The following is a 58,127-nucleotide window of genomic DNA, read 5'->3' as shown; positions in this document are numbered from 1 at the left end:
TGGTAATGCTTGTGCTGTAAAACATTTCTAAAAACTGGTAACTCTGGAACAGAATCATGCTTTTAATAAAATTTAATTCTGATGCACTGTTTAGTTGGATTGATAGATAATAGCTTGGGATACTTACAACCTATGGAGCAGATTAAATCAAAACTTCTCTATCCTATTTGTAGTTCTATGATTTTTTTAATATAAATTTATTTTAATTGGAGGCTAATTCCTTTACAGTATAGTAAGTGTAATAAAATTGGTTTTGCCATACATCAACATGAATCCGCCACTGGTGTACACGTGTTCCCCATCCTGAACCCTCCTCCCACCTCCCTCCCCATACCATCCCTCCGGGTCATCCCAGTGCACCAGCCCTGAGCATCCTGTATCATGCATCGAACCTGGACTGGCAATTCGTTTCACATATCATATTATACATGTTTCACTGATGGACTCTGTGGGAGAGGGCGAGGGTAGATCTATGATTTGTAAGCGTTCTCTCTCTGGAACCCTCCTGGCAGCCAGTGGTTAAGACTGCAGTCCCATTGCACAGGGCATGGGTTTGATCTTGACCTGAACTAGGCTCCTGCATTCTGCCTGGCACAGCCGAAAACAAAAAAACAACAGAGGAATACCCTCTTTGCACTTTTTTCCAATGGGAAAATTAGTACTTGATGAGTGAATCTTGTCCACTCCACTGTGTATTATATAATGCATGGGTTTGTTGAATCTTGGCTTAAAAAAGACAGCTTCAAAAACCTAACACAACCTCTGTAAGACACTCTTAGGATGAGGCACTTAGAATATGGACTTTGTATTAGATGTTTTTTATGGTTAAATTTTATAGGTGGGATAATGGTATAGTGATTATGTAAAAGTATGTCCTTAGAAGATACAGGATGACACATTTAGGGCTCAAGTTTCATCACAAGTAAAGACACGTCTAGATAAAGCCATAGAAAGATACTAACGTCTGTTGATTCCAGATGAAGTATGCTACTCACTGAATCTTCTAAATTTTCTGTTTGAAATTGTTGAAATATTTGGACAATTTTAAATATATTGGGAAATATATTGACCAAGAAAATGTTTATATTGCTTACTGAAATTCTTATGGCTTGGAAATCCCATTTGAGTAAAACATGAAATGGTTGTGCATGTTACCTAGGAGAGATGATACTTTTTTCAGTTGTGCATTTTCACTTTGAACAGTTTTGTGTATTGCCAATGTCAACCGAAAAAGAATGCACAACCTAAAAACTGAGAGTCGTTTTTTACAACGTTCTTAGGACTTCAGGCCTGGGAGGCGGCCTCTCAAGTAACCTTGGGAAAACTGCTCCAAGGAGGCGAGGGGGTTAGCTAGGATATACAGGGGTTTTGCAACAAAGGGCAGATGGTCTGAATGATACAAAATTATTGTAAATTAAAGGAAAACCAAACATCTACAAAATTATTGTAAATTAAAGGAAAACCAAACATCGCAAGGAATTTAGCGCTTTTCTACACTTGGGAAGGTAGAAGAGTCTGGGCTCAAACCAATCCTTTGATACGCACCTCGGCTATCGGCCAGTATCCTGAGCTTCCTCAGGGCGCACCATGGGGTGTGGTTGCAATCTGAAGGCTGCCAGAAGGCGGGTATCCCTTATTTCCTTTCTGAGTTCCCTTCAGTTCAGTCGCTCAGTCATGTCCAACTCTTTGCGACCCCATGAATGCAGCACACCAGGCCTCCCTGTCCATCACCAACTTCTGGAGTTCACTTAAACTTACGTCCATCCAGTCAGTGATGCCATCCAGCCATCTCCTCCTCTCTCGTCCCCTTCTCCTCCTGCCCCCAATCCCTCCCAGCATCAGAGTCTTTTCCAATGAGCCAACTCTTCGCATGAGGTGGCTAAAGTACCAGAGTTTCAGCTTTAGCATCATTCCTTCCAAAGAACACCCAGGGCTGATCTGCTTTAGAATGGACTGGTTGGATCTCCTTGCAGTCCAAGGGACTCTCAAGAGTCTTCTCCAACACCACAGTTCAAAAGCATCAATTCTTCAGTGCTCAGCTTTCTTCACAGTCCAACTATCACATCCATACATGACCACTGGAAAAACCATAGCCTTGACTAGATGGACCTTTGTTGGCAAAGTAATGTCTCTGCCTTTGAATATGCTATCTAGGTTGGTCATAACTTTTCTTCCAAGGAGTGTCTTTTAATATCATGGTTGCAGTCACCATCTGCAGTGATTTTGGAGCCCAGAAAAATAAAGTCTGACACTGTTTCCACTGTTTCCCCATCTGTTTGCCATGAAGTGATGGGACCAGATGCCATGATCTTAATTTTCTGACTGTTGAGCTTTAAGCCAACTTTTTCACTCTCCACTTTCACTTTCATCAAGAGGCTTTTGAGTTCCTCTTCACTTTCTGCCATGAGGGTGGTGTCATCTGCGTATCTGAGGTTATTGATATTTCTCCTGGCAATCTTGATTCCAGCTTGTGCTTCTTCCAGCCTAGCGTTTCTCATGATGTACTCTGCATATAAGTTAAATAAGCAGGGTGACAATAAAAGCCTTGACATACTCCTTTTCCTATTTGGAACCAGTCTGTTGTTCCATGTCCAGTTCTAACTGTTGCTTCCTGACCTGCATATAGGTTTCTCAAGAGGCAGGTCAGATGGTCTGGTATTCCCATCTCTTTCAGAATTTTCCACAGTTTATTGTGATCCACACAGTCAAAGGCTTTGGCATAGTCAATAAAGCAGAAATAGATGTTTTTCTGGAACTCTCTTGCTTTTTCAATGATCCAGTGGATGTTGGCAATTTGATCTCTGGTTCCTCTGCCTTTTCTAAAACCAGCTTGAACATCTGGAAGTCCACGGTTCATGTATTGCTGAAGCCTGGCTTGGAGAATTTTGAGCATTACTTTACTAGCATGTGAGATAAGTGCAATTGTGCGGTAGTTTGAGCATTCTTTGGCATTGGCTTTCTTTGGGATTGGAATGAAAACTGAGCTTTTCCAGTCTTGTGGCCACTGCTGAGTTTTCCAAATTTGCTGGTATATTGAGTGCAGCACTTTCACAGCATCATCTTTCAGGATTTGAAATAGCTCCACTGGAATTCCATCACCTCCACTAGCTCTGTTCGTAGTGATGCTTTCTAAGGCCCACTTGACTTCACATTCCAGGATGTCTGGCTCTAGGTGAGTGATCACACCATCGTGATTATCTTGGTCGTGAAGATCTTTTTTATACAGTTCTTCTGTATATTCTTGCCACCTCTTCTTAGTATCTTAAGTTCCTGCGTTCCCTTGGGGCTCACCAATTAATGCTTAAAGGTGGCCACAACCACGGATGACCATGACGTCCTTTGTTTACTGATATGGCAGGCAGTATTCCATTTCTCCCAAGTAATTCTGAGAAGCTGGCATCATATTTTATCATGATTACTACAATTGCGACCACCACCACACTGAACTGCTGTGCCTCCTGGGAGAAGCCCTATTGTCAACAGGTTTTCAAACTTTGTGTTCTAGGTCTCTTCTCCCATCATTTCTTCCACCTGCGTCAGGATCTCAGCTGGAGGAACAGCCACCTCACATCCCCGTCCCTACTCTGATCCACGGTTTAGGTCTCACTGCCAGCTTGTGGCCAGGACACCGCCTGTAGGCCAGATGTGGAAGTGCCCTTCAAGTCGGACAGGCGCTCTGGCGCACCTCAGTCGGGTGCGGCGGGACTGAAGCGCTCTTGGGGCGTGGCCGGTGCGAACTGCAGGTCGAGCTTGCCTGAGGGCCTGCTTAGGCCTTCCCTTTTCCACTCTAATAGGTCAGGAAATATTCAGAGAGGCCAGCTAGTGCCTCAAAAACGCACCGGCAGCGGGAGACGGCGCTAGGATGCACATCTACGTTAGTGTCCTCGCCACAAAACAATCTGCTTAGCCTAGCGTTGTATCCGTCCCTGCACTGAGCTAGAGGACATAGCTTGCAGGAAAACGTGGACTCGCACCACGGGACACTTGTATTTCTGGGTTTCTGGGTGTTCCTTAAGGGCTCTGGGATCACAATTCATAATGAGTTATGGGCCTGGCCTGATGTGTCCAGCCTTTGTGTTTTCAGAAGTCCTGATTTGAATTTATTGAAAGACCGACCTGAGATTTGGGGGCTCTGGAAGTTGGAATCCTCAAGTAGGTTCCAACTAAAATGATTTTGTCCCTTAGGTTCAGCTCCTGGTTCCCAGGAACAAAGCCGATCTTGTAAGGTTAAGAGGAATCTCACCTGGAAAGTGGCTCATCCGAGTGGAGACTTCCCACCAGGACCACAGAACCCATGAGGAACAAGGCCAAGAAAGAGCAGATCCTAGATTTGCACAACTGATAGCACAAAGTAACCCTTGTGTTCTGCAAGCCTCCCTTCAGACTGTGACAACTTGTTTGAACTGGAGAGGAGAGATGAACTGGGCTGAGGCAAGGGGCAAATTTGCCTAGGACATTACATTTTTGAGGGTTTGAGAGAGCATAGTATGGGGAAAGATATACCACCTACCACTAAGAAAATGTTCTCTCAGACATTCTTAAAAGCCTTTGACTTATTTCAGATTCTCCACTCTTTCCAGTTCCTGAGGAGGCCTCACAACATGCCCCTTATCACATGGAGCACTGAGAGCTGTGTGTGCTTCCTTCATCCTCACTTCACAGACACAGGAAGTGAGTGAAGGAAAGAGCTTCCTGGATTACTTGTTTCTGCCTAGCACGAAAGATGAAGAAAACTCAGCCCCAGAGGATGAATGTTCAGGTCATCCCATTCTTAGCAGCCTAGCCAGTAGTCAGATTTTCAGACACAGTTAAGTCAAACTTAGTTTCTATCAAAAGACTGAGAAACTACTGCCAAGGTAGTTAAGGACCAAAAGATGTTTCTAAGGAGGACATTTCATCTAGCTAGTGTACGGAGCGTATAGGTAAGAGAACCGGGAAATGCAAGGCAGATCAGATCTCTTGTGATCTATTCTTTCTCCTCCAGCCCCACTCTTGTTCTCTACATGTAGTCTCCTTGATCCCACAGAAAATAACAGATCTAAAGTGAGTTATTCTTTTCCTCCTTCGTTTAGTGTCTTATATGAGACTTTATAGGGTTAGTAAGTTAGAATGGCAATACAGAAATAGATGAAAGCCAACTTCAAGGATAACATACAGGAACACATCAGCACCAGGATGAAGTAATATGCAGAAATACGCAGGTTCTATGCTGTTACTACTCTGTGCTATTGTTGACCCAGTTTGTCTGCGTTTTCTCATAGTCGTAGCAAAAATGCAAATATTGTCACATGATTTGTGTTGGCCCTTAAAGAAATCATCATGCTAATTCCTCATGAGACAGTAATCCTAAAAAAGTTTCTTTCCTAATCTTCCTGTAGGTATTACAGTAAATAATCTTTCAGTTGACTATGGGAAATGGGTGCAACCAGCTGCCTGCAATTGCTCCTCCTGGAAGCAGCACTTTGTGTTGAAGGAGAATTCAGTCAGTTCAGGTTTCTAGGGGATGCAAGACTGGTCTTACAGATCTCTTTGGCTTTGGTATGTAGGCAATGTTGGCTCCTAAAATAAGTTGGAATGGGTTTATTCCTAGAAGAGTTCATATAGATTGTTACTATGTCTTCCATAAATGTTTGGCAGAATTCACTTGTACCGTCTGGCCTGTACTTTGTGTGGGAAGGCTGTCAGCTACAAATATTAGTTTAATAGGGCTATTCAGTTTTCTCTTTCTTCTTGAGTGAGCTTTGGTAGTTTATACCTTTCAACAACTTTTTCTATTTCAACCAAGTGTTAGATTTATTGGCATAATTAATAAAATTTTATGCTACTTTAGCCACACCCCACACATTGTTATAATTCAAAATATTTTCAGATTTTCATTGTTATTTTCTCTTTATCCCATGGCTTATTTAGGAGTCATTAACTTAAACGTTTGGTGACTCTATATCTTCCTGTTAGCCATTTCTAATTAAGTTCTATTCTGGTCAGAGTGTATCTTGTATGATTTCCATTCTTTTAAGTTGTTTGCAACGTTTTTTTGCCCATAACACGTACACTTGGGAAGAACATGTATTATGCTGTTGTTGGAGTATTCTAAATGTTAGTCAAGTTGGTCGATAATCTTGTATATCCTAACTGACTTTCTGTGCATTTGTGCTATCAATTACCAAGTGTTGAGATTGATAATTTGCCTACAGCTATTTCAATTTTGTTTTTATTTCATGCATTTTGAAGCTCTGTTATAAATGTATTGGAACTAGAAGATAACTGTTTTTCTGTTGGACTCACAAAAGTAGAATGCAGGTCTGTCCCTAAGGGCCATTTGATTTCTACAGAGAAGAAATTTCTCATCTTCTGCTGGTTGACAGTGCACATGGGTTAGGGGAGGAGGACATGTGTGTTTGGAATGAGGGGACTGTCCCGAATACAACATTAAGTTCACTGCTTTCCCTTTCATGTCTCATGCTCATAGTATTACGTATTTCTGAGCCTGCAGCCAAACTGGTTCCTTTTTGTCCTTAATGTAAGCCATATAAATGGCCCCTGCTTCTGCTCTGATACAATAGTTGTCTTTCATATTTCAGTTTTTTATTGAGACCTCCTGTTTACTGGTGGTTTTTCTCTTGTTCACTTCATTGCTGTGGTTTTGTAATTTATAGCATTTTAATGCTGTTAAGACAGATGTTCAACAGCAAATTTTCTAGTCCTTTCCCCTTACCCTTTTGCTTAGCTGACCAAACCCTGAATGATTTCTGTAGCGGCTGGAATCAGCTGCCGCACACTCCCTATGTATTAGCTTTGCCCAGCTCTATGTCTTGAAGCTGCTTGTCAGTATCACCTACTCTCAGGTACCACTCCAATGCCAGTTTTACTCTCACAACTACTTTAGGCATGTTGCTTTGGACTTTCCCTGGCTCTCATTACCTACTTTGCCTTCATACTCAGTCATGACTCTCTTTGGCCAATGAAAGTACAGCAAGAAAGGTCATGAAGCTGCGAATGTGAACTTCCAAATTTCTTTCTCTCTGGCTGTGCTGGGTCTCTGTTGCTGCACAGTCTTTCTCTAGTTGCGGTGAGGGGGCTTCTCATCATGGTGGCTTTTCTTGTTGCGGGGCAAAGGCTTGAGAGTGGACTTCAGTAGTTGCGGTATACATGCTTAACTGCCCCTCGGCATGTGGAATCTTCCCAGACCAGGGATCAAACCCTGTCCCCTGCATTGGTGGGCAGATTCTTAACCACTGGATCACCAGGGAAGTACCCCGTTTCTTTTTATCCCCTAACTCTGGCTGTCAGTGGTTTAAAAGATTATAATTTAGAAGTGTAACTGCAAGTAGTGGTCATATATTCACCAGTATTTTGAACTTAAGATCTTAAACAATCCATATAGAAAGTAAAAGCACCTACTGAGTAGGTAAGAATTTTAAGAATTTAATCTGTAACCTAGATTCTTTGCCAAATTTGTGATGGAATTATCAATCAAATACAATTATTGAGATTTTCCAAAGGTCTTTGTTCAGGTACCAGTAAAGGACCAATCTTAGGACAACCCTTGAATTCTGAAAAAGAACCATTTTGCAACACGTTTTTTTTTTTTTTTTTCATTTTCACATGTCTGAAGTTGAGATGTCTTAAAAATTAACGAAGTGTTTTCTCTTTGTCAATCTATGGCATCTTTAGGACTTCATGAAATGTGAGACATGCCCTGTTCTTCCTGCATTTTCTTTTTAAAATAATTTTCTTTACTTTTGGCTGTGCTGGGTCTTCATTGCTGTGTGGGCTTTTCTCTAGTTGCAGTGAGTAGAGGCTACTCTTTGGTTGCAGTTCGAAGGTTCCTCATTTGCTGTGGCTTCTCTTGTTGCAGAACACAGGCAATAGGGCATGCAGGCTTCAGCAGTTGTGGGCTCAGTAGCTGGGGCTCCTGGGCTCTAGAGCACAGGCTTAGTTGGTTCAAGCCATGTGGGATATTTTCAGATCAGGGATTGAATTTATGTCTCCTGCATTGGCAGGTGGATTCTCTATCACTGAGCCATCAGGAAGGCTCCTTTTCCTGCATTTTCATGCACAAGTTCCTTTTTCTGACTTTCCCTCCAAACTTCCTTACCACAATCAGCAAAATGCTTCCCAAGGGCTCTGACCACATTTCAATTTTTTAAGAAAGCTAATGCTTAAAAGAGAACAATAAAAGCTAAACAGAGTTAAAAACATTGCTAAATTAATGTATGTATAAAAGGAGACTTGGAAAACAGGCTAGTTTATAATCATTTGAGACTTGGACTTTAGATCTGCTCTCTGGACTCATAGATCTACTCTCGGGACTCACTACACATGGATTCTTATGATCATATTTGGCTCTAAGTCCCAAACAGAGTATATATATCAGCCAATTAGAAGACACATGTGACAAATAAGAGTCAAATCCAGAAGAGATGTTCACATATAATCTTATGAGGCCAGGAGGAACTGGGAGGGTTCATAATTCTAGCACTCACCAAAGCAGAATCACATCAGTTGTGATACCATCTTATGGTATCCAAACTAGTGAGGGTATTATGCAATGCCAAAGCACAGATGCTCAGTCACTACCCTAATCATTCTATGTGGGCTCCTTTGAGTTGGAGTCAAATATTCTGGGATTGCCTCTTGAAGGAAAGCAAGTCCTCCATTTCTTATTAGACATTAGCTACATTTCCTCTAAATTTAACATGTCACTTTCCTGTTATCCATGTCCAGTTAACTGTTTCAGGTTAACTTTGATCAGGATGTACCAGTTATAACCCCAGCTCCTCAAGGTAATAAATACTGCATCTATATCCCCCACCGTTTTTTCATGTACAGATTCTAGTCACTGGTGAGTAGCTAAACTATAGGTGACTAGGGAGCCTCTTAAGCCTCACTTGGGGAATCACTGTTTAGAAAATCAGGGTTGCAATTAGGCCATTGTATAGTTAACTTCTGCTTTACTTATGTATTCACTAAAAAACAATTTTCTCTCAACTATTTTACAAGCTTATTGTTTTACCTTCTAGGAGATGATCCTTAACCCTCTGAGGTATCCTAGCTCCACACCCCAATTGAATTATGTATGATAGAGTGCATATTTTAAGCCTTGTCGTCTCAACACATACTCTCCAAGCCTTCCTCAAGTTCCAAAGCGTAAATTTAATCAGAGAAGAAATACAGAAAGAAAGGGGAAAAGCCAAGCAAAACAAACAATAATCGTTTAGCCATTAAGTGAAGCAAGGACCTGTAATTCCTCTAGAATATAGATAATATTCTGAGCCATGTCCTTTGAGCTGTTTTGCAGATACTGAAACTGCCACCAGATGCAAGAAGTTGTTTGCTGCCCATAAGCAAGCAGACCCCAGATGGGTTAGAAACAGAAGGTTGATGATATTGACTCTTAATTGCCTCACCATCAACCAATGAGAAGAATGTCCATGAGCTGATCATGCACCCCACAGTCCCCTGTTCCTCACCTTATGTTTCTCTGAAAGCCATCAGTTTGGGTCTGATGAGCACCAGCTTCTTGGACTCCTTTGGTGCCCTGCAATAAATGGTGCACTTCCTTTACAACCCAGTGTCAGTAGATTGGCTTTACTCTGCTTGGCCAAGAAGACCCAAGTGTGGCTCAGTAACAATGTTGTCAAAGCAAATGACTTTTGGGGGTTATAGCAAATATTAAAACATATTGTGCAATCATAGTTTAAAGAGGGCTACTCAGGACTGGAAGGAAATATGAAAAACACAAGGCACACGATTTGAAGAGAAAGCCAAAGTCCCAGATTCTCAGCGAGTGTGAACAAAGTCAACGTGTTCTGCTTAGACAAATATAAGCTTCTTGCACTTAGAAATGCTGGGTAGGATATGTAGCTCTAGTAACACTGGGTGAATGACAAAGTACAGACGTTTTCGCTCTGCCCATCTAAGCAACAAGAACAATCAATTCACTGTGTAGCATAACAAAGTGCTTGGTACTTAAATACCTTGAGTGAATGACTTTCAGTGAGGGAACATATCTGAATAACTCTTACTATATCCTGAGACTGTGAAAGTAAGAGTGATGTTAGAAATACTGAAGTCTTTGAAGTAAGAGCATGTGATTGAAGACCTCATTTAATGGGGATCTTTCCTGTGGACCCGCTGGTGGATGTGGAGGTTGGAGCTCTGGCTGAAGCCCTTCCCACATTTGTTGCACTCGTAGGGCTTCTCTCCAGTGTGGACTCTCTGGTGGATGAGGAGTTTGGAGCTCTGGCTGAAGCCCTTCCCACACTTGCCACAGTGATAGGGCTTCTCCCCAGTGTGGACTCTCAGGTGGATGCGGAGGTCTGAGCTCTGGCTGAAGCCCTTCCCGCAGTCGTAGCACTGGTAAGGCTTCTCCCCTGTGTGTGAACAGCGGTGGATGTGAAGGTTTGAGCTCTGACTGAAGCCCTTTCCGCACTCCCCACACTTGTAGGGCCTCTCCCCTGTGTGGATGCGCTGGTGGATGTGCAGGTTGGAGCGCTGACTGAAGCTCATGCCGCACTCCCCACACTCGTAGGGCTTCTCGCCAGTGTGCACTCGCTGGTGGATGTGCAGTTTGGAGCTCTGAGTAAAGCCCTTCCCGCACTTGTCGCATTTATAAGGCTTCTCACCTGTGTGGACTGAGTGATGAATGAGCAGACTTGAACTCCTGGTGAAGCCCTTTCCACACTTATCGCACTTATAAGGCTTCTCATCTGCGTGGACTTCACGGTGGATGAGGAGACTTGAGCTCCTTGTGAAGCCCTTCCCACACTGATCACATCTGTAGGGCTTTTCTTCAGTGTGGTCCCTCTGATGAAGGACTAGATCTGAGCGCTCCCTGAAGTCCCTGCCACACTGACTACATTTGAATACTTTCTGTGAAGGGCGGATTTTCTCACCAGGGTGACCACCTGGGCTGGCGGTACATGTTTTCCCACAGTCTTGATGGCTACAGGGCTTCTCCTCTGTATGAGCTCTCTGATAATGATGACTGGCCACCCGAGATTTCCAACCACAAACGTCTTTGTGGTTATAGTCAAAGGGCTCCAAGGATTCTTTCAACTGGCCAGTATGGCAGACTGTCTCCCCTTTGAGCAATGGCAAGACTACTTCTTTTACATCAGCCACAAGTTTATCTTGAAGGTTCTCTGAACAATGCTCGATGGGAGGACTTTTTGCCCCTGTCAGTTTCCTCTCAGTGCTTTCTTCAGTTACAAACAGACTTTTGCTTTCCTGAGGATCCTGGGGCTCTTTCTTACAGAATGAGGAGTCCTGGGTGGCCATCTGGATTGGGACTTTCAAAGATGAATAGTCTTCACTCTCCATGTTTTTCTAAATCATCACTCTGAAGAGTCACCACACTGCTTGTGGTTCCTGGAAATATTAGAAGATACTTTTCTCCACTTCTGACAAGTAGAAAGATCCAGTTCAGGGTTACTTACACCTCCCTGTGAATATTCACAATTTAATTCTGACTCCTCGTTACTGTACTAAGCCACCTCTTCCAAAATTTGCCAGCAGGAAGGCTCTAGAGGTAATAGATAACATAAGTACTTTATCTTCATTTTCCACAAAATTTTCATTCAAGTCTCCTAGGAAACAAAGGGAATTCAGTGATAACAAACAAAATTTCAAGATTTCAGAGCTGCCTAAGGTAACTAGCAAAAAGTTCAGTCTTGTCCTTTACTCATGTCCTTTGGGTTAATGTCAGGAAGGGAGAGGCCTTGGGTACACAAAACAGAAATCTTGTCTCTGCTTTTAAGTACTGCCAATAAAAGCATTTGTACCCTAGCGTTGTAGAAGGCTATGAATCCCACATCCTTGTTATCCCACAATTAACATTTATTCCATTTTATCAATTAAATGTCAATGAAAATAAAATGAAGTACTTGACTTTAATAAGTGTTTGGGATACAAAGAAGAAAATACAAATCCTTTTGCTTGATAAGCTAGAATCTACTGGGAAGAAAGACAAATAGGTCAACAGTAATGCCATGTAAGTGCTTCTATATAGATGCATGCACAGCTAGTCATGGGGACACAGAAGGAAGGGCAGTTGGCTCAAACCTTGGGGAAGATTTCTAGGAGCAAATGTAAGGGGAAAAAAAGTGGAATGTGGAGAGAAAATATGACATGTTCTGGAAAAGTATAAGTAGTTTCTTGTGAAGGAAATAAAACAGGTAACAGTGGAAAGACTACGCCTGGAGAGAAAGACAAGGGCCAGAATAAAGGGCTCGGTGTGTAGCTAGAGATCCCCCGAGAGATGTAAAGCTATTAAGGATTACAGTTGTGAGTGAAATGACTGACTCTGTGATTATAAATACCATCATAAATGAGCAAGACTTTAAGGTGGAGAGAGAGCTGCTGTAGCAAATCAGGAGTGTGATGAGGAGGATGGTTACGGACAGAAAGGGAGAGATTTGTTCTAAATCACATGACAACTGACTAAACTCAAAAGGGAAAGCAGGCCCCAAGCATGACCCTCAAGTCCCTTGAATGAGTGACGAGGTATGGGCTACTATCTCATAAGACAGGGGATCTTAATCTCCAAGGCTAGAGTAGGGAAGGGGACAGAAAACAAACTCGGAATCTCACTTTTTAAATTTGTGGTGCTGGTGGAATATTCTGTTCAGTAAGTGAAACATGTGGGTCTGGAGCTCCTGGGAGAGAACTGTGCTAGGAATATAGATTATAGACTTACTGTAGATGGTCCCTGACTTACGACGGCTTCACTTACAAACTGTCGACTTTATGGTGGTGTGACAGTGACATGCCTTTGAATTCTGACCCTTTCCTGGGCTAGCAATATGCTGGACAAACCTCCCTCGTGATGCTGGGCAATGGCCGCAGCTGCAGCTCCAAACAGCATGCTCACAGCCACGGTCTTTCACTTTCAGTGCAGCGTTCAATGAACTGCACGAGGCCTTCAGCACTATTATACAACAGGCTTTGTGTTAGGTGCTTTTGCTCAACTTTAGGCCAGTGTCAGTGTTCTGAGCATAATTAAGGCAGGTTAAGCTAATTTATGATGTTCAGCAGATTAGGTGTATTAAAGGCATTTTTGACTTAAAAGTATTTTTCCATTTACAATGAATTTATGGGGATATAACCCAACTAGAAGTTAAGGAAGATCTGTAGTATGTATGTTAATCAAAACAATTAGGGTGAAGATTCTTATATTACACTGAAACGACCAAAATAAGAAAATCCACAATGGTCTTGGAAAAACAGACAGACTGCCATTACTAGAATAAAATCGCTAGGGAACTCCTTGTGATAGAGTGCAGATGGATGAGGTCTAATGGAGAAACAAACAAACAAAAAACAAATGCACAGCTCAAATTACGTACAGAAAAAGGCTCCTGAAGAAGTAGGAGAACGTCTGAAGAAGTCCGAGAAATTAAAATTCCAAGCTCAGAATCAACTATTCTGAAGTAAGAGAGGTTTGTTCTGGAAATAGGTTTATTATATCATGTTGGGCATTTCTAATGTCCCAGATAACATACTGGCCTTAAGAGGCAATCTCAAAAAAAGGGTCTACATCGTAACTCACCATCTGGATTCTTACTAGATTCATGCCAAGCCCAGTCAGCAGAGGTGTCCCCTGAGAGCTGAACACACGTGCACCAGGAAAGGGCTGAGCATCAGTGGGGTGGTGCACTCCAGGATCATGCTGCGAACATAGGACTTTTGAAAAAAGAGACAAGAAACATAAGGAAACAAACAAGAAAGGTAGAAACTCATGTCAATAAAGAGAGGCGCAAACTCATGACACAGTAAACAGAGGTAACAGAATTTAAAAGGTTCATAATGAAAACCCAGAGAAATCTGAGGGAATATCACATCTAAAAAACTACGACCTAATAATAAAATATAAACACACTGCTATAAAGAATAATTAGAATTTTTCTAAATTAATAAAAAGGTTGAAAACAATGATAATCATAATATTTGAGACTTGTTGTTCAGACACTGAGTTGTATCTGTCTCTTTACAACCCAAGGACCGCAGCACGCCAGGCTTCCCTGTCCTTCACTATCTCCCAGAGTTTGCTTAAACTCATGTCCATTGAGTTGGGGATGCCATCCAGCATTTAAGATTTACTGTCCTCATTTGGAGCACTCAGACAGCAGATGCATGGTCCTACGTGAGAAAAACTATTAGGACACTCACTCTGCACTGGAAGAACCATGGTTAAAATGATCGAGTAATTTGTGTCATAGCTACTGTCAGGCAGCCTGATTCTAAGGTCTGCAATCTAGATGGGTCAAATAGCTCAACGAATATCCACCTAAAATGAAGACTGAGGGGCACTCAAGGAACGCAAAGTAAAGGTAGACAGATGGATGACGAAAGCCTACCTTGTGCGAGTTTGATGAATATAGTGCAGGTAGAATGAAGAGAAAGAAATGACCAAAGAATTAACAGGGAAAAAATTTTCTTAGAATTCAGGAGTCAGGGCTCACTAAATGTTAAAAATTGTGAAACCTCAGGACTTCAACAAAACAAAAAAAACTCAAAAAAACCCCCCAAAAACCCAGAAAATGCTAAATGCATCTAGACAGAAAAGCCAAGTTATGTGCAAATACAAATGAGAATTATATTGACAGTGAACTACAGAATAGCAGTATTGTATACCTGAAGATAAACGAGCAATATCTTCTAATTTAGGAAATAAACTAACTGTAAAAGTAGCCTTCTATCTCATACCTAAGTCAATCAGTAGACTGGCTAGACACTTTTTCAGGTAAGGAAGGATTTAAAAAATTACTGAAACAATTATTCAGCAGTGTACTGTGGTAAAAATTTTTAAATTAAGAAAAAGATGACATATAAGAAATAGCAGTGAGCATTAAGAAATCAGTAAAATAGATAAGCTGAATCAACTGTTGATATATAAAAGAAAACAGTAATTAACCAAATCAACCAAAATGCTCTAGAAACAGAATGGAAAGGGAAAAACCTCAAATAAATATATTTTGAAAAGCAAAAATTAGTTGTAGGAAAAAACAAAAAGCAGAACTGTAATCTATGTATACTATTTGACTCTGCAGGAACAAGAGTTATGAAGTCAAAGCAATGTAAGTATTAATCACTGATGTGACTCTGACATAAACTCTCGGGATGATGGGCATGTTGGGGGAAATAATGAAGTCAATACAAAATATAAAATATTGATAAACTGAAAAAATAGCAGTATATCATAATATAATAAATTAAAACTAAAACTACCTGTTAACACTGGTTAAAAACCCAAAGCCCACTGACACATGTTGCTTGTGAATGTAAACTGGTATCACCCCTCAAGAAGGACATTTTAACAATTATGTCTCAAAACCACAAATCTCCGCGCTCAGCAGTCCAGCTCGGCGGTTTTATTCTTCAGATTTCTTGACACAGTTGTGAGCGCTACTTGCACAAGGTTTATTCACTGCAGACAGCTTGTGACAGCAAATGATCAGAATTCCAAGTAGAGACCCCACCTTTACTTTTGCCTCTGCACACCAGTCTCTTATCAAGCAGTCCCAGTGATACTGGGTAAATAAGTTCATACCATTGTATTGTCCCAATGGCTTCCCACTGAACTCAACACAAATTCACATTTTTTTACCAATGCCGTCAATGCCACGAATGAACCAACCCCCACTCTATTCTTCCCAGACGCTTCCTGTGTTCTAGCCACACTCCTTCTTTTAGGTGTCTGGGTCTCCTCGTGAACTATTCTCTTGCCTGGAATATTCTTCCCCTACCCAGTCACCTGTTTAATGCCCACTAATGCTTTAGGTCTCAGTTTAAACACCACTTCAGAGGCTTTCCTTGAACCTCTCAACAATACATTTATCACTCTTGTCCCATCCCATGCCCTCATTCTCTCAGAACACAATTCTCCATCCTTCACAGGACTTAATGAATTCACAGTAACACGCTGTATTTACTATAATGTCTCTTTTACAAGACTGTAAGACATATTTCTTTGCTGCTAAACTCCACAGCAGTCAATTTTTAAATCTTGATTCCCTGCTGTCTCAGACTGTAAAGAATCTGCCTGCAATGTGGGAGACCTGGGTTCAATCCTTGGGTTGGGAAGATACTCTGGAGAAGGGAATGGCAACCCACTCCAGTATTCTTGCCTGGAGAATTCCATGGGCAGAGGAGCCTGGAGAGCTATAGTGCACGGGGTTGCAGAGTCGGACTCGACTGAGTGACTCACACACACACGTGTACATAAAGCAGTGGAGTATTAGATACGTTGCTTTCCCTCCAGAAACCTGGCTGGAACCAAAGAAAATCAATCAGACTTGCAGATCTAATCGTTAAAATAAAAGTATACAAAAAATGTGTAATCAGGTATGAGCCTGTGAGATATAAATTGAAAGTTCCGAGAAAAGAAGGAGATCGAGGACCTCCCTGTTTGGTACACTGGATATCAATCTGCCTGCCAATGCTGGTGATATAGGTTTGATCACTGGTCCAGGAAGATCCCACATGCCATGGAGCAACTAAGCCATGCACCACAACCCAGGAGCCCGCGTGCCTCAACTACGGAAGCCCACGTGCTCTAGGGGCTGTGCTCCACGACAAGAGGAGCCACGGCAATGAGCAGCCTACTCACCGCAACGAAGAGTAGTCCTGCTCCCTGCAACTAGAGAAAAGCTGGCATGCAGCAACGAAGACCCAGCACAGCCAAAGATAGACAAAATTAACAAAAAAAAAAAGGAAAAGAAGGAGATTGAATGGGGGGTGGTCGAAGATCTCACACAGGTAAATTACTTGAAACAAAATCTTAACAGCCAGAATTCACAAGAAACCAGAGCATGGTAATCAAGGGCCCCAGAGCAAGGAAGCATGGAGACCTCAGGAAAACAGGCTTAGCTGGAAAGGAGGTCGACCATGGGGCAGCAGAGAATAATGCTCTGTAGTAAAAGTAGAGCTTGAAAGGCTCTGAAAGCGAGGGGGAGGTTTAGAGGCTCTACACCAGCAACTAAAGGTAATGGGCATGGAGAATTCTCCATTATACTATAATCCTCAACTTGCTCCAACTGAGAGAGCACATCTGAGACACACAGGTGTGGGTGACTGTGCAAAAAAAAAAAGCAGTCTCAAACTGGCTTATAAAGGACGGACCACATACGGTTTCTTGGACAATTCTCCACGTAAGACTACCATTCTCCAGTTCTCACCAAGTAAAGCTCTTTAGGGTCTTCCAGGTGGCACAGTGATGAAGAGCTCACCTGCCAGTGCAGGAGATGCCAGAGACATGGGTTGGACCCCTCGGTCAGGAAGATCCCTTAGGGCAGGAAATGGCAACCCACTCCAGTATTCTTGCCTGGAAAATTCCATGGACAGAGGAGCCTGGCGAGCTACAGTCCATGGGGTCACAAAAAGCTGGACATGACTGAGCATACACACACAAAGTTCTTTAGCTGCTTAGAATAATCAAAAACATCCTTTTCTGCCAAAAAGAAATTAAGAAAGTGATTCCTCAACTATAGCTGCTGGGGCCCCATCGATATTTAAATCTGAAGAAACAGAGACTCCAGGGCATTGGTGTTCAAGTTCATGTTCTTACCCACTGAGACCAAGTGGCTGTAGTTCTCCAGCATCACAGCTCTGTGCAGTTTCCTCTCAATAGAGTCCAGCAACCCCACTCTTTCTTGGTGAAGTCCACAGAGGCATCCTTGAATGCTACCTGTTCCTAAAACATTAAGCACATTCCTCCTCAACTGACAACCATCTGAACAAATGCCCCAGAAGGAAGGTGCGGTTGGGAGCACTGGAAGAGGGGAGAAGGATACAGAGGAAGTGTGTAGTTCAGGCTGATCTCAGTCTAGTTTGGATGGAGAACCTTTCCTTTCTCATTTCCTTGCTGGGCTGTCCTTTTGCCCCGTTCCTACTATCATCCTGATAGCCTTAACACTAAGGAGAACAATTTACTCAACATGCTAACCTCAAATTTCTTAATCTCTTTAATGCCAATGATCTTTGCCTCATTTCAAACTCAGGAACCACAATTAGGGCCATTTCACTATTTGGATCACTCTGTTTTTGAAATATTATGTCAAAATGCACACCTTAAAAACATCTTCCTATTTTTTCTTCTCTTCTTCCTCCCTCACATCTATTTTACCAAGATCATCATCCTTTACTCCTTCCTTTTTCCTCTCAGCCAAAGTATACTTCTGAGATCAATTTTTCCCCTAGTCATATAAATCATATGTCCTTTCTTCTTCTAAACTAAGTAGTCGAACATTCCTAGAAAATATAAAATAGCACATTTACCCACAACCATAGAACACCCTCCTTAGGTATTCCCAAACATTTATCTCTAGTCCTAACCTTTCTTCTCAATTCCAGGCTCAAACTTCCCATCTACACTCAGATGTCTAAAAGGCACTTAAAACATATCAAGCCCCAACAGAATTTTTTTTTTTTTTAATCTTTTGGCTGTGCCGCATAGCCTGTAGGGATCTTATTTCCCTGACATGGGATCAAACCTCTGCCCCCTGCTTTGGCAGTTCGGAGTCTTAACCACTGGACCACCGGGTAAGTCACCCCAACAGAATTCTTGCTCCCACAATCTCCATCAGTATCTGCTCTTCCCTGTTGTCCCCCAAGTGCCGCACAACCTACTAAACTGCTCAAGCCCAAATCCCAGAAGTCCTTTTGATTTTCTTCTCACTTCCTCACATTTTATTCATCACCAAGTCATCTCAACTCTGACTTTAAAGCATATCTGAAGCCACCCACTTCTCTCCAGCTTGCACTATTACCATTACAAGTCCCAGCTGTCGTTAACTTTCCACCTACACCAACCTCCTAAATTTGTCTTCCCACACATGATGAATCTTCCACACAGCAGAGGGTGATCTTTTAAAACACGTACCACGCATGGCATGAAACTCTGCAAAGGCTTTTCCATGCACATGGAATAAAATCCAGACTGTTCATTCTGGCCTGCAAGGCTTTACAGACTGGGGTCCTGTCAATTCTTCAAGCTCAGCCTGCGTCCTTCCCCCCTTACATTTCACCTGGCTTCTGTGACCACACTCAACTAATCTTTAAATCCTCAGCAAACAGCACACCTGACTCAAAATCTAAATGACAAATATTTATTTATAAATTCACAATTAAAATCATGAAATGATACAAGTAAAAGAGAAATCTCGAGATCATCCAACTCAGCACTCAATTTACAGATGAGAAAACTAAGGTTCATAACTGCAAAGTGACTCATTCAAAGTCACAGAGGAAGAGAAGGGTTAAATGGGACTCCTACCTTTCAGCAGAATCAAGGACAATGTCTGGTATACAGAAAACAGTAAGTACTGAGGGAATGAAGTCCTTTCTTTAAATTAAAAAAATTATTAACATATGCCAAGATCTCAAAATGTCACTGTTCTAGCAATCCCCAACTTCATCACAGTGCATAATCACTAGGGAAGAGATAGAAGGAAAAAAAAAGAAGAGCACAGGTTCTTATGTCAATCTTTGCTGAAGTTCTCAATTATATTCAAGACACAAACATCATGCTTTCAATACTTTGAGGCAGCTTACTGTCCTCTAAAGAAACTGATTTTTATAAGAACTCATGGTACCTTTCTATGGATGTGGATGTGAGGATGGTTTTTGCCAACCAGAAAGATGGTCTTGCTGGTGGTGCTGTTAAGAATTAGTTCATTTTTCTGCCCCCGCCCCCCTAAAATCCAGCCTGTATGCCTGAAACACTGTAAATCAACTATACTTCAATTTTTTAAAAATCATCTAATATTAAAAAAAAAAACCCAGCCTGATATTTTATTCAAATAACTCCTGGTGTGATGACCTGTTTAGTTACAGAGAAGAAACAGCACGAAGTTAGAAAACATGGGGTTGACTTCTGACTTTGCTGTTCTCTGCAATAAAACACAAGAATTCTGCTCCCTCAGAATTAGAGCTCTCCTCTGTAAGATGATGGCACCAAGGCAGAGAGCTAAGAGGGGCTTCCCTGGTGGCTGGTTAATCCCTTCCTTTTCAAACACTCTACGATACTGTCAGTCTTGAGGTAGCTTTCTAGAAGTGGTTTTGTGCAGACAAATGACAAGCTTTTTAAAAAAGCCTACATGGTAATTCAACAATTCATTGTACCAATTAAAATGTAGATACATTGATAAAGGGAACAAAACAAGCAGAACTCAAAAGATGAACAACCCATCCTATCTACCTTAGTGATGCTCACATCAAGTATGCAGAGAAATACTTCACAATAAATGCAATAAATCTTTGGGTTATACAAAGATCAGAGAGAAAAAAGAAGTGAAATTCTCCTTTCAGGTGGTCTAGGGGAATGTTGCTTAGGAACCTTTAATTTTTAAAGAACACCACAGATAATCTGATGCACAGCCTGGCTGAGAAGGATTTCTGGGAGTGACATGGTAATTAGTAAGCTGTTATGTAACACATTTTCTCATGTCTTTAACTCAAGTTTAGTAAATGATTATTGTTAATGTGCATACTTTTTTCCACACACATCACATGCTCATGAAGAAAAGCACCGCAGTTTATAATTCTATTTGCTTTCCTGAGACCACTTAGCACTAGATTGAATATGTAACAGCTTTGGATGACTGTCAATGTCAGAGAAATGTCTGGCAGGAAAAGGCATGCTTCCAGAGATTGGACCAAACATGCTGTGTTAAGTCTTTCAGTAAAAGAGCATAGCCCAGTCCTCTGAGGAGTGAATCAAAGGAGGCAGGGTAGTTCAGTGAAAACAGGGGTAGCATTTAAAGTCAGCAGATTGTGCAGGCCCCAGTGACATCATTTGATAGCTATACGCTCTTAGTGTCTTAATGTTCCTATACTCACATTGATAAACACTATATGTCTCACGCTGAAGTCCGACAAAGTAAAAAAAAAAAAAAAAAAAAAAAAACCAGAACCAAGACAGGACCTGACACCAGATACACACTCAGTTAATGCTGATGTCCTTCCCAAAAAAGAAAGGATATTTCCATTCTCAGAGAAGAGAAACCCCAACTCACCTGGAACTTGGTCATTTTCTCCTTTCAGGAAGGACAGATTCCTGGAAAAGTGGAGTTAAGGGAAGCGAAAAAGCCGTAAAAATCAGGTCCACTTTGCTGGACACAGACTAGCCAGTCCAGCAAGACTGCCGGGGGAAAAACGTTATCAGGTCCTGTTGCCTTTACACACCCTCTCCTGGGATGCTTTCGCTGTCTCTGCACGCTGCGCCTCCCTCGCCTCTCTCCACCGGGCTCTGGATCAAATAGCCCAAGCCTCCCTCGCAAACCCTGAAAATAAGAAAATCCCACTGCCCCCAGCAGCTCTAAGATGTGCCTACTTCCCCAGCCATTGCCCTGAAGTTCTAGTTAGAGCAAGCTCTCCGGATGAATGTGTCGCCTCTCGGAGATATTTCAGCTGCTCGAGACGCCTGAAAGTGACTCTATCGGGGATGCAGGGTCTCTGACGCAATCTCTTTTCAGCGAAGGCAGGACTGTGGGGACGGGAGGGTTGGTCCCTCACAGGAGCCCCTCTCGGTCTCCTAACGTCCACCGAAAACCTCCTTCGAATGAGGCCAGTCATCGGCGTGTAAAAGGCCGGTGTGGCCAACTGCGAAGCTCCCAGGCCAGCCAAGGCCGAAGCTCAGGCAGTAGAGAGGAGGGCCCCTCGGAGCCACTGCCGGCTCAGCGCTTGGGTCCGCCTGGTCTCAGTTGATCACCGCTATGTCTGGGGAACGCAGCGCCGGCCGCGGCGCGCGGACACACGTGCGGCCCTTGATCGCACCTCCGCCAGGACGCGCGCCCTCCCACGGCCACCCGCCAGGCTTCCCCGAGCCCCCGCAGCCCAGAGCCTCACCCGGCGACACTCCCACGACTCAAACGCCAGACGCCTCTCCACCGGCTGCGCAGGCTGCGCTGCTTGCCAGGCCTTTCTCGCCTCTCACGTGGAATCTGATACCTGGAAGCGCAGGACTCGTGATACTGACCCGCGCCAGCGCCTAGGGCCCGGAACTACGAGTCCCAGAAAGCCGCGGGAGGGCCACGCCCACTTCCGGCGCCATTCCCGGGGCTTTGCCAGAAGCTGCGCTGTAGGGTGTGGTGCAGTTCCCTGCGAAGTGTTCTTTGAAATTCGCAACTAGTTCCTTCAGGTTATCCTCATATGTGGTATTTTCTTTATTTCTTTCTTGTATTTATTTTCAGTTCAGTTCAGTTCAGTCTCTCAGTCGTGTTCGACTCTTCGCGACCCCATGAATCGCAGCACACCAGGCCTCCCTGTCCATCACCAACTCGCAGAGTTTATCCAAACTCATGTCCATCGAGTCAGTGATGCCATCCAGCCGTCTCATCCTCTGTCGTCCCCTTCTCCTCCTGCCCCCAATCCCTCCCAGCATCAGAGTATTTTCCAATGAGTCAACTCTTCGCATGAGGTGGCCAAAGTACTGGAGTTTCAGCTTTACCATCATTCCTTCCAAAGAAATCCCAGGGCTGATCTCCTTCAGAATGGACTGGTTGGATCTCCTTGCAGTCCAAGGGACTCTCAAGAGTCTTCTCCAACACCACAGTTCAAAAGCATCAATTCTTCGGTGCTCAGCCTTCTTCACAGTCCAACTCTCACATCCATACATGACCACAGGAAAAACCATAGCCTTGACTAGACGGACCTTTGTTGGCAAAGTAATGTCTCTGCTTTTGAATATGCTGTCTAGGTTGGTCGTAACTTTCCTTCCAAGGAGTAAGAGTCTTTTAATTTCATGGCTGCAGTCACCATCTGCAGTGATTTTGGAGCCCCAAAAAATAAAGTCTGACACTGTTTGCACTGTTTCCCCATCTATTTGCCATGAAGTGATGGGACCGGATGCCATGATCTTCGTTTTCTGACTGTTGAGCTTTAAGCCAACTTTTTCACTTAAGTGCTACTGGGTGAAAAGAACGGAAATATCACCCGCAATTTCTTTCTCTTTAAAAACATTCTGAAATGAGTATCCCCCTTCTCACCTCTGAAGTTCATTCATTTAGCAAACATTTGAGGTCCTGCTATGTTCCAGGAACTGTCCAAGACGCTTACGCAAAAATAATCACCGTGGATGTTAAATTCTAGTGAGGTCTCCCACTAGAGCAGTATAGGATTTTGATAAAAGGTATAGTGTGTTATAAAAGTTTTATGTGTTAATGGAAAAAGCGGAGTTTAGTCGGGGTATTGAAGGTGTTGGGGATGTGTGGATTGAGACATGCCAGAACAAAGACTGAGGAAAGAAGGGAATCAGTCAGTTGTGTAATACTCAGGGGTTCGAACTCTTTCCTAAATGTACACAGACATGATTGTACAAACAGATACACTTTTTAAACAAAAATGGTGTCATACTGTGTATGGTAGTACTGTGTGTCATTGATTTACATGGAAATCTTGCTTCCTGAGACCCTTTTAGTTGTTAATGCCTTCAAAGAAATGGCACCATAATTCTCCCCAGTGGTGTCTCCATTATTTTCACTCCTCACTGAGTGATACAGGGCCTCTCAGTCTCTCCAGAATACTTTCTCTTCAGTTTTACCCTGGGGTGAAAGAGCTGTTGCCTAGACCTCTCCTCTGTACCTTTCCCCTTCCTGATGTATTAGCTTCCAATTGCTAGTGTAGTAAGTTACCACACATTTAGTGACATACAACAAACACAAGTTTACTCTCTTACAGTTCTGGAGGTCAGATGTCTGAAATGAGTTTCACTGAGCTAAAGTCAAGACCCACGTCAAGACGGAGGATCTGTTTCCTTGCCTCTTTCAGGATTCCTATTCCTTGGCTTGTGGCCTCTTCCTCCGTCTTTAAAGCACATGACTCCAGTCTCTGCTTCTGTCAACACAGTATCTTCGGGGCTGATTCTTCCTGTGTCTCTCTTTTGAGGACTGATATGATTTACATTAGGCCCACCTGGTCAATTCAGGATAAATCTCTCCACTTGACAACCTTTAATCACATTTGCAAAGTTCCTTTTGCCGTATAAGGTAACAATCACAGTTTCTGGGGATCAGGACATGGAGACACTTTTGGGAGGCCCATGACATGTGGAGAGGCTCCTCTTCAGGGATACTCTCCTACCTTTTGTCTGAGGAACACAAACTATCTCCCCAGGACGCACTGCTTGCTGATTCATTGATTCTATCAGTCTTGCTCTGATGCTCACGCCTTCATGTTCTCACGTCCCTCCTAAGCCAGCTTAATCGCCCGTCATTATGATCAGTCTTTTGCCCCATCTTACCTGGTTTTATTCCCCTGATAAAACTTCGAATCTAGTTGAATCCGGCTCCCTGCCTGCTCCACACTTGTGCCTGTGTAGTAGACGTGGCCTGAGAAAAACGCAAGGCTCTGATGACTGGTCTCACTTTCAGTTCATGAGTGCTAAAGTCAAGTGGGCCCTCAATGCTGTCAAACTATCCTATTACATCTTCTTAGTCCCTCCATCCTCCTCAATGATTATCTCACAGTTTTTCCTCTTTCTTCATACCTCCAACAAGTGCTTCTTCCATCTCGCTCACAACTGATGACTTGCTTTCTATGGGAACAGAGAATTTTATACCCTCACACAAGTGCATTTACCCGCATCTCTCCATTGGAGCCTGTATGTCTACTTCCCATTCTGAATGAACAGCCCCCATTTCTGTTTAAGAAAACCCTCTGTTTGTCCCTGAATCTTATCCCTTTTCTTACACATGAAGGCATTCTCCTCTCTCATCTATATTAACAGTTTTCATTCTATAAAAATTTGGGAGGTCTTAATTTGTGGCTTACATCTTATGCATGTTAAGGTCTTGGGATCCAGAGAAGCCCTAGTTAGGGAGCACCTGAGGCTTTAGATCTTATCTGGGGAGCCCTTGGGTGACACACAGAAAGAAAGGTGGAGACACGTCCATTTCCTTCTGGGTGACCTACTCTGGGCTTGCAGTCCAGTGTTCATCCTTGCCTATGAGCAGCACTGTAGAATAAGGGTTCTTCCTCACTGTTAAGATGAAGTCACAGAGGATGAGAGAAAGAGAGGCAGTGACTTGCCCAAGATTCTGCTTCTGGCAAATGGCCAAAGCCAGGGACCAAACTCAGCATACTGAGTACTGAACTGGGGTCACTTTCACTATAGCGTGACCGTCACCTCATCTTTTCAGGGTATCGCAATTGGAACAGGTCAGGTGAGAGATGAAGAAAGGAGTTTAGGACCCCGTGGGCCCTGCCTCCAGTCCAACCTGCTGGGGGATTACTCCAGCACAGAAAAGCACCAGACGAAGGTGGGCGGTGGCAGATGCAAGTCTGCCATGCTGGACTGCCTGGAAAGCTGGAGAAACCACAATTGGAGCTGGAAAGGGGAGTCCAGGTTCCCTATGTAGATATGAGCCCTGTCCCCAGCAGGCTGGCGCCTGACTGGAGCAAGGGCACACAGAGCTCCCTCTTCCAGATCTTTGTAAGTCCAAAAAATGTCTCCAGCTCTAGTGCCCAAACTGTTGTCAGGATGTTCTCAAGAGCCATGGAAATGGGGAGGGTGATAAGGAGGGTCTCATCCAGTCATCTTCAGTTTTCAGATTGAAAACTGAGGCCCAAAGAAAAGAAGAGACTTGTTCAAGGGCACCCAGGCAAGCAGCAGGGCAGCAGGAGAGAAGTTAATCTTGCCCAGTAATAAAGGGCTCTCGGTGCTGCCCTGTGAGGAGTCCAGGGAAGATGGCCTCAGGGCTGCCGAAGCCCCTTGTTATAGTGTACATGCTGCTACAAGCAGCTCAGCGTCATTGCTGCACTTACTCATCCAGACACGCTCAGTGAGTGTATTCAGTGTATCCAGTCACGTGAAAGGCTGCCTCTCTACAGTGCTTGCCCCACCAGCGATGGGAATGCAGCGAGTTTCAGTGGTTTTCAGCATTATGAATCCTCTCTCCTCCCCGTCAGCCTCTTCTCCCTGACTGGGCTCTTCATTTCTCACCTTTATTCATACTCCACCTGTCCACTTTTTGAAAGATGCCGGGCACAGCCAACTAAGTCCACTAATAAGTAGGTAACAACTTAAAGGGTGTCCCCCTCAATCCAAGGTTAAATGTATCATAGGGTATCCCAAAATATCTAGAAATCTTAAAACCAAAAAACTGTGGCTTTTTAGATATTGCATTAGGATAAGAGAGATGTTTTTTAGAAAAGATCTATATGGAATGAATAGGGTTGGGTTGCCAGATTTAGCAAATAAAAATATAGTATGCCTAGGTAAATTTGAATTTCAGATAAACAATGAGCAATTTTTAGGAAAATATGTGTCCCCTGCAATGTTTTTTCTGAAATTCAAATGTTACTGGATGTCCTGTATTTCATCTGACAACTCTAGAGGAGCGGTATGCTTCCCAGAACTCCTGGAAAGACTAAGTAGGTAATTGACCTCCTGTAAGCCAACCCAACGGAGAAGGCAATGGCACCCCACTTCAGTACTCTTGCCTGGAAAATACCAGGCAGAGGAGCCTGGTAGGCTGCAGTCCATGGGGTGGCGAAGAGTCGGACACGACTGAGCGACTTCACTTTCACTTTTCACTTTCATGCATTGGAGGAGGAAATGGCAACCCACTCCAGTATTCTTGCCTGGAGAATCCCAGGGACGGGGAAACCTGGTGGGCTGCCGTCTATGGGGTCGCACAGAGTCGGACATGACTGAAGCAACTTAGCAGCAGCAGCAGCAGCAAGCCAACCCAAAAGATGTGCTAAGCCCTGCCTTCACCTCAGTCACATACTACAGAGAAAGAGGATCTGAGGCTAGCTGCCCAAAGCCCCTCAACAGAAGGAGACCTAACCAGCCTCTTCTGGCTCACCCTGTCCTCTCTTCATATTTAGTGAAAATTCACACTTTCATTTCAGGAGCCAACCCAGAGCAGCTAAAGGGAGGGGGTGTGGATAAGACAGTCTGGGTTCAAATACAGGTTCTGCCAAGAGAAAACTGCACCATCATGAACAAGTTTATCAGTCACTAAGCCCTGATTTCTTTCTCTTTAAAATGAGGCTCACAATACTCGCCTTTTTGGCTGTGGTGAGGACTGCATAAAATAACGTGTAAGGTACTTATCGACATGCGTGCTCAGTCACTTCAGTTATGTCCAACTCTTTGCAACTCCGTGGACTGTAACCCAGTGGACTCCTCTGTCCCTGGGGATTCTCCAGGCAAGAATACTGGAGTGGAGTGTCACGCCCTTCTCCAGGGGATCTTCCCAACCCAGGATTGAACCTATGTCTTTTATGTCTCCTACATTGGCCGCGGGTTCTTTACCGTTAGCACCACCTGGGAATCCCGCTTATCAGCGACCTTGACAGGAAAAGTTAGCTGTGCTGTTCTCATTGTTGGCCTCCAGGTGGCAGCAGTCACTAGGGACATGCCTTTGGATGCTTTGCTCACAATTCAGGCCTTGCTTGTCATGTGAAAATACGTAGTGGAGAGAAGCGTTAAACGTAATGAATGTGTGAAAGCTTTCAGGGATAACTGAGCTGCCTTGGAACATCAGAGAATACATACTGGTGAGAAACCATATCCATGTAATGAATATGGAAAATCCTTTAGGAAAATTCCAAGACTTATTAATCATCAAAAAATGCAAACAGGAGAGACAGTGTCACTGTAATAGATGTGGAAAATCTTTGAGGTACAGTTTATCCTTTGCTTTATCCTTTATCAGAAAACTCATAGTGGGGATAAATCCTATCAATATAATGATCATGGGAAAGCCTTTATGAGGAGCTCAGCCCTTATCGAACATAGGAGAATTCATACTGAAGAAAAACCCTATCACTGTAAGAAATATAAGAAATCCTTCAGGCCTTGTTGAATATCTGAAAATCCATCCTGGAGAAAAACCTTATGAATGTAATGAATGTGGGAAGGCTTTCCCTCAGAATTCAGGCCTTAAATGATATAAGGAAATTCATAATAAAATTCAGAATTTGAGCTATCAAATGTAGTTTGGTAAATCATGCAGAGAGTTTCTTTCTTTTTGACCATAAAAGAGACTTTCAATAAATTCCATACTTAACAAATATATTCTGTGACCCTCTGTCCTGGGAAACGTCTCACTAGTGACGCTATTCATCGTACTGTATACCACTATCTGGTTTATAGCAGTGAAATATTTGAAGAGCCTAAATGTCTGTATGGAAACATTTAGTACAGAATGCTATGTAGCACGAAGAAGGCAATGGCACCCCACTCCAGTACTCTTGCCTGGAAAATCCCATGGATGGAGGAGTCTGGTAGGCTGCAGTCCATTGGGTTGCCAAGAGACAGTCACGACTGAGTGACGTCACTTTCACTCTTCACTGTCACGCATTGGAGAAGGAAATGGCACCCCACTCCAGTGTTCTTGCCTGGAGAATCCCAGGGTCGGGGGAGCCTGGTGGGCTGCTGTCTATGGGGTTGCACAGAGTCAGACACGACTGAAGCGACTTAGCAGCAGCAGCAGCCATGTAGCAAGTGAAAGGAATGAGGCAGAGCTCTGTTTACAGTCATAGAACTATCTACATGATACCTTGTTAAGTTAAAAAAGCAAGTTGCAAAGAATTAATATTGTATAAAAATGGCCATACTACCCAAAGTAGTCTACAGATTTAATGCAATCTCTACCAAATTACCCATGACATTTTTCATAGAATTAGAACAAGTAATCCTAAAATTTACATACAACCACCACAGACTCAGAATTGTGAAAGCAATCTTGAGGAAAAAGAACAAAGTTGGAGGCATAACCCTCCCAGACTTCATACAGTGCTACAAAGCTACAGTAATCAGAACAGAACGGTGTTGGCACAAAAGCAGACAGGGATCAGTGGGACAGACTAGCGAGCCTGGAAATAAACCAACACAGCCATTGTCAATTACCCTTTAACAAAGGGAAGAAGGACGCACAGTGGAGAAAAGACCGCGTCCTTGGCAGCGGTGTTGAGCAGGCAGCACAGTCGCATGCGAATCACTGAGGTTAGAACACTCCCTCATACTGTACACAGCAATACACTCAAATGGCCTAGAGACTTCGATGTAAGACATAACATCTTAAAAATCCCAGAAGAGAACATAGGCAAAACATTCTCTGATACAAATCATAATAATATTTTCTTAGGTCAGTCTCCCAAGGAAAAAGAAATAAAAGGAAAAACAAGCAAATGGGATCTAATAAAACTTTGCACAGTATAGGAAACTAAACAAAAGGAAAAAAACAACCTATGGACTGGGAGAAAATATCCACAAACGATATGACCAACAGGGGCTTAATTTCCAAATATATGAACAGTTCATACAGCTCAATGAAAAGTAAAAGCCCAATCAAGAAAATGGGCAGGAAACCTAAATAGATACTTCTCCAGAGAAGACATCGAGATGGCCAACAGGCACGAAAAGATGCTGAGCATTGGCATTTATTGGAGAAGTGCCAATCAAAAGCACTGTCTATGCGTATACACACGGTGAGTGAATCAAAAGCACTGTCTATGCGTATACACACGGTGAGTGAATCAAAAACGCTGTCTATGCGTATACACACGGTGAGTGAATCAAAAACGCTGTCTATGCGTATACACACGGTGAGTGGATCAAAAACGCTGTCTATGCGTATACACACGGTGAGTGGATCAAAAGCACTGTCTATGCGTATACACACGGTGAGTGGATCAAAAACGCTGTCTATGCGTATACACACGGTGAGTGGATCAAAAACGCTGTCTATGCGTATACACACGGTGAGTGAATCAAAAACGCTGTCTATGCGTATACACACGGTGAGTGGATCAAAAGCACTGTCTGTGCGTATACACACGGTGAGTGGATCAAAAGCACTGTCTATGCGTATACACACGGTGAGTGAATCAAAAGCGCTGTCTATGCGTATACACACGGTGAGTGGATCAAAAGCACTGTCTATGCGTATACACACGGTGAGTGGATCGCTTTTGTTGTACAAGCAGGAAATCCCTAGCAGGAAACCGCAAGCCACTTTTGACACAGTTGGTCACAGCATCTCCATACACTGTAGGATTTATTTTTGCATTTCAGTTTCATTTTTACCATTCTTGAAATAATAAAGCATAAGATGCTGAAAAATATTGCTTTTTTTCTTCTGTCTTCAATATTAAAATGGCTACACAAAAATTCCCTGATGTTGACAAGTTTTTAAAAAATGCATACTGATACGACAGCTATCACAATACAGTCTAATAAGATTGCTTTGAATGAAGTTACAGACAACTAAAGCACTACTAGATCCATCTTATGGGAAAAACCAAACAAACTTTTTGGCCAACTCAAAACTTCTTTATTTTGTAACTTGGATTGCATCTGTGTTAGCTGATCTAAACCTTACCTCCTGTTTTGTCAAAGGGAATGTTTAGTTTTAAACCTTAAGCTTTCCTGTGAACCATAAAACATAGTTTCCTGTTTTTATTTAATCAGTATTAAGTTGCTCCCCAGATTTTTCATTTTTTCAAAATAGTTTATCCTTAAGAAATATCTTAATATTGCTGTATAGCAAATAACCTGAAAATGTAGTGGTGTAAAACATAAGCTTTACTTTTTTGCGTGATTTTGTGTGTTTGGAAGTTGGCAAGAAAGTTCTAACTAGCGGGTTTCTCGTCTAGTTTTCATGAGATGTCATCTGGGGCTTTAGTCCCTCTGTAGAGTCTCCCGGGCAGGCATCTACTATGGCTCGCCCACATGGCTGAGAGTTGATGCTGACTGTTGGGAAGTAAGGTGAACCTGTCCACTGGAGCACTTACATACTGTTTGTCCAGCACAGTGGCCTTGAGATAGTCGGGAGTGTTTTATTTAGCACTTGGTTGTCTCCAGAGTAGGTGTCCTGAGAATCATGCAGACCTTTTCAGACTTTTAAAGGGCTTTTTAGACCTGTTCTGGGAAGTCATGAGCATCACTCCTACCATGTTTCATTGTTTGAAGCTGCCACAGGCCTACCTGGATTTAAGGGGAGATGATATGGACATGAGATGGGTATCAAAGAACTTCTGGGCAGTGTTTTAAAATTACTTCATTGTTAAACTTTACACACTTTATCTATAAAGTGTACTTTACATATCTACACGCATGCATAGGTTCTAAGTGTTAAGTTCAGTTTTGACAGCTGTATAGACCCATGCATCTATCACCTGAAGGATAGAATATTTTTTCTTTGTGAGTTTGCCTTGTGCTTCTTTCAAGTAAGTCCCTCCCTCATGTTCATAGAGGCAACCACTGTTTGATGTGTTTTAACACAGATTAGTTTTTTTTCTATTCTGTGAAATCATATAAATGGAATTATGTATTTTTGTGTGTATGTTTGGGTTCTTTCACTCAACACAAATTTTTGAGATTTTTTTCTATGTTATTGCATTTATCAGTTTGAAAATTGCTGAGTGGTATTTTATTATATGACTGTACCATAGTTTATTACCTTGCCTGTTATTGGACCTTTGGGCTGTTTTCAGTTATAAATAAATAAGGATGATATGAACATTTTTATATGCATCTTCAAATATTATCAGGGTACTTTAGGAGCAATATTGTATTACTGTTGAAACCCAAGGGGTGTCCCTGGTGATTCAATGGTAAAGAATCCGCCTGCCAGTGCAGGAGATGTGTGTTTGACCCCTGGATCAGGAACATCCCCTAGAGAAGGAAATGGCAATGGTATTCTTGCTTGGGAAATTCCATGGACAGGGGAGCCTGGTGGGCTGCAGTCCTTAGGGTCGCAAAAGAGCTGGACATGACTGAGTGACTAAACAATTCAAACCCATAGTATTTCTATGTTCAAAGACCTTTTGATAAAATTTACCTATTTTCTGCCAAGTTTCTTGGGATTAAGGAGCCTCCAGCCTATTAGGATCTACTAGAGGAAACCTATAGTTTATAGGATAAAGAAAGAATGATAATCTTATTAAGAAAACCATTCTATTTACATCATTCATAATTTTAATTACATAAAAGCTCACAATGAAAATTTAGAGATAGCTAAAGTTAAAAAATAAAAACGGAAATTCTCCCTTAAAAGTAACTTGTCTTCTCTAATATTCCTCAAATCTCATCTACTAGAGGTTAAAAAAAGTTAAGATTATCCTTCCAAATTTTCCTCCATTGTGTCCATGCGTGTGTGCAGGTAGAGGACTGTGTTGTTGGAGGACTGGATCTTCATCACTGACTACTAATCAGCTCAGTAACCAGGACACTTACGCCCTTACTGGGCTTCCCAGGTGGCCTAGTTGGAAAGGACCTGCCTGCCAGAGCGGGAGATGCAAGAGTCATAGGTTTGATCCCTGGGTTGGGAAGATCCCCTGGAGGAGGAAATGGCAACCCGCTCCAGGATTCTTGCTTGGAAAATTCCAAGGACAGAGGAGCCTGGCAGGCTACAGTCCCAGGGGTCGCAGACTCGGACACAACCGAGCGACTAAGTGCACACACATGGCCTTACTGGGTGATTCTGAGATACTGCTACTGCTGCCAAAGGGGGTGAAGTCATCGTATCTCTTCCCAACCTTTAGATACTTTTCTGCTCTTTGGCTATAGGCAAGGAATCTCTATCCTAGTTAGGAGTGGAAGACTGAAGTGATCCACAGTGCAGACTTAGAAAGGATCCTGTTTTGTAAGGAAAGTTTAGAGCCTCTGCTATGAACATGGGTGATTTGTTAGAATATGCTCTGGAGGCTATCATCCAGATAATACAGTGTTCAATATGAGGAATTATTAAATTTGCCTCATAAATTCTGCCCACTGATCTTGGTAAAACAAAATTAATTTGAATATGTAGAGAAGAAAAGAATCTTGGGATTGGTAATGGGCTGGATTTTTTGAATAGGCCAGTGGTGTCAAGTGCAAATATAAAACCTGTATCTGCTACATAAATCTCCAATTGTGTACTAAATTAATGCAGGTACCTTAGGAAATCAAGTCAAAATAAATGGACAGAAGTTATGAACCATACGTGATAATGATAATAAACAAGACATTTATTTTTCATACTCATTTGGGGGGAAAAAAGAAAACTCAGTTTGCTCTACCCAGTGATGGTCTTTCTGAAGGAGTCTCCATTCATTCCATAAAATTGGATAGGCTGTTTAATCTCAGATGATTTTATGCTGTTAATTCATAAAGAGAACTTCCTCTGAAGAGAGTGGTTACAGGGTGAGCCTTTGTGAGCAGCTTCGCTGGTGCACAGCCAGACTCCCTCTCTGAGTGAAGCTTTTCCCACACTGGCCACACAGATAGGGTGTCTCTCCTGTGTGGATTTTGCCATGCAGAACACAATTCCCCCTGGTGTGGAAACTCTTCCTGCATTGTGCACAGGCATAGGGTTTCAGGCCTGTGTGGACTCTGATATGAACAATTAAACTTCCTTTCTGACTGAAGGCTTTTCCACACTGATCACATCTATAGGGCTTCTCACCACTATGAACTCTTCTGTGAACAGCAAGGTTACTTTGATTCCTGAAGCTTCTCTGACAAATAGCACACTCATAGGGTTTCTGTCCCGTGTGGAGTCTTTCATGAACGGCCAGACTACCTCGTTGACTAAAGCTTTTCCCACACTCCTTGCACTGATAGGGCTTCTCTCCTGTGTGTATTCGCTGATGTGTAACAAGATTGCCTTTGGCCCTAAAGCTTTTTCCACAATGGGTACACTCAAATGGCTTCTGACCGGTGTGGATTCTCTCATGTAATGTTAGACTACCCTTCTGCCTGAAGGACTTTCCACATTCCTGGCACTCATAGGCCCTCTGTCTCACTCCAGGTGAATCTTCCTGTAGTGTCTTAGAATCTGGGGATTTTTGTTCCAGCTTCTCTCTTCTGAAAGAACTCTGGAAATCCCAGCTTGAGGATCCTGTGGCCTCAGACTGATCATATTTGTGGTGGGCTTCTGTCATCACATCTGGTAAAATGAGAGGGAAGTCATGTAAGAAGCACCAATATGCTGAGTGAGAAGAACAGGGAAAAAAGAAACAGTGCTTTGAGTGCTCATTATGTGCCAAATATTATACTATAAACTTTGCATAGATAACTTAATCCCGAAAACAATTTTTTGTTACAGTTAAGGAAATGAACGTATAGGGAGGTTGTCAAAGATCACTTGGCTAGGTAAGCACAGAATTAGGATTCAGACACAGGCATGCTCTGTAGCAGTGTACTGCCTCTAAATTTAGTTTAATTTAGCTTCCCAAATAGTCTTGTGTATAGACATGATTATCTCCATTTTACAGATAAGAAAACAAGCCAGAAAAATCAAACTATATAAGATCACATTTAGTCCCATACCGAAGTTTTATCTGACACCAAGACAGGTGTGGATCCAGGTTGTATGGGGCCTAAAGTTTTAAATTTTGGAGAGATTCCCATTAAAAAGCAGTATAAAAGTAGGGATAGGACCTTGAAGAGACCGGTGTAAGGGAAAGCTCCTGAAGCTTAAGTTTTGTAGGCTTCATGAGAAATCTACCTCTGCTCTAGTCTGCTCTCCCTAACAGTGGAGTAGAGTAAGCCTACGCTGTCAGGATATATGCAGCAAAATCCTAGGTACTTTACATCTATTCATTTTAGTCACTGCAGACCTGCAGGATAGAGCTTACTGTCCCATTTTGCAGATGAAGAGCCTGGTGCTCAAGAAGGTTAAATAACTTGTCTGATACCACAGATCCAGTCATGGCAATCATAGAATTTGATCCAGGGAATTTTCCCCTTTAAAATCCATGCTGTTTCAATTTGCTAAGCTATGGTGAAAGTGAAGTCAGTTTTGGTTTGGAAGTTTTTCTCAACCCTTCCTATGCAGATATTGACAGTACTTCCCAACACTGCCCTGTATATGAGCCTCCTACTGCACTTTAAATATGAGTCCATTCATCACTAATAATAGTTTTCTTGGAGTCATCCTAGGTAGATTTCAACTTGTTCCTCTGTCTTACCATTTCTCATTCAGTCACTGTGCTGAGATTTAAAACTGCTCATTCATTTTCTCAGATACCACCTCCATATCAAGACTGTTCCCTTGCTGTTTCTAACTCAAGCTTGTAGGCTTTCCCTGTAACCCCTAAAAATAGTGAGCTTCACCAAAGGAACATCTTCTCTGCATCCCCAGCCTGTTGTCCAGTGCTGAGAACAGGGACACTGATTATTGTGACTTGGCATCCCAGCAATCAACAGACTCACTGAAAAAGGCTACATTCTGGGCATATCTTCCATGACAGTCCAGCAGGGTAGCTGTTGGAAATCCAAACATGTCCACTCCTGCTGTATGAGCTTAATCACCACCTCTTCATATGATTCTTCCATGGGCTGTACTTGAGTACCTAGGGAGGGAAAAACAAAAACAGGAATGGATAAGAGAACCGATAAGTGAGAACAGTCAAGAGGAGCTCTGGTTTGGGATACGAGTGAATGGAGGGAATCCTGCTTGCCTGATATAATACCAGTCATCTACAACATGACTGCAAAATGGACCAAGAGGCACCATAGCTACTCATAAATGAGTCCAGGAGGAAGCAAGAGGTGCAAAAGCAGAGAAGACAAAAAGCAAACATGTTTCTCTTCCTGCCAATGCCAAGAAAATGGTCCTTACTATTTGTACCTTAGCTTTCACATGGGATCTTCCACTTCCTTCCCCCACCTAACTGCCTGCTATTTTATCCTCCAAGTTCCAGAGGAATTCAGAATATAAAAAACAACATTTCAGCCTTAATAATTGGTTCTGTGATTGAAATGTCTGACTCTCCTCTCCAGTCCCCTCTAAATTATTAGGACAGAACAAGAGCTTTCATATTTCCTTTTAGCAGTTCTTTGGAGGCTCTGCAAGATATGAGAATACCGGTTCTGAGGAGGCATACTACTTGTCAATTCTTGGAAAAAGAAGAACTACTCCAGATTCCAAACCCAAGTAACTTGCCCCAAGTCCCAGAGCCAGTATGGAGTCAAGGTGGAGCAAAGGTTCAAATCCAAGACTTCTTGGATCCAAAGCCTATGTCTAGACAATTCTTTACTTTCTCATCACTAAAAAGTGAACGGAACAGAGCTTGACCAGACTTTACTATTCTTCCAGATCCTAGGAACCCTCCTGCTCCACATTATCATTTCCTATTTTGGGGGGGATATTCTTATTTCTGGACCCTAATTACTGAATTCTTGTATTAATGCAGTGGTTCAGTGTGTATAATCTTTGTTTCCCTCTAACATATCCCATGAACACGCTGGCCTCCTGATTTAATGAATGGCAGTGTGATGCTACAGTTCTTTGTTAACCCAAGGGTCTGGTCTTCTTGACAGCCGCACTTTCTGTTACACCTTGTGATGACTGTAGAGACATTAAAAACTCTTATTTGAAAGACTCAGCTCCAGTTTGCATCGCAAGCCACAAAGCAATGCCCTATTGGTGTCAGGACATCATAGCACCATTCACTTGGAAGTCCTAGGTGTTACTGATGAACCACACATCCACCGAGCGTCACTGAAAAGTACATAGGTACCTGCTGCCCGAGGCTGGACCCTGTCCTTGGTGAGTCAGCAAAGAGTTTGCTCAGAACACCTTGGATAGAATTTTCAGCTGTGCCTCTCTACATGCTGTGAGATATTCAAGTAACAGCTCAGCTGTTTCAAGAACCTCCTGATTAATGAAGGGAAATTTCCATATTTTTCTCCATAGATTCCACAGGTGTGCGGAATCAAATTCTTGAAGATTCTGTAGAAAGACACTTTATAATAGAAAATAGTGTTTTTTCCTATCAAGAAAGCCCTTATATCCTGCTCACAATGAGGCCATGAGAGACGAATCCTACCCTCTGTCTCCCCTTAACCGACACTGGGGAAGTAACCAAACAGCCCAGACCTATTCACTTACTTAATAAATGCTGTGATATCAAGTAGCTTCTGGGAGACTCACAAACGTGAAGGGCCTCTGACATGACCTAACAGACTTGAGGCCTAAAGTTGCGAGTCTTCAGTGAAGGACCAGGACAGGGGGAACTCTGCTGTATCCGGGGCATAGTTTCAGGACTGGGAGATTCTGGGGAGGGGTGATTATTTTCCCCGCACACCGGAATTCACTTTGTCCTTTCCCATTTCCCCACTCAGAGGAATTTGTCCTTTCTTTCACCCAGCCTAGAGACTGCACTTCCCGTCTCCATCTTCTGAAGCCCTCCCCGCGGGCCCAGAGGCACACCTGCCCGTGGTCCCTCCCGCGTCTCCAGGTGCGGGGCCTTCCCGCACTCCCCGGCCCGCCTTGCGGAAGAGGGGCCCCTGCTCCTCCCGACAGACTCTCTGCCATTCCCGCCTCAGCGATTTCCCCACCCGGACCCGCGCCGGACCTCAGCACCCCGCTCTCCGGTCCAGCTAGACCTTTTCTTGCGGGCCGCAGACCTCTCGCCTCGCAGCTGGCCTCTCTTGGGAGGCTGCAGGCTGGTCAGGCCTGCTCAGGGACGCGAGGGGGTGGGGGTCGGAGGCGGCGGCCTGAAGGCGGGGCCCTGCCTCGTCTGGGTGTACTGACCCAGCCAGCGGCCTCACTCACCACAGCCGCGCGCGCCCGCAGACAGACAAAGGCCGGCACCGAGCCCTTAGGAACGCCGGCGCGAGCGGACCGGACTACAACTCCCAGGAGGCTCCGCGCGAGCCCTAGCCCCGTGCCTTGGCGGCCCCGGCTTCCCCGAGCACTGTGGGAAACGTAGTTCGGCGATGCGACCCGCCGCTCGGGCTCGGCGGGTCTAGGCGAGCGCTGGGCGCTCAGGTCACTCCTGTTTGGACCGAGTAAGAGGCGCCGACTTGTTCGCGGTCGTAGAACGACGACCAAGAGCGCCAAATGGCCGCTCAGATTAGCCAGGCATGGGATGGCAGCTTGGTGAAGCCATCCTCCGAGCCAGGGTTCTTGCATGGCATTGTGGAAGGGAAGCGTTGGGAAGAAATGAGTTGATCAAGCCCAGGGTGCTTAGGGTTTTGTGTCGAGCAGTTTCCTGAGCCAAGACTAAGTGTTCTGAAATTAGAGTTCTGAAGCAAGGAGCAAATATTTCAAATGAAGTCTGTGGGAGAAGAGAATTTGAAACACCACTGGAGAATTCCAAGACGTAGTGTCGGAGAAGGCAATGGCACCCTACTCCAATACTCTTGCCTGGAAAGGCCCATGGACGGAGGAGCCTGGTAGGCTGCAGTCCATGGGGTTGCTAAGAGTCGGACAGGACTGAGCGACTTCACTTTGACTTCTCACTTTCATGCATTGGAGAAGGAAATGGCAACCCACTCCAGTGTTCTTGCCTGGAGAATCCCAGGGATGGGGGAGCCTGGTGGACTGCCGTCTATGGGGTTGCAAAGAGTCGGACACGACAGAAGGGACTTAGCAGCAGCAGCTTGGCAAAGATAATACAAGCTGGAATGAAGATTGCTGGGAGAAATATCAGTAACCTCAGATATGCAGATAACACCACCCTTATGGCAGAAAGCGAAGAGACACTAAAGAACCTCTTGGTAAAAGTGAAAGAGGAGAGTGAAAAAAGTTGGCTTAAAACTAAACATTCAGAAAACTTAAATCATGGAATCCAGTCCCATCACTTCATGGCAAATAGATGGGGAAGCAGCCGTGACATTAAAAGACGCTTGCTCCTTGGAAGAAAAGCTATGACCAATCTAGACACCATATTAAAAAGCAGAGACATTACTTTGGCAACAAAGGTCTGTCTAGTCAAAGCTATGGTTTTACCAGTAGTCGTGTATGGATGTGAAAGTTGGACTATAAAGAAAGCTAAGTGCCGAAGAATTGATGCTTTTGAACTGTGGTGTTGGAGAAGACTCTTGAGAGTCCCTTACTGCAAGGAGATTCAACCAGTCCATCCTAAAGGAAATCAGTCCTGAATATTCATTGAAAGTACTGATGCTGAAGCTGAAGCTCCAATACCATGGCCACCTGATGCGAAGAACTGACTCATTGGAAAAGACCCTGATGCTGGGAAAGATTGAAGGCAGGAGTAGAAGGGGACGACAGAGGATGAGATGGTTGGATGGAATAATTGACTCGATGGACATGAGTTTGAGTAAGCTCCGGGAGTTGGTGATGGACACGGAGGCCTGGCGTGCTGCAATCCATGGGGTCGCAAAGAGTTGGACACGACTAAGTGACTGAACTGAACTGAACAGATATTTTGGGGTCTTTCTTTGGTTTCACTTATGACCACCAGAGGGCACAATAAAATAAATTTTTTTTTTCCCTTGCCTTTTCTTTGCTGAGAAGTCCTGGATGAGTTCTGGGCTGTTTATTTGACAGGCGATTCACGGGGTCGCAAAGAGTCGGACACGACTGAGCGAGTGAACTGAGCTGAACTGATGGGGTTTGTGGTGGTGGCGGCAGTGGGGTGGAGGAAGAGCCAGGCTGCTTAAATGTTAGTTTCAGAAGGGATCGAGGAAATTTGGGTTTGCCCACCTTCCATTGGACCTAGTGCATGAGTGCTTGGTGGTGTTTGACTCTGTGACCTCATGGACTGTAGCCCAAGAGGCTTCTCTGTCCATGGAATTTTCCAGGCAAGAATAATGGAGTTGGTTGCCATCTCCTTCTCCAGGGTATCTTCCTGACCCAGGGATCAAACCCATATCTCTTGTGACTCCTGCATTGGCAGGTGGATTCTTGACCAACTGTGCCACCTGCAGATTTTTTACAGTCTGAGCGACCAGTGAAGCCACCAGGGAAGCCCACCTTCTGTCGCAGGGAACATCAAAATGAGGGCCCTAAACCCTGGCGGGAAAAGAAAAGAAAAAGACGTGATTTATAGCAGGAATTAGTACATGGATATAATTTCCAGGGAAAAAAATAATGGATTTCTGAACAGGAAAATCTGCTAGCTCAGATTGCAGTTGAAGTTCACTCCTGGAGCACCAGAGAGGGGGGGATTTTGCTTCTCTTCTTTGTGTTGAAAGTGCTTCAGAAACTCAGAAGGGCAGAATTAACCAATTCTAACTCATCCGTGCCCCAAGAGGGCAAACAATCCTTCCAGAATAACAGTGCTAAATTAGAAAAGAAATTTATCAAAGTTCCTTTCCGGCCCAAAGATTTTTTTTGAAATCATTAAATAACTTCCAAGGACCATCTTCAGCCCTATGGTAGAAAGTATACCAATATAAAAGTCACACACCTGTCATAAACCCATCCTTTTGCGACTTTGGGCAGATCACTTCAAATGACTCAAATGACAACGATCTTGCTTGTGTCACGGAGTGGTGAAGGTTAATTCTGGTAGTAACGTTTCGCTTTTTGAAAACTTAAGACAGCGTATGTAAGGGTTTCATGTTGCCCAGGGGGCCTAGAACTAGTCTCTCTCCCTTAGACCTCCCACAGCGCTGTCAGTATGCAGTTTATGATCCTTACACCCTTCTCTGCTACATCAGCAAGTTATATACATGTCTTCTCTTGACTATGAGAGCAAGATCTTGACCCGGGACATTTGTGAACCTCTTCATTCCTGAGCAGTGTCATACATGTTCAGTTCAGTTCAGTTGTTCAGTTGTGTCCGATTCTATGGACTGCATTACACCAGGCTTCCCTGTCCATCACCAACTCCCGGAGCTTACTCAAACTCACGTCCATCAAGTCAACGATGCCATCCGACCATCTCATCCTCTGTCATCCCCTTCTCCTCCTGCCTTCAATCTTTCCCAGCATCAAGGTCTTTTCAAATGAGCCAGTTCTTCACATCAGGTGGCCATAGTATTGGAGCTTCAGCTTCAGCCTCAGTACTTCCAATGAATATTCAGGACTGATTTCCTTTAGGATGAACTGGTTGGATCTCCTTGCAGTCCAAGGGACTCTCAAGAGTCTTCTCCAACACCACAGTTCAAAAGCATCAATTCTTCGGTGCTCAGCTTTCTTTATAGTCCAGCTCTCACATCCATACATGACTACTAGTAAAACCACAGCTTTGACTAGACAGACCTTTGTTGGCAAAGTAATGTCTCTGCTTTTTAATATGCTGTCTAGGTTGGTCATAACTTTTCTTCCAAGGAGTAACCATCTTTTAATGTCATGGTTGCAGTCACCATCTGCAGTGATTTTGGAGCCCCCCAAAATAAAGTCTCTCACTGTTTCCATTCCTTCCCCATCTATTTGCCATGAAGTGATGGGATTGGATGCTATGATCTTAGTTTCCTGAATGTTGTTTTAAGCCAACATTTTCACTCTTCTCTTTCACTTTCATCAAGAGGCTCTTTAGTTCTTCTTTGCTTTCTGCCATTAGGGTGGTGTAATCTCCATGTCTGAGGTTATTGATATTTCTCCTGGCAATCTTGATTCCAGCTTGTGCTTCACCCAGCCCAGCATTTCTCACAATGTACACTGCATATAAGTTAAATAAGCAGGGTGACAATATACAGCCATGACGTATTCCTTTCCCGATTTGAAACCAGTCTGTTGTTCCATGTCCAGTTCTAACTGTTGCTTCTTGACCTGCATACAGATTTCTCAGGAGACAGGTCAGGTGATCTGGTATTCCCATCTCTTTAAAAGTTTCCAAAGTTTGTTGTGATCCACACAAGGGCTTTGGCATAGTCAATAAAGCAGAAGTGGATGTTCTTCTGAAACTCTCTTGCTTTTTCAATGATCCAGCGGATGTTGGCAATTTGATCTCTGGTTCCTCTGGCTTTTCTTAATCCAGGTTGAACATCTGGAAATTCACGGTTCATGTACTGTTGAAGCCTGGCTTGGAGAATTTTGAGCATTACTTTGCTAGCGTGTGAATTAAGTGCAATTGTGCAGTAGTTTGAGCATTCTTTGGTATTGCCTTTCTTTGGGACTGGAATGAAAACTGACCTTTTCCAGTCCTGTGGCCACTATTGAGTTTTCCAAATTTGTTGGCATACTGAGTGCAGCACTTTCACAGCATCATCTTTTAGGATTTGAAATAGCTCAACTGGAATTCCATCACCTCCACCTCCAGTGGCATACATGCAGCAGATATTTAGTAAGGGAGTACATGAAAGGGAGTACATTTGCTCAGTAATACCAATGACTCTTCTCTTATTCTAACCCTAGAGTAGCAAAGCATACAGATTGGGAAAAACATGTCATCAGTCACTGTCATGGCGATATATGTAGAAAATCCTGTAGAAAATAAAAATAAAATCAGTAGAAAATACTTTGAATTTTGTATGGTCACAGGACACAGTCAGTTAACAATTATATTCATACATAATGACAACACAGAATTAGAAAATGAAACAAAAGCACTTTTTATAATAATGTCAAAACATCAACTATCTATGAAGAAATTAACAAAATACATACAAAATCTCTATACTAAAAGCTGCAAAACACTGCTGAGAAAAATTAAGGCAGACCTAAGTAAGTGGAGAGGTATATTATGTTTATTGATTCAGTTAAGATGGCATTTCTCTTGAAATGGATTTATAGGCTCAGTGGAAGTCCCAGCAAGACTTTTTAATTTATTTAAAAAATTATTTTATTTTTGGTTGCGCTGGGTCTCCATTGCTGCACCTGGGTTTTCTCCAGTTTTGGAAAGCAGGCTTCTCATCGTGGTGGTGCCTCTGTTGCAGACACAGGCTCTAGGCTTGAGGACTTCAGTAGCTGCAGCAGGAGAGCTAGTTGTGCAGGCTCAGTAGCTGTGGCGCATGGGCTTCACAACTGCTGCTGTTGCTCCGAGGCACTTGGAATCTTCCCAGACCAGGCATCAAATCCATGTCTCCTGCATTGGCAGGGAGATTCTTATCCATTGTGCCACCAGGGAAGTCCCCAGCAAGACTTTTTAAGACGTAGAGAGCTGATTCTAAAATTTACAGAGAACGGCAAAGAATCTAGAATAACTACAACAATCTTAAAAGAGGAACAAAGTTGGAGAACTTATCTAACCTGATTTCAAGAGTTATTATAAACTAAGTAATAAGGAGAGTGTTTATTGGCACAAGAATAGACAAACCAATGGGACAGAATAGAGAGTCAAGAAACAGACTCACACAAACAGTCAATGAATTTTCTACAGCGGCACCAAATCAACCCAATTGGGAAGAGGTTCTAATAAATACAGTGTTTAACACTGAATAATTGTACTTAAAAAAAAAAAAGAAACCCAATCCCTATCTCACTACATACACAAAAATTAAGTTGAACTATAGCCCTAAAAATAAAAACTAGGACCACAAAGTATCTACAAAATTACATAGGAGATTGTTTTTATGACTTTGGAGTAGGCAAAGTTTTCTCAGATAGGACAGAAAAGCACCAATCATTGAAAAATAATAAATTAGCCTTTGTAAAATATTTCTATTAAAATGGGGAAAGGACTGAAAAGGACGTGAATAGACATTTCTCCAAAGATCATCTACAGATGGCCACTAAACACACACAAAATGCACACATCATTAATCACTAGGGGAATTAAATCAAAACCATGCTGAGATACTCGTCGCAGACAATCGGAGGCCATTACACACATTTATGCCAGGATTTTGGTGAGGACGCGGCAAAACTGGAACCCTTGTGCGCTGTTGGTGGAAATGTAAGCTGGCGCTGCCGTCGTGGAAACAATACGGCACTTCCCAAAAAGGTCAACATAGCAATTCCACCTCTGGGTAAATACCTAGAGAATCAAAGCACAGACTCGAACAGACATTTGAATACCAATGTTTATGGCAGCATTATCCACAATAGCCAAACGTGGAAACAACCCACATGCCCATCCATGGATGAATGGATGAGCAAAACGTGTGTGTACCTGAAATGGAATATTATTCAGCCTGAAATAGGAAGCAACTCTAATACATGCTACAGCATCGGTAAACCTTGATAACCTTGAAGCCAGTCACAAAAGGACAAATATTACGTGGTTCCATTTATGTGAGGTGCCTGGAGCAGTCCAATTCATAGAGAGGAATGTGAATGGTGGCTGCCAGCAGCTTCAGGGAGGGAAAAATGGGAAGTTACAGTTTAATGGGTACAGAGTTTAGTTTGGGATGATGCAAAAATTCTGGAGATGGATAGTGCTGATGGTTTTACAACAATGTGAATGGTTATTCCATGCCACTGAGCTGTATATTTAAAAATGGTTAATTTTGGCATGTATATTTAGTTGCAATAATACAGAGAGTAAGAAAAATTTCATTAACACTGTGTACATATTTGTCATCACGGAATTCGTGAAGGCAAAGGCAAGCCACAACTTCTGTGATGCGTCTAAAGGACGCAGCAGAGGCTAATGCCTGTCTTTAAACGGCACGCCCAGCTTGTTCCAAAGTTCCTCAGAGGCGCCTGCGCTAAACACAGTCAGCTAACGCTTCCTAGGAGCTTGCTCTGTGTGTGGACCCTCTTCCAAGTGCTCGAAGGGTGGAGTAATTTTTATTTATTTATTTGGTTGTGCTGGGTCTTTGTTGCGGCATGCACGATCTTTTAGCGGTGGCCTGTGGGATCTGGTTCCCTGATCTGGGATTGAACCTTGGCACCCTGCCCTGGGAGCCGGAACTCTTAACTACCTAACCATCAGAGAAGTCCCTCTATGGGTGGTGATTTGTGTTTCCTCTTCACAGCTTTAAGAGGCAGGTAATTACCCTCCTGAGGAAGGGGGTTAAATCAGGGGAGCCATGGTGATGAGCATGCCACAACCCCCAAGGCAAGAAGCGGAGCCGCAAAGCCTCTGTGGTCCAGCCCCAGGCTCATACCTCTGACCACTGGACACCCTGTTTTCCGCATATCCCCTTCCAGCTCCCTCTGCCACTCCTCAGGCACTTGCTGTCCTCTTTTCATGTACAGAATCCCGTTCTGTTTTGAGGAAGTGAACGCAGCGGGTCTGCGCCCCAGCTCTTCTGTGCCACTGCTGCCACAGGAGCCCTTGTGGGGCCACCTGACACTGCTTTTGGAAGCAGGCAGCAGGTCAACCACTCTAACCTGCTTGTCTTCTTGGGAGACTTGTTCTTTCATATATCCTCTCTTGTTCCCAAATGTTCTTTCTTTTTTCAGAAAAAGATGTTTTGGGGATAAGAACAATACAACAATAGAAGAATACTGAAACAAAGAAGAAAAATTTGTTACTAATTCTGTCAAACAGAATTGGAGAAGGAAATGGCAACCCACTCCAGTGTTCTTGCCTGGAGAATCCCAGGGACGGGGGAGCCTGGTGGGCTGCCGTCTATGGGGTCGCACAGAGTCGGACACGACTGAAGCGTCTTAGCAACTGTCAAACAGAGAAAAGTATCATAAACATTTCTGTTAAAGGCACAATGTGGTCATAGTGGTAAATAAAAATTGCCCATTCAATCAAATGGATATTATTAATGATAACATAATCATTCCCACACTGTTGAACATTTAAGATGCTTCATATTTGCAATTTAATGTTGGGTGGTATTCTAAAGCCTACACCCCCTCCTCCCCCAATTAGGATAATTTTACACTCTTCTCTTGTTGCAGCAGCTTCGGTTGCTGCCCCTCCCTTCTGGAGGTCCCTTAGAGGTACTCCTGCCCACTTAGAGATTTTGGATCCCCCCAGTAAGTTGGTCTCGGAGACTCCCTGTGGCCAGAAGTCACCTTGGAGCCCTTCCCTGCCTGAAAGTCTCTTTGGCTTATATGTCAGTGGATGGAAAAGGGGCAGCCACAGAGGACCCCAGAAGCAGCGGAGCACGTGTTGCCACACAGACACAAATCACCTCCTTGAGCAGCCTCTTGGCTCAGATTTGGTACCCACAGTTGGCGAGTTGGTGTGCCCTCTGGACATCTTGTGGTCCGTAGGCCCTGTGGAGGGTCCCAGAGGAGTTCGCTGAGCCCAAGTGATTTCCAAGAATTAAGAACGATGTTACTTAGAAGACCGCTTAGCAAGTGCTTTATAAAGACATATGCGTTAGCAGTGGAAGCGGGGACGCCTGGCGGGCTCTGAGCACTCCGCTCGCCGGGCGCGCTGACGACTGCAAAAGGGCCCGCCGTGGACCGAGACGCGTCTTTCCTGGAAGCTTCCAGCAGGGGGCAGGGCAGGCACGTTTAGGAACCTCTTTCCTGACTGCACCGGGCTTTACATTGCAGAATCACTGAAAAGGTTTGGAACGCACTATCTTTATGAACTTAAGTTTATTGACTTTCCAAACAGAATCATTCCATCCCGAAGGAATTCTTTAAGAAAAACAACAGCATGTGTTACGATCAAGTGGATCCGGTGGAACTTGCTTGCTCCCCTTTCTTTGGACTTCATCACACGGCTGTGACATCCAGAGCGCGGGTGGGGTCCGGCCTGTGAGAAACGGCAGGGGAGGTGGATTCCTCCTGATGCCGCCGCTTGAGGGTGCTGATTAAACGGACTCGCAGATTAGGGGGAAATGCATTTGTAGTAGTCCACAGCTCCCAGTTAGACTTGGGCATGAAAGAAATGTAAGTATTTTCCATAATTCCAATCTAATTTCTTTCCATTTTATGCCTAACTCAACCACTTGGTTAATTCTGCCTAGTTAGTGATGGTTCAGCCATTTTAGATTTAAAACTGGCTGGCACACCCTCACCTCACCCTTAGGTTGACTATAGCTGGGAGGAACAGGCCTGGCTACCACTGCACACGTGGTACCATGGGGGCGGCTGCCTAGAAAGTGCTGATGGGTGAGCAGGTGGGGGCTCCTTCCTTCCTGTATGGATCAGAATGGATTGACCACTGGCCTGTGCTTTCTGTGCCAGAGGTGTTACGCTGAATGCCCTGTGTGCAAAGAAGGCAGTCTTCACAACATGTCTTCCCAGAGAAACCTCATATTCCTAGATAGAAGCTTCAACATGGAAGTTTAGTCTGGAGACGAGGAGATGGAAACTAGTTTTTAAAGCTGATCAAGGGCCTTGACACTCATGGTGGACATGGGATTGGGTGAGCCACAATACTCAGCCCTCCCCGCTCAGCATTCCCCTCCTGAGGTCCTGGAGAACACTCACCCTACATCCCCCACACCGGCCTTTGCCCACAAAGGACCCATTGTCTCTGCACCAGAGTGCTGGTGCTGAACTGCCCTGTGCAGCTGTCATAACACTGGAATCTGCTGGCTCTTCCTTGGACAATTGAGTAACCAGATCTGGGTCTGATGTTTGCACTTTCTGCTTGACCCCTACCCCTGGCCTGACAAGGGGCTCTCTGCATCCCAGGTCCCGTGAATTCCAGCTGACATGCACCTTAGGCTTCCCAAGCCTTCACTGTGCCCACACCTGTTTTGCTGTGGGAACTCTTGACCTGGATTCACAACCTGCCTGGGAGCACTGCAAATGTCCAGAGACTTGGGGGCACGGAGAAATAAACCACCCCCTGTTTCTTCTTTCCCTGCTTCCCTAGAGTAAATGGCAAAGGTTTTGGTTTTAAATTTGGAATGGTGGACCCTATAGTCTTTGAAAATATCCCATGATCTCATTCTCTGACCCTTTTCCCTTTTCATTCTGACACCTGGGGATTTGTTGCTAAGTCCTGAAAGCCTGGAGCCATGTCATGGACTATCTTCTAGGGTTGCGTGCTTTTCCTCTTACACTTCACATGAGCAAAACCAGCTCTTTTGCTTTCACCTCCTGTTCTCACTCCAGCCTTTGGGTCAGGGGATCGCACATTCTGATAGTAATTTTGTGCAAAAAGTGTTCATTTCACTGTCACATAACTTCTACGACACAGCAACATTTTGTTGTGTTGTCCTCTAAGGAACAGAAAAACCAAGGCAGGAGGAGGCCGGGTGTTGGCCAAGGTCAGTGAAAAAGGTGAGCCTAACTCAAGTTCTTCTGGCTCTCTGCACCAAGTCTTTTCAAAATTAATAGAACCTCAGTGCTATGTGGACTGGCTGTGGCTTAGGACTGTCATGCAATATGCTCGAGTCGGCAGGTGCTGATGGCCTCTTCCCCTCTCTGTCTCTCCAGGGTCTCTGGAGGCAAGTTGGTGGGACTCCCATTTACCTGAGAAGGGCCTTCTGTAGAACACCTTCATCATAGGTGAATCCTTCAGACACTGAACAAGAACAGCAATGAGATCTCTTTTTTCCTTCCTTCCTTTCTAGAAAGGAAAGGAAGCTGTGGAACAGAGATCTTTTTGTCATTTGTGTGACATTTTCTGGGACTCCTGTGAGTTAGTTGCTTCTATATTTCCCAATCCCAGGGCCACTGCTTAAATTGAACAAATGATCATTGCAAAACTTGAAGTGAGTGCTGTTCTAATTCACCATCGGGGTGGATGTTTATTACTATAATGATTTTCCAGCAGATGGCAGGAAAGTGTCATGAAGAGCAGGCGCCTTGTTCTCATTTGTGCGGCATCTCTGAATTAGCAGTGGATGTGCCCTTGTTACATCTGAGCTGGTGCCATAGCAGAAAGATGGCCACCATGAGCAAGTCCTGCACCTTGGTGCCCAGCTGAGGGAGTGGGGTGCCAGGGCCTCCCTTCCACTGCAGCCAGATGGGGCCAGGGCAGTGAGGTCTGGTCCTCAGGATTGTCTTGGTGGCTACAAAGGCTCTTCAAGACACATGATTTAGTCCAGAGTTTCTCAAACTGTGGCTGATGAGCCAGTCCAGCAACTGTCTGTTTTTGTTTGGCCAGAAACACAAGGATGGTTTTTATATTTTTAAATGGTTGGAAGAAAAATCAAAAGAAAATGATATTTTGAGACATGAGAAAGCTATATAAATTCAAATTTCAGTATCCACAAATGAAGCTTTTGGCACACAGCCATGCTCATTTGTTTACATATTGACTCTAGCTGCTTCTGACCTACAATAGCAGAGCTGAGAAGTCATGACAGATGCCACAAAACCTCAAATATTTTTCTCTGGCCCTTTACAGAACAATGTTGCCAACCCCTCAATTAGTCCTTTGGGACTTGCATTGGCTCCAAGCTATCACTGTATTTTTGGGTGTGCATACCTAAGCAGACGGTGAGCCAGGGCCAGAATGGGGCAGGAGACCCAGGGGCTGCTGATGCATGGTGGGTTCTGGAGAACCTTGGGAGTTGGAGATTATGGGTCCTATTCCAGGCCATATTACCCTACCCAGAGGGAGCAATGCTTTGGAGGAAAGTGATTTCTCCTCAGCCCAAGGCTTGCCTGCAGTTGCTACAGCCCTAGTTTTCAAAGATGGGTTTTGTTTCAGTATCCCTGTCTGCCCATACTCCAGCCATGACTCCTGGACCCAGCAGAAGACACCCAGCCTTTCAAGCTCCTTTGGTGACAGATTTGAGCATCTAGTTATGTCTTGTGCATGCTAAGTGGCTTCAGTCATGTTTGACTATTTGTGACCCCATGGACAGTAGCCTGCCAGGCTCCTCTGACCATGGAATTTTCCAGGCAAGAATACCAGAGCAGATTGCCATTCCCATTTCCAGGGGATCTTCTTGACCCAGGGATGTCTCCTGCATTGGCAGGTGGATTCTTTACCTCTAGTGCCATCATGTCTTAACCCTGCGTAAACTGTCAGGTGATTTCTAACAAAGTGTGATGGAGAGCCTCCATGACCTTCTGGATAATAAGGTGGAGTTGGATGTACACAAGAGGTAGCCATACTCTGAAAACCTAAACTTGAAGCCCTTGGGTTCTCTATAGAAACATCTTCAACAGATCAATTCAGTGAAAGTAATTTCCGCAACCCAGCAGTTGACTTCCTGGGCCACGTACTGTTTGAAATAGATATGCTTATAGGATCAAACATGCACCATCTGTCAGGAAGCCTGGTTGTCTTCACTTTCAAAAGATATCCAAATTTCAGTTTTGCAAGATAAAAAGAGTTTGGGAATAGATGATGGTGATGGTTGCACAATAATATGAATGTTTTTAATACCACTGAACTGTACACTTAAAAGGTTAAAATGGTAAATTTTATATTATATGTATTTTACCACAATAAAAAAAATGTAAAACGGAAGTCCAGAATCCAACCACTTACCTCCTCCTCTGCTGCCACTTAGTACGAGACAATGCTACTTCATTCCTAAGGATTATTCTAAGAGCTTCTAAACAGATTCCCCTCCTTCACCCTTGCTGTATTATAGACTCCTCTCAATGGAGCAACTGGAATGATCCTTTTAAAATGTCAGAGCACTCAAGGACCTCTTACGTTCAAAATCTGCAATGCCTCTCAGCTCCCTGAGAACAGAGGCTAAAATCCATCCCGTTGTCCTGACCTCCTTCCACAGTCTGGCTCCTGCATCTCTGTGACCTTCTGTCCCTCCCTCATTCCAGTCTCTCCCCCATGGACTCCTTGCTATTCCTCTGGGACACCAGGCAAGTATCCATCAAGAAGCTTCATGCTTTAGGGTAACTCTTGCTGGAATATTCCTCCCCAGATGTATTCCTTCGAGCTTTTGCCTAGATATCGTTTTCTCTGTAAGGTCCAATTTGACTCTCCTTAATACTCAGCCTTTCTCCCTACTCCTTTGTGCTGCTTTGTTTCTTATACTATAGTGCTTACTTATCCCTTCTGGCCTCATATATGGTTTTTCTATTTGTTATCCACTGCTTATTCTTGCTAGAATGTAAACTGCATGAGGTTAGGCATGTTTATTTATTTATTTGTTTATTTTTGCATTGGCTTAGAATAATATCTGGAACATTGAAGGTGCTAAACACATAGTTTTTTTAATATAAATTTATTTATTTTAATTGGAGGCTAATTACTTTACAATATTGTAGTGGTTTTGCCATACATCAACATGAATCTGCCACGGGTGTACACGTGTTCCCCATCCTGAACCCCCTTCCCACCTCCCTCCCCATACCATCCCTTTGGGTCATCCCAGTGCACCAGCTCCGAGCATCCTGTATCATGCAACGAACCTGGACTGGTGATTGATTTCACATATGATATTATACATGTTTCAATGCCAAACATTGAATTATACATGTTTCTCCCAAATCATCCCACCCTCACCCTCTCCCACAGAGTCCATAGACTGTTCTATACATCTGTGTCTCTTTTCTAAATTCCATATATATGTGTTAGTATACTGGATTGGTGTTTTTCTTTCTGGCTTACTTCACTCTGTATAATAGGCTCCAGTTTCATCCACCTCATTAGAACTGATTCAAATGTATTCTTTTTAATGGCTGAGTAATACTCCATTGTGTATATGTACCACAGCTTTCTTATCCATTCATCTGCTGATGGACATCTAGGTTGCTTCTATGTCCTGGCTATTGTAAACAGTGCTGTGATGAACATTGGGGTACACATGTCTCCTTCAATTTTGGTTTCCTCAGTGTGTATGCCCAGCAGTGGGATTGCTGGGTCATATGGCAATTCTATTTCCAGTTTTTTAAGGAATCTCCACACTGTTCTCCATAGTGGCTGTACTAGTTTGCATTCCCACCGACAGTGTAAGAGGGTTCCCTTTTCTACACACCCTCTCCAGTATTTATTGCTTGTAGACTTTTGGATAGCAGCCATTCTGACTGGCATGAAATGGTACCTCATTGTGGTTTTTGATTTGCATTTCTCTGATAATGAGTGATGTTGAGCATCTTTTCATGTGTTTGTTAGCCATCTGTATGTCTTCTTTGGAGAAATGTCTGTTTAGTTCTTTGGCCCATTTTTTGATTGGGTCGTTTATTTTTCTGGAATTGAGCTGCAGGAGTTACTTGTATATTTTTGAGATTAGTTGTTTGTCAGTTGCTTCATTTGCTATTATTTTCTCCCATTCTGAAGGCTGTCTTTTCACCTTGCTTATAGTTTCCTTTGTTGTGCAGAAGCTTTTAAGTTTAGTTAGGCCCCATTTGTTTATTTTTGCTTTTATTTCCAATATTCTGGGACGTGGGTCATAGAGGATCCTGCTGTGATTTATGTCGGAGAGTGTTTTGCCTATGTTCTCCTCTAGGAGTTTTATAGTTTCTGGTCTTATGTTTAGATCTTTAATCCATTTTGAGTTTATTTTTGTGTATGGTGTTAGAAGGCATTCTAGTTTCATTCTTTTACAAGTGGTTGACCAGTTTTCCCAGCACCACTTGTTAAAGAGATTGTCTTTTCTCCATTCTATATTTTTGCCTCCTCTGTCAAAGATAAGGTGTGCATAGGTGCATGGATTTATCTCTGGGCTTTCTATTTTGTTCCATTGATCTATATTTCTGTCTTTGTGCCAGTACCATACTGTCTTGATGACTGTGGCTTTGTAGTAGAGCCTGAAGTCAAGCAGGCTGATTCCTCCAGTTCCATTCTTCTTTCTCAAGATAGCTTTGGCTATTTGAGGTTTTTTGTATTTCCATACAAATTGTGAAATTATTTGTTCTAGCTCTGTGAAAAATACCGTTGGTAGCTTGATAGGGATTGCATTGAATCTATAGATTGCTTTGGGTAGTATACTCATTTTCACTATATTGATTCTTCTGATCCATGAACATGGTATATTTCTCCATCTATTAGTGTCCTCTTTAATTTCTTTTACCAGTGTTTTATAGTTTTCTATATATAGGTCTTTTGTTTCTTTAGGTAGATATATTCCTAAGTATTTTATTCTTTTCATTGCAATGATGAAAGTTTTTTTTTTTTTTTTTTTAAACTGTGTATTTTGTATTGGGCTATAGCTGATTACCAGTGTTGTGATGGTTTCAGGTGAACAGCAAAGGGACTCAGCCACACATATACAAGTATATGTTCTGTCCCAAACCCTCCTCCCACCCAGGCTGCCACGTCACACTGAACAGAGTTCCATGTACTATATAGTAGATCTTTGTTGGTTATCCATTTTAGATATAACAGTGAAAACACATATTTTTTGACTGATAAACTAAATGAATTCTAAGAAGCAAGCCTTCTCAAGTACTGAAGCTTGTATTTGAATTATAGGTACCTCACCCACTAACAAATTAGCTGAAAAAGTTTGGGTTTTGTCTTAATGGGGCTCCTAGTCAGGATCCATGAGGCAGCTTCTTTAAGTGAGGTAGATGCACTTATTCTCCTTGTTAAACAGAAGAGGAAACCAAGGAAGCCCTAAGACTTGAACCTAGGGTGTTGGCTGGACACTCTGTTTTTTAATGCTACACTGTACAGCTTTTCCTGCAGCGTGCTGGAATTTGAACTTGCCTTCTCTCCAGTCAAGGTCACTTCTTGCCTCTGCCCTATTTGACTTTTTCCTTTGTTGAATCCTTCCTGTATCCCCACTTTTCTGGGATGGAGTACTGATAATTTTCTACTTCACAGGTACGGAAACTGAGTTTTCAGTACTGTGATTCTAATCACAGTGTTAGCAGGTGACAGAACTGACCCCAGAACTGAGGAACTTCCACAGCACAGTGTTAGCAGGTGACAGAACTGGCCCCAGAACTTAGGAGCTTCCACAGCTGAGTACACGTGCTGTGCTGCCTTGTGTGCTGCTCTTCGTTCTTGCCAATAAATTGGATAAAGGTATGGAGTGGATGCCAATTAGATCAACAACAGTAATAACTGGGTGGAGGGTGGGACGTGAGTGGGGAGAGCTCCCTGGAAGGTGGCTGGGATCAAGAAAGGATACAGAATCATGGGGGATAGTGGAAGGAGCAGAGTGTTTTCAGCTTTGAGAGAATTCGGGGGGAGGGTGGGGCATATGAAAACCATCTTTCAATATTTGGGTGTCTGTGTGGAGGTCTTAGATGGCAGGAGGTTCTGGAGAGATGCCATTTTAGGGTGAGGGACAAAAGTCTCTGAACTTGAGTTTTCCTATCTGTGTAATGAAGGCCCACTAAGGCCCAATTTGCAGAGTTGTATTAGAAAGTCATTATGAAAGGTAGCCAGCAGAACTCCTCACACCCCGTGAAAGCCTTCTATCATGAGTGTGGTTGTGAGGCAATTGTGATAAAGATAATAATCTACAAATCTGGAAAACCACTTTGGCAACTTAGTGGGAATGGTTTCAAGGATTAGGTTAGAGGACATGATGTGTTCTGTCATTCTACTCTTGTCTGTTTAATTTCATTAAAACCAGTTTAGTTTTTGTAGAGACCAGGGAACTATATTCCATATTTTTGTGTGTGTCTATGTATGTGTACTCAGTCATGTCTGTAGTCCCCCAGGCTCCACAGGTCTGTGGAATTGTTCAGGCAAGAAGACAGGAGTTGATTGTCATTTCCTACTCCAAGGGATCTTCCTGACCCAGGTATCAAACCTAGGTCTCCTGCATTTCAGGTGAATGCTTTACTGACCGAGCTACTAGGGAAACCCCAATATTTTGTAATAATGAATAACAAAAGAATATGAAAAAGAATATCTACTTACTGAATCACCGTGCTGTACACCCGAAACTAATACGACGTTGTAAATCTGTTATACTTCAATTACAAAAAGGGATTAAAAAGGCAGTTTAGTTTGGGTTGCCAACCACAATGTCTGTGAAATTTTGGACAATTTCATTCATCTTGAAACATAGAATGGATGTAATATTATTTCTGTATGACAGAAGATGTAGCTAGGATGATTGGAACAGAAATATTTGTTGTGCATTTGGATGGTTACATATAACACTAAATATTCTATCGCTTGTTCCTTTCCAAAAACGTGGAAAAATGAACAGAAAACAACCATGGCATTACAGCATGACAGGGTCAGGGAATTTTAGGAATGGAAAGGACATTAGAAATAGGGTTAGGGTGAAATTCAATGTCTAGATGAAGGAGTCAGAAGTCCCACCAGAGGCCCTTTCTGGTGGTGTGTAGCCATCTCCCATCCTGCTGAAGTGTCACATTTGGCAAGCACTCCTGGAAAAGTAGCAAAGGTTTCAGTCTTTTTCTATTAAATTCCATGATCCTGTCCCTTTTGCCAACCTGATGTTAATTTGCCTCCCATTACTGTATCTTCAGTGGTTTCCCATTTCCTTCAGGATGGACTCCAAAGGAATTCACAATCTGGCACTAATATACCTAACACTGTTACTTCCCCTAACGTGTCCAGTCTTGGCCTGAGCGTGAGCTCAGATTTCTGTGATGGGGCCGCAGGGCTCTGGGGCTTGAGACAAGGGGCCAGGTGTATCAGCAGAGGCATTGTCTTATCTTACTTGCTCTGGGGTTCTACTCTTACCTCTTTTCACACTTCAGTGCAGTGGAGGGAAAATCAATGTTTTTAAACCACCATGAATCTCTGTGAATCCAGGCAAGATTAGAGAAGTGTGTATGTAGCAGGCATTCACTAAATAGCAAACCCCACAATGGATGGTCTTTTGTAATGTAGGAGAGGCCTAGTATGTGCTCGTCTATTTGATCTTCACATGAGAACCCCTCCTGTAGCTAAAACAAGTACTTCCATGTCACCTGCCTGCCAGTCCAAGCATGCCTGCCCCTACTGCCCCTCCTATGACAATACTGTCCTCCTTCCTTTGAGTTCAGGCTGGCAATATGTGTGCCTAAGGTGATTCTTTTCACCAAGCCCTTTTGTATTATTTTTGTCACAAGGAGGTTTGAGTCAAACAGAGGAAAGAAATGCAAAACAATTCATTTCAGAGTCAGATAGGTGTAGTCAGATAGGTGTAGACTGGAATTTCACATTCAGTAGAAATTTAATGTGAGCTACAAATACAATTAAAACATTTCTAGTGTCAACTAAAAAGGTAGTCACAATCTGAAAGTAGAGAATTATTTTATTTGGTGGGAATGTTAGGACTCCAAGCTCTAGAAATAGCATTTCAAGTGGCCGTGGGAGACTGCTTTGAGAAGGCAGAAGACAGTGTCAGGCTATATACAGGTTTGCAACAAAAGAGGCAGGCAGTTTGAACATCATAGGTTTTTGTAAGGAAAATCAGATATCAAGTTAAGGAGTTTAGTGCTCTTCTATATCTGGGAAAATGCAAGAGTCTGGGATTATCGAAGTCATTTCTTTCACATACATCTCAGCTATCTGGGGCCAGTGTCCTGTCTTTTTGATTTATCACATCCCCCCACCCCCAGCTCCTCAGCAATCACTGTGAGGGTTGGTGGCATCTGCTGGATCGCAGGCATTGTGTTCTCTTTTGGGAGTCCTCATTCACGTTTGGAGGCCTGGAATCACTGATGACTGTTATATCCTTGTTTATTGATATGGTAGGAGATTTTCTATTTCACAATAGTAATTGTTAAAATTAATTAAAAATATGTTTTATTTAACTCAATATATACAAAATACTGATTCAACACACAACATTAAAAATGATCAGAAATATTTTCTTTCCTTTTTTTCTGTTTCGAATTTTAGAAATTTGGTGTCTTTCATACTCTGAGCACATCTCAATTCAGACTTCCTTCACTTTTGGTGCTCAGCAGCTGCTTGTAATAGCGGCCAGTGTTGACACAGCAGGTCTGCAGAGTCTTATGGCTGACCAGTGTTAGTCCTAGAGTCACGTGGATCTGAGTGTGAACTCTGACTTTGCCCACGAGAGGCTGTCCAGACTTAGAAAGCCTCCTTCACTTTTAGGAGCCTCAGTTTTCTCACTATAAAATGGTCATATTAGTTATTGCCTCATAGGGCTGTCCTGAAGATAAAAATGAGACAATACATGTTCTGGCACAGAGTAAAGGTTAAATAAGTGTTAATTGCTGATACCATTCCAGCTGGATTTTATTTTATTTTTCGGATTTCCCAGTGAGTTTTATTTGGACCGACCTAGGGACAGAGTACTCTTGCCTGGAAAATCCCATGGATGGAGGAGCCTGGTGGGCTGCAGTCCATGGGGTCGCTAAGAGTCTGACACAGCTGAGCGACTTCACTTTCACTTTTCACTTTCATGCATTGGAGAAGGAAATGGCAACCCACTCCAGTGTTCTTGCCTGGAGAATTCCAGGGATGGGGGAGCCATGGTGAAGTTTTATGGTTTCAGATCTTACATTTAATAAGTCTTTAATTCATTTTGAGTTTATCTTTACAGATGGTCTGAGAAAGTAGTCCACTTTGGTTCTTTTGCATGTGGCTGTCCAGTTTTCCCAATACCACTTCTTGAAGAGGCTGTATTTTCCCCATTGTATATTCGTGCTCTTTTGCTATGAATTAATTGACCGTGTAAGTGTGTGTTCATTTCTGGGTTTCGTGTGTCCCTTAATTACTACACAGACGATCTTACCACTCTTGTCTTCTGTCTTAGCCTAACGTTTAAGTGGTTGTTCTGGTACCTTTACCCTATGTTTGCCTTTACCAATAAAATGTTTTCTTTTGTAATTGTTATATTATTAGCTGTGGTCTATTTTTTCCACTTAGAGAAGTCCCTTTAACAGTTTTTGTTGAGTTGAGTTAGCGGTGCTGAGCACTTTTGGTCTTTTTCTTGCCTGTTAAACGCTTTCTCTCCCCTTCAAATCTGAATGAGAGCCTTCCTGGGTCGAGCATCCTTGGTTGTAGGTTTTTCCTTTCATCAATCTGGCTGTATTGGCCCACTCCTTTCTGTCCTGCAGTGTTTTTGCTGTAAAGTTAGAGAACAGTTTTATGTGAATTCCTTCGTATGTAACTAGTTGCTTTTCTCTTACTCCATTTAAGGGACTCTCTTTAATTTTTGCAATTTTAATTATTATGTGTCTGTGTGAAGATCTCTTTGGGTTCATCTTGTTTGTAACTCTCTATACTTACCGGACCTGGATGTCTGTTCTCATTTCCAGATTATGGGATTTTTTTTTTTTTAGTTATTATTTCTTCAGATAAGTTCTCTGCCTCTCTCTCCCTTCTCTTTCTGGGACCTTATAATGTAAATATTAGTATGCTTGATGTTGTCCCAGAGGTCTCTTAAATGCTCTTCATTTTCTAAAATTATTTTTTTTCTTCTTTCTGTTCTGCTTTAGTGATTTCCATCCCTCTGTCTTCCAGTTTGATGATTTATTTCTCCATATCATCTTAGTGAAACTTCTTGTGTATTTTTTATTTCAGTATTGTATTCATCAGCTGTTTTTTGGTTCTTCTATTTTCTAACTCTTTGTTAAGCTTCTCTCTGTTCATCCATTTTTCTCCCAAGCTTGCTGAGCATCTTTATGATCATTACTTTGAACTTTTTATGGGTAGATTTCTTATCTCCACTTCTCTTAGTTCTTCCTCTGAGGTTTTATCTTGTTCCTTCCTTTGGAACATATTCTTCTGTAGCCTCATTTTGCCTAATTCTCTGGGTTTATTACTGTATGGTAGGTGGGTTGGTTATGTTTCTTGATCTTGCAGAAGTGGTCTTGTTCAGATCTTTGTGGCTTCATGGACTGTAGCCCACCAGGCTCCTCTGTCCATGGAATTTTCCAGGCAAGAACACTGGAGTAAGTTGCCATTTCCTACTGCAGGGG

General features: G+C 43.2%; 1 protein-coding gene across 9 annotated transcripts; it reads right to left on the bottom strand.

The window, feature by feature from the left end:
* Positions 1 to 9,136: 9,136 nt before the first annotated feature.
* Positions 9,137 to 37,587, bottom strand: LOC109553892 (zinc finger protein 32). 9 transcript variants are annotated; one of them, XM_019953685.2, is made up of 5 exons: positions 21,850 to 22,012; positions 21,018 to 21,058; positions 17,570 to 17,695; positions 13,553 to 13,686; positions 9,137 to 11,591 (listed from the first exon to the last, which is right to left on the bottom strand). In XM_019953685.2, exon 5 carries the CDS (start codon positions 11,323 to 11,325, stop codon positions 10,111 to 10,113), a length of 1,215 nt encoding a protein of 404 aa, XP_019809244.2. In that variant the 5' UTR covers positions 11,326 to 11,591; positions 13,553 to 13,686; positions 17,570 to 17,695; positions 21,018 to 21,058; positions 21,850 to 22,012; the 3' UTR covers positions 9,137 to 10,110. The 9 variants fall into 9 exon arrangements, with proteins under 9 accessions (XP_019809244.2, XP_019809730.2, XP_019809733.1 ...); XM_019954171.2 differs by lacking the exons at positions 13,553 to 13,686; positions 17,570 to 17,695; positions 21,018 to 21,058; positions 21,850 to 22,012 and adding exons at positions 33,348 to 33,926; positions 35,153 to 35,292; positions 37,500 to 37,587 and having other exon boundaries at positions 9,137 to 10,826; XM_019954174.2 differs by lacking the exons at positions 9,137 to 11,591; positions 13,553 to 13,686; positions 17,570 to 17,695; positions 21,018 to 21,058; positions 21,850 to 22,012 and adding exons at positions 32,944 to 33,884; positions 35,153 to 35,292; positions 37,500 to 37,587.
* Positions 37,588 to 58,127: the final 20,540 nt, after the last annotated feature.

This window comes from Bos indicus, chromosome 28 (assembly GCF_029378745.1).
Source record: "Bos indicus isolate NIAB-ARS_2022 breed Sahiwal x Tharparkar chromosome 28, NIAB-ARS_B.indTharparkar_mat_pri_1.0, whole genome shotgun sequence".
NCBI lineage: Eukaryota > Metazoa > Chordata > Mammalia > Artiodactyla > Bovidae > Bos > Bos indicus.
Note: the sequence above shows the minus strand (reverse complement) of the source record. Positions and strands in the feature narration are given on the sequence as shown.

What these genes read in the sequence shown, in the direction of transcription:
- LOC109553892 (XM_019954171.2), bottom strand. Translation starts at nt 35,222, where the DNA reads ATGTTTGGATTTCCAACAGCTACCCTGCTGGACTGTCATGGAAGATAT. An exon ending in CCAGAATGTAGCCTTTTTCA is followed by an intron (nt 33,927 to 35,152) that starts GTGAGTCTGTTG and finishes CTTCTCACTCAG; the next exon opens with CATATTGGTGCTTCTTACAT. An exon ending in AGCCTTCAGTCAGAAAGGAA is followed by an intron (nt 10,827 to 33,347) that starts GTTTAATTGTTC and finishes GGGAGCGCTCAG; the next exon opens with ATCTAGTCCTTCATCAGAGG.